The sequence below is a fragment of the Falco biarmicus genome, chromosome 1, assembly GCF_023638135.1.
Source record: "Falco biarmicus isolate bFalBia1 chromosome 1, bFalBia1.pri, whole genome shotgun sequence".
In the NCBI taxonomy this organism is placed as follows: Eukaryota; Metazoa; Chordata; class Aves; order Falconiformes; family Falconidae; genus Falco; species Falco biarmicus.
This window is the reverse complement of record NC_079288.1, coordinates 68,340,981-68,413,069: the sequence shown is the minus strand read 5'-3', so window position 1 is coordinate 68,413,069 and position 72,089 is coordinate 68,340,981. Positions and strand designations below refer to the sequence as shown.

Sequence of the window (72,089 nt, the reverse complement as noted above, 5' to 3'; positions counted from 1 at the left end):
GAAACACTCAGTAGGAAATGTGCACGTGCATAGCCACATAACATATATTACTCCTCCTGACCCAGGTCACCAGTGTTAATGAGCTGCTGGAACTGCCAATAATATTTCCCATTTGACCCTGTAGTCCTGTTTTTCTGCAGCACCCTGCCCCCAGACCTCTCCTTACTTGCTGTCCTCTGGGTTTTCTGGTGCCCTTCAGACTGTTTCTACCCCACCTGAGGTGGCCACCCAAGCTCAGCACCAGCTGTATCACCCATAAGGCACAAGCAGCCCTTGTGCTGCCCTCCGGCTGCATGAGTGAAGCCTGGACTGAAGCAGCATCCAGCTCTGCCATGGCTTGTGGAGTAAGAGGTAGACAAGAAGATAGCTCAGGGGAGAGCAGAAAGCGTGGCAAAGGGGTCCCACAAACCGCACTGGGCAGGAAGGGCTGTAAGATTTACACTTGCTGTGTACAGAGAAAAAGCAGTTGAGGCAGCACATCCGCCAGTAGGCAAATGTTACAACAAAGACAGCACCGGTCAAATGCTTGTGTTTTTTCCAAGGCAGGACAAAATAAACCACCTAAATTTGCAAGAAACAGATGGGAGCTAGACTTGAAAGCAAGCTGCCCCAGTAAAAATGAGTAACTGCAGAGGAAAGGCTGGCCAGAGAGAATATGAAATGCCTACTTTTGGAATAGGGATGTTCTGGATGTTTTTAGTGATAGGATAGACCAACACCTGCTAGGGATAGCCTAGGTATAAGTGACACCTTAGGTATTGCAGAGGATTCAATAAAAGGATCTTTGCTCAGCTCCATCTGTATAGTTCCCTGATCTATGTTGCTTCAGCTCTCCTATCCTAAGGAAGAACCAAACACAGACAGTTGGACCTACCGTCATTTGTGTACAGGTACAGGGCGATCCTTTCGCGCCTGATGGTTTCTAAAGACTCAAAAGAAAAGGAGAAGGTGGTAAACGCGGAGGACAAAAAAGGAGCCTGAGAAACGATAATAAAATCTTTAAAGTGTGGAGTGGAGAAACGTTTGGGGGATTAAGAGTAAATGGAAAGAAATCATGCATGCGGGAGCCCTGTCCTTCCGACACTAGATGGCTCTGCAGCCCCGAGGAAAGCTTGCCTTGCGGGCCAGCCTTCCCCTCCCTTGGGAAAATAAAGGTAGCGAAGGGCGAGGGGAACGCTGCCAGCCCGTCTTTACTAGAGGAGCAACACTACAACTGCAGACCTTCTTTTCTAGGTTGAGGAGTTTAATTATGTTAATGTATCTTGATTGCATATGCTTCGTGCTTCATAACAGCCTTTGAAATACTGTGTTAAATGTTATTGGGTATAGAGCTTCATAACAGCCTTTGAAATATTGTGTTAAATGTTATTGGGTATAGTGCATAAAAGTATACGTTGCATTGCTACATATGTATATATATCGACTTGGACTACTTAAAATACATGAGAAAATAAGGTTTAACTACTGAAAATATGCCATAATAATTTGAATATTAAGTATTGTAATTTTTTTTCCACATGTGATCCGCTTCCCCTGCTTCGTTTTAACAGCATTGAGGTGCGACTCCAGCCAGTAAGTTAGCTTCGTCGGGGGTGCAACTTAAACGCCTCCATGCAAAATGCATGTAGCAGGGCGATGATCTTATTGGCATTACAGAGAGATGTTGGGATGGCTTCTGTGACCGGAGTGTTGAATGGAAGGATACAGGTTTTTCAGGGAAATTCAGGCAGGACAGACAAGGAAGGGATGTTGCCCTCTATGTCAATGACCAGCTGGAGTGCATGGAACTCCAGCTGGGGATGGGTGAAGAGCCAGCCTGAGAGTTTATGGGTCAGGATTAAAGGGAGGGCAGGGACAGGTGACATTATAGTGGGGGGCTGCTGCAGGCCACCTGACCAGTGAGACTAAGCATATGAGGCCCTCTATAGACAGATAGGAGCAGCCTCATGTTCACAAGCCCTGGCCCTCATGGGGGACTTCAACCACCCCAATATCTGTTGGAAGGAAAACACAACAGGGAATAAGCAATCCAGGAGGTTCCTGGAATGCGCTGATGATAACTTTATTCTCCAAGTGATAGAGGAGCCAACGAGGAGAGGTGCTGTGCTGGACCCTGTTCTCACCAACAAGGAAGGCCTGGTGGGGAATGTGAAGCTGAAGGGCTGCCTTGGCTGCACTGACCGTGAAATGGTGGAGTTCAAGATGCTTAGGGCAGCAAGGAGGGTGCACAGCAAACTCACTCCCCTGGACTTCAGGAGAGCAGACTGGCCTCTGCAGGAATCTGGTTGGCAGAGTACCATGGGATAGAGCCCTGGAGGGGAGAGGGGCCCAAGAAAGCTGGTTGATGTTCAAGGATCACCTCCAAGGTCAGGAGTGATGTGTCCCAGCAAGGAGGAACTCAGGCAAAAACACCAGGAACCCTGCATGGATAACAAGGAGCTGCTGGACAAACTCAGACACAAAAAGGAAGCCTACAGGGGGTGGAAGCAAGCACAGGTAGCCTGGGAGGAATACAGAAAAAATTTCCAAGCAGCCAGGGATTGGGTTAGGAAAGCTAAAGCCTTGGTAGAATTAAATAAGTCCAGGGATGTCCAGGGAAACAAGAAAAGCTTCTATAGGTACATTGGTTATAAAAGGAAGACTAGGGAAAACATGGGCCCTCTCCATAAGGAAATGGGAGACCTGGTTACCCAGGTCTGGAGAAGGCTGAGGTACTCAATGTCTTTTTTGCCTTGGTCTTCACTGGCAAGAGCTCCAGCCATACTGCCCACATCGCAGGAGGCAAAGGCAGCGACTGGGAAAATGGAGAACTGCCCGCTGTAAGAAAAGATCAGGTTTGAGACCATCTAAGGAAGCTGAAGGTGCTCAAGTCCACGGGACTTGATGAGATCCCTCCACAGGTCTTAAGGGAACTGGTGGATGAAGTGGCTAAGCCACTGTCCTTCATATTTGAGAGTTTGTGGCAATCCAGTGAAGTGCCCACACACTGGAAAAGGGGAAACATAACCCCCATTTTTAAAAAGGGAAATAAGGACGACCCAAGGCCAGTCAGTCTCACCTCTGTGCCTGCCAAGGTCATGGAGCAGATCCTCCTAGAACCCATGCTAATGCACATGGAAAATAAAGAGGTTGTTGGTGACAGCTAACATGGCTTCACTAAGGGCAAGTCATACCTGACAAATTTGGTGGACTTCTGTGATGGGGTTACAGCACTGGTGGATGAGGGAAGAGACACTAATGTCATCTACCTGGACCTGTGCAAAGCATCTGACACTGTCCCACATGACATCCTTGTCTCTAAACCAGACAGACATGGACTTGACAAATGGACCACTCAGTGGATAAAGAATTGGCTGGATGGTTGCACTCAGAGAATTGCAGTCAGCAGCTTGATGTCCAAGTGGAGACCAGTGATGAGTGGTTCTCCTCAGGGGCCTGTACCGAGACCAGAGTTGCTTAACATCTTTCCTGGCAACATGGACAGCGGGATTGAGTGCACCCTCAGCAAGTCTGCTGATGACACCAAGCTGTGTGGTGTGATCAACATGCTGCAGGGAAGGGTTCTCATCCAGAGGGACCTTGACAGCTTGAGAGGTGGGCCTATGGAAATCTCATGAAGTTCAGCAAGGCCAAGTGCAAGGTCCTGCACATGGGTCAGGGAAACCCAAGCAGGCTAGGTGGAGAATGGATTTAGAGCAGCCCTGAGAAGAAGTGCTTGGGGGTGTTGGTTGACAAGAAGCTCAACATGACCTGAAAATGTGCACCTGCAGCCCAGAAAGCCAACCATAGCCTGGGCTGCATCACAAGATGTGAGGCCAGCAGGCAGAGGGAGGTGATTCTTCCTTTCTACTCCACTCTTGTGAGACTCCACCTGCAGTACTGTGTTCAGCTCTGGGGCCCCCGACATAAGAAGGACATGGACCTGTTAGAGAGTCCAGAGGAGGGCCATGGGCATGATCAGAGGGCTGGAGCAGCTCCCCTGTGAAGACAGGCTGAGAGAGTTTGGGTTGTTCAGTCTGGGGAAAAGAAGACTGGGGAGACCTTATTGCAACCTTCCAGTACCTCAAGGGGGCCTACAAGAAAGCTGGAGAGGGACTTTTTACAAGGGCATGTAGTGATAGGACAAGGGGTAATGGCTTTAAACTGAAGGAGGGGAGATTTAGATTAGATATTAGGAAGAAATTCTTTCCTGTGCGGGTGGTGAGACACTGGAACAGGTTGCCCGGAGAAGCTGTGGATGTCCCATCCCTGGCAGTGCCCAAGGCCAGGCTGGATGGGGCTTTGAGCAGCCTGGTCTGGTGGAAGGTGCCCCTGCCCATGGCAGGGGGGTTGGAACTAGGTGATCTTTAATGTTCTTTCTAATCCAAATCATTCTATGATTCTATGATTCTGTGATGATGTGGATCTTATAGCACAGTCCATGTCAATACAAAATTTTTAACTGGCAAACAGTGCAACTCCATAAATAAATACGTTAATTGCCAAAAAAATTACATGGTTTTTTTGTTTTGTTTTGTTTTTTACTTATATTAGAGAGGTAGAAGAAGATCCACTGAAGTCAAAGGTTTCTAGTTTATGTTATAAAGCATCAGTCCTTGGAAACAGTATTAGCATGAAGGTAATTTGGTTTTGGAAGAATTTGTTTTCACTTGGCACAGAGACGGCCGTTCTTATCTTAGCATGCTATATTAAGCCACTAAAAACTTCCTCAGATTTTTGTCACTTTCTAGTTATCTTTCTGTACTTTTGTTGGTCTCCTGGTAGGGAACTACACCTACATTAATCTATCCAGACCACTGCTTTTAGGGAAGGTCACCTTCCTTTTCCGCTGTTCTTCCTTTGTCACCTCACTCTGAAAGCTGTCACTGACTTCCTGTCTCTTGGTGCATCATATCAAATCTCTGTTTACTCACTTTCAGGGTCTTGTCTACTGTTATCTCTGTGTGTCCAGGTTCCATATTCTATGAATAGGAGTTACTCAGGCTTGCATAAATGGCTTATTTTTCATTAAAACTTCTGATGTTAATATTTGCCAATAACATGAATGATACATTTCACTGATATCTGAATTAGTTATTTACATTGTGATTTTCAAATCAAAGTTTTCACATTGCACTCCTTAGACATCTGATTGAGACAGAAACATTTCTTCAGAATGTGGCATTTAAAATCTCTATGATTACCACTTCCAGGTAGAATTTCTTCTAGTTTTATGCCTATTGCCTGTTGCATTCTGCAATAATCTGTTGTTGGTGGCTTATTTAGAAGGAGTTTTGATGCCATGTACCAGAGTGAAGAAATGTGTAATAAAAGTCCAGGAGGAATCTGAGTGAAGAAGGGGTTTCTGAAAGGGCAGAAGACACTCGAGGCTGCACAAAGCTAAGAAGCAGATCACTGTGTGCAATGGTATGAGACCATTATGACTGTTCTGGAGTCTCCTTCATGTATATGAGTATGTATATTTGAGTGTGCATACTTAAATCCATGTATATGAGTGTTCAGCATCATATACGTGGGTTTAAGCACAGCAGAGACATAATTGTACTTAGTCTCCTCTCTTCATGTCAGATGATTCCCCTTTAGTAGATATTTGCTCACATTTGTCACTTTCTATCCACCTTCCATCTCCTCTTTTTGCATTACCAGCAGGGAAATCCCTGCTGAGAGCACCAGGAATGCCTATAGGGCATGCTCTGCTGGGAGATGAGATTTGAACTAATAACCTCCACTATGTTGTTACTCAAAGACTACATCGGTTAGTAAATATCCACTGTTTTCCTACTAAAATCCCAATTACAGTCTTATATATAGCACTAAGCACTTTTTCCTGGGCTGGGCAAGATTTCTGTATTTCAAGAAATAATATTTACTTTTACATTTCTTGAAGGGTTTTAGTTAGCTTCTTGAGCTCTCCTGTGGAACTGCAGTTTTGTCATTACAGCATCAAGCCTCAGTCTCGGTGCAGTGGAAGACAAACGTGAAAAAGCTGATGGAGAGTTGTTGGTCCCCCTAATAAGTCTCGGCTCTATTGTTTTGTGTATGTGCTAATGCCAGAGCCCAGAAGCAGGATATGATCCCACAGTGCTAAGCAAGCATTGTGCAAAATGGAAAGTGAGAGAGCACCCCTGCATCTAAAAGCTTTACACCAGCCTGTTTTCCTATCAGCATCATCAGATCGAAGCTACTGCTTTTTTTTCCGTGTGCTGAACACAACCTAAGGGATAAGATGAAGAAAGACACTGCTTTAGTACCTTGGGCTTAGTATTCAGTACCATGGAATACCATAGGAATTATTGTGCAAAAAAAAAAAATCTTGATCTGTAGCAGCCACAGAGGTGTAGTATGAACTTTGAAGGCATACACAAGGAAGAACAAGCAGAGAAGCACTTTTCTCTGTGTAAAGTAGAGATAGTGGAGACCACATACAGGTCTGTGATCACATTTTAGGAGGGATATCACAGTTCAGGAGAAAGTGCTGAAGAGGGTTACAGTGGAAGAGGGAGAACAGAAAAATGAAAGGTGGTTTGGTTGTGGCAAATTTACCTTCACAGAGGCATAGAAGAACTGGCAGCTGGAAGCCCAAGCCACGTATACCTGATTGCAGCATTTGATCGAGGGCAGCTATCAGTGACAGCAGACTGCCGGGAAGGGTTGAATTCTCCACCTCTTGCTGACTTAGATGAGCACTGGACCCCTTCTGGGAACTGCCGAGGCAGGAGTACTCTTGGGAGAAGTAATGACCGTGCAGCAAGAGTGGAGGTGAACATGCTTCCTGACAGATCCCTGTTCTCCTGGGTTGTGTTGAGGGATGCTGTGGGTGAGAGGGAGCGCTCCAGCAGCGCCTAGAGGCAGATGGCATGCCACATCCTACCTGCATGGGTGTATCAGTCCTCGTGTCGGCCATACACCAAACATCAGATGCCATGCAAATACTGCTCAGGGAAACCAGAGGTTCTCATATGTGTATCAAATCATTATGGAGAAGTAATGGTCCTCTTTAGCTCACTAGTAGAGCCAGGCTGTTTACCAAGGAGTTGTTAAAGGTCCTTGAGGCACCATAGCCATAGTGTCCTGCAGAGCAGTGCTAGCTGGATAGAGGTTCCAGTAATCCCATATCTGTTCAAGAACATGAGCTGTTTTTTGTGATGTCTGGCTGTCCATCTCCACTCAGGCTGTACAGTACACAACATTCCTCACTCTGTGTGATGGAGGAGCATGCAGTCAGGTGGGGAAGGGAAACTGCCCCATATCCTGGACTAGCAACCAAACCTACATACTCCTTACTCTTGCTGCCATGCTTGTGTCTGAAACATGGCCAAAATAACTTAGTTTAAAATTTTCTTTTGAGTAAGTAACAGCTGTTACTTACTGGTTTTTCTCCCCTTGGCCTTTTTTAAAACAACAAACTCTCAAGAAACTCCGCAATTGAGAGCTGATGCAGCTGCAGCCCAAGTGGCTAATGGCAAACCTCATTCTGTGCTATGATTTGAGGGAAAAGAAACACAGCAAGCTTGGTCTGAGTTAGGCAGTTCAAATAAAGCTGCATGAACTTTCACACTTTATATTGTTTGTTATGATGTTTTCCAAATGAACCACAGATGTTTTACTTTGTTGTTTTTTTTTTTATCCCCTGGTTGAGTCACCTATTATCCAGGCCAGATCTGGGCAGCTCAAACAGGAGTCACGAGGAAGAAGTCTCCAAAAGAAGGTCAATAGTTTATTTGATATTTAGATAGTCCTTTGCACATACCTAAAGAGATCATGAAATAAGCATATTCTCTACTAATGACATGGTGCCAAGTGTTGGGACGTAACGGATCCTATCTGAACTCCTTGTGCTCCCCATCACTTCAGTTGAATCAATGAGGATGAGTTAGGCTTGAAATATGCCCATAGCTTGCAACTGTTCTTCAAATATTGTGCTCTGGTTACCATGTAAAAGTAGAGGAGGTTGAAAAGCTTCTGAGACAACCTTTGACCTTAACTGTGTATCTTCAGCCCTCTTGAGCAAGTGAGATCCCATCAAGCAAATCAAATTGGAAACATTACATAAACTCTCAATGTGATAGCAAATGACCAGAGACATGCTCTCACAAATGCCAAGTGTCACAGCAGAGCACAGAGAAACCCCTTACTTTTCCTTTTGGAAAAAAATAGTCACATATTCTCTTACAAAAAATGTTAACATGTTACTGCAGCATCCTTTGGGGATGATGCTGATGTGCAGAAAACAAGGCAGTTCTCTGGCAGGAGTTAACCTGACTCTCATTCAGTAGTCTGCTGAGTCCTTCCTAGAAAGGGGAACAGAGACCTGGCTATAGAATGCTGTTTGCGAGTAGTAGATGTCAGCCCATTTGAAACAAAAGTTCTCATTCAAACACATCCCCAGGATTTTTACTGCGTGCTTCATTTGTTTTTTGTTTTCATGAGTTGTGTAATCATACAACCAGATCCCCAGAATACATGTTATAGTTTTAACAGAGTATTGTCCTTGGAAAGTTTTCAAAGTGTTTCTGTATATTTGCAGTATCTGTAGTTAGCACGCTCAAAGCCAGAGTGATTCATTTCCTGCCCAGTGACCATTTGTTGTTTCATCCACTTTTTTTTTTTTTTTGCTGCACCTTTACAAATATAATGGAAAAATCACTACTTGCAGATAATGAAAGTGAAGGAATTAAAAATTAATGCATACAGCAGAGAATGTCAGCCAGAAACTTGCTTGCAAATGCCAGTGCAGAGCAGTATTTTTTTATTAAATGGCCATGGTCTGTGCCATTGCAGTTTTGGGGGTTTTTTTGCAGTTAGGAGGTTAGTAATTTCGAATAAGCTAGAGCCCTGGGTTACTTCTACAGCGTAAGTTTCTAAGCAGTGAAAATAAAAAAGTCCATGTTATTGCTTAATAATTGATATTTCAGTGTATTTTGATTTGGAGTGAATCTGTGTTAATCATTAATGCTTTGTACATCTGGTTGTCAGTGATTTCTTGTTTGAAAGTGCAGTCTCTCTGGAGAATGGCAAATGCTACACAGGTAAGTGAGGTCTGGGGAATAGAGCATTGCTTGCGATGTCTGAGTTTTACCAAGTCCAGAGTCTGTGAAACCCAGGTCCGTGATAGTAAAGTACACCTTATTATATGTCGAATAACATCCCTAAATTTGCTCTATTTTTACTAAAGAAATACATATCAAAGTCATCACATTCTTCTAGGCGGTCAGAAACAAGAGGCCACAGAAGGCTTTAATTGAAGCATTTACCTATTTCTGTGGCTCACCTCCTATGTTTGTTTGCCCTAGGAGGTCACTTAGCCATGCCAGGGGCCAGGCATTGCTCCTTTGAACTGGTATTGGGAGATAAGCAGCAGAAAGGCAAGAGGAGCTAATAATAAAGATACAGGAGCAGTAGACACTGACGTTTCATATCACTGTCCTCAGAAGCAGTTAAGTTGATTGGAGAAGCCCTATACTTGAGGAAGGACTTCTGGGTAAAAGATCTGTTTTCTTCCCTATTTGAATTCAGGGACATTCAGGAAACAGAGGCAATGCATTCCCTGAGAAAAACCAAGGTTACAGCTGATACTTGACTCCCTCCCCTGGTTTTCTCTTCCTGGGGAGCCATAAGCTGCAGCTAGTATTAGCTTGTGTCGCGAACTCTGACTAGTTTGTTCTGGTAAGATAACAGGACTTTGTTGTCCTCTTGAACCAAGAATGAACAAATAGTAAAGATCCTCATATACCTTAAAATTGGTCCATGATGTATGAATTTAAAGAAGAACTCGTTTAGCAGAAGAGTTTCAAACAGAATCTGAAGGCTTCACAAAAATAGCACAGAAGGTATTTTGCCTGGGATGATTTTTCTAAGCATGGATAAAATCAGCAAACTTGGGGAAATGGGAAGCCCAGTTGCAACACTCCCAGTTTGGAAGGGCAAAGGCAGCAGCCCGGCTGACATGGACTAGAAATATGGAGGTACTAGGAAACCTCTGCCCAACTTGTCTCTTGCAAGCAGGAATGAACCCCTACAAGGACTTAAACAAACCAAAATATTTCCCAAAGGAAACCAGAAGTTTTGCAGGCTGTTGTAGAAGACATCCACAAGAATAAAGGATCAGATCAGTTTTCTGATCATTAGGACTTTTTTCCAATCTGTTTCCAACCACGGAAAGGGGAGAGACGGAATCATCCCACTTCAGATACTGCAAAGATCGCAGAATCACAGAATGGGAAAGGGTGGCAGGGACCTCTGGAGATCACCCAAGCTAACTCCCCTCCTCAGGGTGGGTTGCTCACGGCCATGCCCGGTCAGGTTTTGAATATCTCCAAGGATGGAGACTCCACAGCCTCTCTGGGAAACCTGTGCCAGCGCTCAGTCACCCTCACAGTAAAAAAGTGTTTCCTGATGCTCAGTCCCCTGGATTTCAGTTTGTGTTCATTGCCTCTGGTCATTGCCTGCCACTGGGCACCACCAAGAAAAGACTAATTCCCTTTTCTTTACTCTCTTCCCATCAGGTATGTATACACATAGCTAAAATCCCCCTGAGACTTCTCTTCTCCAGGTTGAATGAAGCATCTCAGCTGTCTCAGCCTTTCCTCATATGAGAGATGCTCTAATTCCTTAATTTCCATGGCCCTTTGCCAGACTCACCCCACTATGTCCATGCCCTTCTTGTACTGGAGAGCCCAGAACTGGATCTAGCGCTCCACACCTATCCCACCAATGATGAGGGGAAAGAGCCACCCTTCAACCTGCTGGAGACATTCTTCTCAGTGCAGTCCAGGAGGCTGTTGAACTTCTTGGCTGCAAGGGCATGTTCCTAGCTCACTTTCAACTTGGTGTCCACCAGGACCCTCAAGGCCATCTCTGCAGAACTGCTTTGGTCCCCGGCCTGTACCAGTGTCTGGGGTTATTCTTCCCCAGGTGCAGGACTCTGTATTTCCTTTTGTTGAACTTCATGAAGTTCCCACCAGCCCATTTCTCTGGCCTGTCCAGGTCCCTTTGCATGGCAGCACAATGATCTGGTGTATCAGCTACCCCTCCTGATTTTGTACTGCCTGCAAACTTACTGAGTGTGTGCTCTGTCCCATCATCTAGGCCATTCCTGAAAGATGTTAAATCCATTAATTTCTGCACACTGTAATCCGTTGGAAGATTAACAGAGATAGGAGCGCCTGCCAATGCATCTCTCATGGTGTTGTAGAACAGTTCCCTGGAAGACAGACTGAATCACCTGGATTGCATACAGACCATCAGCGTGCAGCTTGGAGACAGGCAGCAATATGAGCAATCCAGGGAAACAGCTGAGAGTGAAGACAAAGCCATGGGGGCTTAGGGTTTGGAGGGAAATGGATGACTCTACCTGAGCTGCTGGAGGACCACCAAAGTCATGTATTTGTAGCGGATAAGAAAGCTACCAAGGATTTCCAGGATACACTGGCAATGAACCAACTCACAGGCTTTCAGCTGGTCTTCAGCTTGTGGACCAAGGTCAGTGGATGGATGCCAGGTGACTCTGAGTGGCTCTGGAATTTACCATATTACTTACATTTTTTGTTGTAGTAGTACATCAGAAAAGGAAGCAGGTGCTAGCAAGGAAGATGGGTGCAAATCATTGTGAGCCTAGTAACTCCAGCTCTGCATCTTGCTGAGAATCAGCAGTTCTAGTGTGACTTGTGACAAAGCATGAAGAACCAGAAAACAATTAGATTCAGTTTGTAATGGGCAACCACTCAGTTTCAAAAATAAAGAAATGGTCACAAGGCAGAAGAGGACGGAGCATCACAAATACAAATCACTCTCTGAAGTGGACACTGAGCAGAAGGGGAAGCATCTAAGGATATGAAAATTGGCTTTATGCTTAAGTCTGTATGTGTAAAGAACAATCGTAGGGTTTTCACTACCGAGTACACAATGCTAAGAATAGCAAACACTGTAGTCATAAAACAAGATGTTCAAGATCTACTGGAGACAGGGATTCTGACAAAAAATGGGGCTGAAAACCCCCATCTCATAATGAGACATCTCATTACTCAGTGTAGAGGTGAACTCAACAACCCATTCGGACAGCATTACAGCTTCTGGATTCGCAATAAAGACCATTGTAGTATAATACACTGGAAAATCGAAACATGAGGATTATTCCTAAAAAGTGGTTTGTGTGATGTTTGGGCAATTTTAAGCAAAATCAGTTACCCTGCTTTCAGAAACTGTTATAGCATCTGCTCACTGAGAAAAGTACCTTGCAAAGCAAGATGAGGGAGTGATCAAGCTGCATCCTGACACCAGCATATTGACTGGCTTTAGTGGTTGAAGTTCTTGTGGAGCTGAAACTAGGAATGTGATATTCCTGTACGTATTTACTATGCAACAAAGGCAATCAGCTCCATCACTGGATTTTCCTCTTAATCTGCAGGACCCCACACTGGCCAGCCATCTATATGAGAAGAGTATCTGCTGTACGTGCAGCCATGCATATCCATACTTCTCTTTCCTGCCCTGGCACTCCCAGACTGTGCTGCAGGTGACACAGAGATTGCATAAAGCCTGGAGAAGCCTCTGTAAACACACCCTGTGCTCGGCTTGCTGCAGCAGTCTGGACAAGAATTTTAAAAGGATGTTCTTGCTGTATTATAAGCATTGCTACCAGAGCAAACCTGGGCTGTGTTTACTCTGCTTTTTGCTGTGTGAAAAAAAATATTGTTTATCACTGATCTCAGTTGGAGCCATTTGATGATTTCTTTCTGAGCTCACTTTGCTTCCAACTCAATAAGAACTAAAAATAATAACATGGATAATCTAATTGCAGATCAGTAGATATCCTGACCACTGTCAGTCTCAGAACATGTATCCCACGTACACTAGATGCACACGCAGTGCATGAGTTTTCTAGCAGTAGTAGCTTTTAGCCTAGAACAAGGGTGACATTGGTGAACCCTAAAGCCCATCAATGTTGTCCTGCTCAGCTGATGCAGTGCAGAGACTTTCTTAAAATAAATAACAAATGTTGATCTCTTTCCCTGATTGCATACCATGGCCAAGGAAAAAAAAAAAATGTTTAAACCCTTGAATTTCATATGCACTGGAGAAATCTTGGAGAAAAGAAAACAGGAAAGCATTTGTAATATTAAAAATAGATTGCTTCCTGGAAGTAAGAACCCTGATGGTCTTGTTGACTTGTTTTGTTTCATGTTAAATGCCATAAGAAGCACAGCTAGTAAACTCCTGATTTTATTTTAAATTAGCCTGAAACACAAAATTTATATGGTAAATTTTATACTTTGTTTTGGTTCCTTTATATTTATTTTTATTTAATACATTTCTATGTAAATTATAGTCTTACAGGCTGTTATGTGAAAGATTGACTTCAGAGCCGCCAGAGAAGTATCTTAGCCTTAGAAGTCATAAGTAAGTAGGAATAAGATAAATAGTCCCCTAGATAATTAATGTCCAGGAAAATAAGTGTCATTCTGAAAAGCTGAGCATTTCCAGGGGAACTCCCCACAAGGAATATTGCTGGAAATGGCAGAGATTTGCAAAAAGGAAAAAAACATTAAATATACCTACAGGCTATACTCCAGTTTAAAACATGCATCAGGGTTCAGTATCCAAATACATATGGCCACGTCAGGTGTCATTACAGTTTTACAGCCTGGCAGCCAGCTAGCACAAGCTGTTGAGACCACAACAACCTTTCGTTCCATTGTTGTTATCCGTTTCCCAGCCCGTAAAAGGCAGGTTTGCATGCGCCGTTTCACCTCACAGCCCTGCAGCTCGAATGCAAGGAACAGCCCCCTCACTGGTCCTTGTAAACTGTTGGCAGACTTTTCTTGAAGCAAAAGGCCACCTTCAGAGACTGGGAAGGCAGCTCTTTCTCTGTGGCTGTGAAGCTTGCTTGCAGATTCCAGCAGGCAAAGCTTACCTCTCAGCATCAGCTGAAGTGGAAAATCCACTGTTTTGCTCCACTACACCATCAGTAGTCCATTGCTATTGCATAGACACAACAAACAAATGCAGTAAAGACTTGCTGTAACATGGGGCAATCAGGCTTATATGAGGACTTACACGCTAGCAGGTAAATGCTCAGTGAGTAACAGTCACCCAAATGCAGAGAGCAGGCAAAGTAGTGCTCCCAATTGCATTGCATTCTCTTTCTTCTCATTTTTACTTTCCCAAGGTCCAAACTTGTAAGTGACAAAAAGGTAGCTAGAGGCAAAACCTGGAGGTGACTTTTGGTTTTAATTCTCATCAACTTATTCTGTTACTTTGAAATGGTGGAGATAGAAAATACATGCTTAAAATTTATGTCCCTTAAGACATAATCCTGCCTACTGATTATACCTTAAATACACTTTTTTTTTTTGGCCAAAAGATCAGTATAAAAGTTATTAATGCTGTTGTAGTTTTCTACTTGGGAAGGATTAAAATGAGGGATATTTTTCCCTAGAAGAGACACAGGTTTTCTTTAAACATAAGGTTTTCTTCAAAATTTCACTTAAAAAAATCATTCTAGTATTACTTCAACATTTTTCCTCTTTCAATTTCTACTCAAGTCCCTCTCTCAGGTTTTTCAAGGCAAGGAAAGTGAATTTTCTGAGTTTTCCTCTGGCTACTGGGCAGTGGTGGGTTCTGCTGCTCCCAGTAAGATCCTCCTGTAGAAGACCTGTGAGGAAGCAGGAAGACATTTCTCATGCAGCTTTTTCTGCAGTGCAGGTTTTTTTCACCACTGAAGACAACGGTAGTTCCTAGTACATTCCAGCCTACAAAACCCAAGAGTCTGCCAATGTCACTAGAGATGCTGTGGATTTTAGTTTGGGGGAGTCTTTTCCTTCAGTCACTGAGATACACCTAGTCCCAGCAGCAGCACGGACCCTAGCGTGGGATTCGGCTGCCAGCACAGCCGTACACTCAGCCCGTCATTTCTAATCTCTGCACTTCGGTTTTCCACCTGTAAAAGGGGAAGAGGATGTTTTCAAACCTTCACATGAACAGCTTCACAGAAGCCTGCACAAGTGCACCTTTCAGTTTTTTTCATTTTTGCTATTACCTCAGCTGTTGCCGTGTGTCATTGCAGATAAAAACTTATATAACAGTGGAAAAATGACTACAAAGATAAATATTCTGAATAACATTACATATTCTACTAAAACTCCTGCCAAAGACATTTTGGAGTTTCAATAGCAGTTTCAAGCACATTATACCTTGCTGCACTGTTGATCCGTGAAATACAGACTAATTCCCCGTGAAATTCACTGTTTATACACACCTAAGTTGTCTCCTCATGCTTTGTCTTGGATAAACATTGGCCAAAGTGTTTATATGCTAAGGTTGTTTTCCTTCTGAAAGATGATCCCTAAAGTAACTTCAATCAAAAGACGTGCAAAGATGAATGATGATCTTCTTCTTTCAATAGATCTTCTTCTTCCTCTTTCAAGAGATCAGTTTAAGATGCCATTCTTCAGTTGCGCTCAGTTGTTTTATGAACGAGTTGCTTGTTTCTTGCCATTAATTACAAGTTTTTATTAGTAAAACTGTTTTTTTTTCTGTGAAAATATTACACCTCAAGATTAGGACATTGACAGTCATTTTATTAACAAGGTAAACACAATGTTTTATTTTAAACAGCTTAATTCTAGTACTAACAACATTCACATGATGATGGTAAAATTTGTCCATGTGTATGCCTATGAACCCTTACCCTTTAAGTGCTTGGACATGGCTTGGTGTTAAAACCTCACACCTCCAAGCACGTCTCTTTTCACACCCCTCCGCCTCTGGGACTTGTCTCTGCTGTTTAGGACATAAAGCCCTGACCAGCCAGAGCGAGGTCCATCCTGGTCATGGTTCTCAGTTAATTCACTACTAGCGCTCTGTGGGAAAAGACAGTAAAGGCAAAAGGAAATGAGGTTCCAACTACCCAAATAAGCTGGAGGGAAGGGAGTGAGAGCGCTCTCTCTTACAATTTTTTTATCTCTTCCCAAGCTTCTTGGAGAGATTGTCCTGAGTATAACATTCAGCTTGGCCAATGCCACAAGGCAGCCTTCACCCCACTATTATTGCTGGGTCCTTTTCACTGCGCTCCTCCAGTCTCTCTGGGTAGCAGGGCCAGCCAGGCAGAAACATATCTGCTACACTGCCTGCTCATCTTCACCCGTCCTCACTTCATCCAGGAGGTCAAGGGCATAATTTTCCCAGGCCAGCTGTCTCCATCCCTGAGCCCATGGTTGGCAACTTCTCAGCTTTACCAGGCACAGAGAAGTGAATGTCCAAGCATGATTTCTGACTTCATTATGTCCCTGCAAATGTGCACTTGGTGATTACAGAAATTGTCTCGTCTTATAATCCCTTATAAAATCTTGAAAACTAAAGCAAAATAAATCAAAATTACCACTAGGAGTAAAAAAAGAGCAACAGGAACTTCACTTAGAAAAATGGAAGAAAATCCAGACAATCAGATAAATGTAAGCTAGCAGGAGCAGAAAGAGAAGAAATCATCTAGTTTACCAAATGAGGAATTCTGTGTTGGGAACTTTCAACTGCTAGAGTGCCAATGCCATGCACAAAACCTAGAGCTGTTCAAACTGCCCTGCTTACAAAGGGCTGAGTTCATAATTCCCTTTAAGGATGGAGTCCTGGGATTTCAGCAGCTGATGCAAAAGAAGATCCTATTTCTTTGGAGAAATTCACCAAATCCTTCAAAAAGGGGATGTGGCACAGCGTCTGAATCATGAAGCAGAAAAAGACTCCTGCCTCAGTCTGGTGATACATCTCTTTCATCACTCAGATGATACAGAGATCGGAATTGAAAGCAACCAGTGATAACAGCAGGTTTTCTCTCTGCAACAAAACCATGGGTGGCTTCTGTGTGAGGCAACATACAAGTAGGATGTATTTGCTGTGATATATTTTAGCATTTCTGTGAGTTAGTATATGATTTATGGATGACAGAATTTCTATCTCTTCCTTTTCAGGTAAGTCTGTCTTCTTTCCTCAGAAAATAACTAAAAGTGTGTAAATTTTTGCAGAAAGTATTCCAAATGGTGTGAATTTGGAAATGTCAGCCAGACCTTAGCACATCCATTTGATAATGTAGAATTAGTTCCTTTTCACAGTAATTCAGTGTTACAATAGAAATATACACATATATTTATAGTATGATTTTGTAAAAAATGTATACAGATAATGTAACAACTGAAATAATATGTCCTATTTCAGTTTGGAGTTGTTCAAAAGTGGTTTTGAGGGTTTTTTAAAGTTCCATGTCAAAACACACATGGTCCTATGAAATAGTTCTGTCTTTACTAGAACAGAATTGTTCTGTGGAAAGCTTTCTGCTGAAATATTTTCCCAGTACAACCTAACACTTTAAGTCATAGAATGATTTAGGATGGGAGGGAGTGCTGGGGATCATCTAGTCCATTCGTCTGCCCAAACCAGGGTTAACTTCAAAGTTAGATCAGATTATTCAGGACCTTGTCTCCACCAAATCTGTAAAATCTGCAAGGTTACCTCTCCAGGCAACCTGCTCCAGTGATCATGGTGAAGAGCTTTTCTTTCTGCCCATCTGAACTTTCCCCTGCCCTTACCTGTGACTGTTTCTCTTGTCCTTTCATACTGTACCTCCAAGAAGAACCTGGCTCAAGTTAACTTCTCTCTGTGCCACAACAGGTAGCTGAAGACAGCAATTAGGTCCCCTGAGCCTTTGCTTCCACAGGATAAGCAAACCCATCTCCCTTCAGCATCTCCTCACTGCTGGTTTGTGTTCAACTTCTCATCCAGCAGGTCCCCCTTTTTCTGTAAAACTGGTCCCAGTCCATGCTGCTGTGTGGGGCTGCACCAGGATGCAGGACATCTTGGGTTTTTGTGGGTCTTTGTTGAACTTTGGGAGGTTCCTGTTAGCCCACGTTAGTTCATTCCTCCACTGTCTCAGGATCTTGCTTGAGAGAGTCTGGAATGGTCTGGAATGGTCTGACAGTCCCCAGCACTTCTGTCCAACACATCGTACTGCTTATATATCAAACTCCCTAAGACGCAACCATACTGGAACGTACTTGCGAATTCAAGTGCCCTGTGACTGCTTTCAGGCATCCAGAAACTAGGATCTCTTCCCAAAGTCAAAGCACAGAAAAGTGCTTATCATTAGACCAGAAGCCAGGACTGCTCAAGGTGATGGTGCTGACAGGTGCTCCCCTCCCCCTTATATTCCTTTTTGGAATTCTGGCTTTTAAGTTTTAGAACTGATTTAAGTGCATAATACTGTCTTTTTTCTTTTTTCTTTTTATTTTTTTTTCCCCCAAAGGAAATGCTATATCTCTTTCAGCACTGTGAGCTTGTTATTATGCTGGTGAAATGATGACACTTCCATTAATCTCAAGGAGCAGAAGCTGACTTTCTTATTGTCTCTCATTTGCCATTTATGACAATGGGTACAAACCTGTGTAACTGCTATACTACCTAATGGATGAGCAACGAGGTTATAGAAAGGTAAGCGGTAGTAATAACGGTTGTAATGGTAGCAATCAGGAGCCAATAAAACACATCTGATGCTGACCTCAATTAACACCAACATGCACTCTCATTTTAGCAGTAATATCAAGTGACTACTACAACATTGTTAAAGCCAGAGCTCTGTTTTCAAGGGATGCTGGTGACAGTTCTGTTTTCAAAACAAACAATTAGAGGCCACAAATCAGGATACCAAGTTGAAACGTGGTCTCCTGAGGATCTCGCGATCCTGAGCTTGAGCTCTCAGATAAACACAGGGCTGCGACAGAGAGAGTCATGTTGCTTTTCTCATTCCAGATGACAAACAGGTGTAACAGGCAATTTTAAAATCCTCCCAGGAGTGGAGCAAACATCTACAGCTGGGATGACACAGGCCCTCTTCCAGTTTATAAAGGCAGATAATGTAAGGTACTCGCTGAGTAGCAGGCTTAACCTTTGAGGTTAGAAAGTTCAAACCAATTTGTTGAGAAAAGCTAAAGACTTACATTAACAAGTCTCAGGAAGGGTCTGTGCAAGGAGTGGTGCCTGGACTAACAGTGATATGGAAGCTCCTGTAGTCAAGAGCAATATTCATGGTGCATAACTCAAGCTGCAACAACATTAGCATTTCTGTTCCTTTTAGAAGGAACATTTTGGAAGCAAATCTTCCCCTCTCACCAAACACTTTGGTCATGTTGGGGCACTATCGCAGAGTGTGCAAACCGAGATCCCTTCAGATAACACCAGGCAGAACAGTGAGCTCTAGAAACTCAACTGACGTGCCTTGGCCACTAATGGGCATTCAGGCTATGAGACGAGAGTAGAAACAGCTCCAAGCAGCCTCCTTTCCTCACGTACAGTGGGTATTTGGCACCAACTGATTCCTTCTGGAGAGCTGCACTGATGCTAACGCAGACATAAACTTACAGACAACATCTGTTAGTCAACACAACCAAGAGTACTTACATGAAATTGCCCAGATACAATGGCAAAAAGCCAAGAAATGTTCTCGAGGATTAGAAAAGACTGACCCACCTTCCAACAGATTAAATATGAGCCTGCAACTTTTTTACCATGCATTTGCATGGCAGGGTATCCTCCACACAGCAGAGTTTCAGCTAGAGTGCCTGTCCTTCCCAGGATGGTATCTCACGACTGGAAAAAGGCTCTCAGAAATAGTTTGGGGCCAAATCAAAACCAGACCTATCTCTTCTATGGATCTCAACTGGATGTGGAAGCCTTAGTGTTTCTCGGGATCCAGGCCCTTGGTCTGAGCTTTCCAAGGACCTAAAGATGAAGTTGCACATACTGAAGTCCTTCCAGTATCTAAAAGGCAGTAAGATCTGTGTAATGGTGTAATGAACGTAAGGATGTAATGGTGGGTTGGCTGGCCGCTGTTTTCTGCACTAACTGCAGCAGAAAGCTCACAAAAGCCAGAGTGAGAACAGTGCAGAGTCCAATCCAAGCATGAATAATCATTAACGCAAGCAATGAATAATCCAGAATTAATTGTTGCAGTCATCTATGGATGGAAAGAGTAGTTCTGTCCTGAGCTGCTACGTGAGTCAGAAACTAGAGACAGTTTACACTTGGGTTATAAGCAGCCATACACCTTCATTATGGTATCTCACTCGCTTCGCAATTCCTCTTCCAATACCAAGGTGTATTTCCTCTTCTGTGGATTGAGGCATGTAGCTCTTTTCCAAGTTTTAGTACCAAATCCTTTCTAAATGGAAATATTGACTCCTTTGAGTCAATATATCACCTGAACAGGAACAACAGAAACCTAGAGTCAGGTATCATATATAATTTGATCCTCTAACCATGCAGCTTGATATCTATATTCCACCACAGCTAGAGCCTTTATTTTCCCATCTAATATCATACAGTCATATTGAATAGAAAATGTAAGAGATTAAACTGCTGTGGTAGCCCCCAGAGGATCTCATAAGGCTGAGGACCAGCTACCTCCAAATACTTTCTTGGCATCCTGTGGTTAAAGGATTAAAGTGACAGTGGTCCCTCCAGAAGCTGTAGCCACAGTGCACTGAGATCAATATCAAAAGCAGCTGACTTATCTAAAAGATTATGCATGGATGTTGTTCTCAACTGGTCAGGAAGGATTTTATGAAATACTGCAGGAAAATTTCAGAACCTCAACTATGTTTAATAGAGATGAGTATTTCAGTGTTACTCATACCACTAAATGAAGTGAAAACATATGAAAAAAGTTTTGGTTAAAATGTTGAGCCACTACAGATTTATACCATTGTGAAGCCTTGGTAGTGGATTCATTCTTAATTTGAAGAAACAGATGATGAAATCAACCTTTGCTGTAGTTTGACTTCTCTGATGATAAATAAAGCTGTCCTCATGCACCTACTGTCACAATGGAAATCCTTCTGTGTATGATTTTCCAATTCTAGCATCCCATTTAGCCGTTTCTCTGTACTGTTATTGCTACTGCAGGTTGCTAGTACTAACAACCAGTATATAGAGAAACTACATGTTTGCCAAATAGAAGATGAACACACCAAGAAGGGTTGCATCTGAAGGTGCTGGGAGAACTGGCCACTGTCATCACAAGGTCCCTCTCTATCATCTTTGAAAAGTCATGGAAATTGGGAAAGGTCTCTCTCTAATGACTGGAAAAAAAAGCAAATGTGACATGCATCTTCAAAAAAGTCCAAAAGGACAATCCAGGGAACTTCAGACTACTCGGTCTCACTTTGATCCCTGGGAAAATCTTGAAGCAAGTCCTCTTGGAAGATATTTCTGGGCATATAAGGGAATGAGGGTGATTTGGAACACTTAACATGGATTTACCAATGGTAAGTCGGACCTGACCAACCTGATTGTCTTCTGTGGTAAAATAACTGGCTTTGTGGGTGAGGGGAGAGCAGTGGATTTCATCTGCCTTGACATCAGTGAGGCTTTTGGGATTGTCACCCATGACTTTCTTGTATCCCAAGTTAGGACATTCTGGTCTGAAAGGGTGGATAACTAGATGGCTAAAAGTTGGTTGGATAATCAAGCTTAGAGGGTTAATGCGTCATCCTCCACCCAAAGGCTGGTAATGAGTGGGGTGCCACAGGGGTCTACCTGAATCTCTTGTGTTTAACATCAAGGACCCAAAGCGCGGGGTGAAGTGCACTTTCATCTGATCTCAGAGCTGACCCTGCTTCAGCAGGAGGCTGGACTAAAGACTGCAGTCCCTTCCAACCTGAGTTACCCCATCATCCTGTGAGAAGCAGTAAATGCAGACCATTCTGTTCCTTCAGAGGATATTAACGTTTGAAATTCAGTATGCAGCAGCGTTCTTTGTACTTCATCACAGTCCCTGATGCAGGCAGTTTTCTTTTCTCTTTTTTCTATACCGTAGGTTTGTTAATCACAGAAGACAAAGGCCATGATGGGTCAAACGAGTCTGTTACAGATCACATGCTGAAGCTGTGATTTAGTTTCCCCTCTGTTCTTACTCAGGCAATGAATTTCAGTGCTCAGCTCTCGCTGTATTCTCTAGCTGTCAATACGGTTTCAAATCAGAACAAGGTTTTCCACTCAGAGAGCTAAAAAGAGAAGAAATATTCTAACACCAATGAGTTCAAATACTATCGCTGAAAAAGGGCTGCGTCTCCTGAAATAGACTGCAGAGGATCAGTGCTGTAACTAAGTTTCCGTGTGAACCTCTGACATTTATGAATACCAGAGACTCTTTCCTTTCAGATCCCAAGTTTACCTTCCTCATCTGGCTTGTTGTTTCCTTTAGCTGCACTGGGAGGGGAGTGCTGTTTTGTAGGGAAAAGCCTGGGTTATTGTTGTCTGATCTGCCTTGTTGCTTTTTTTCCACAGATACTGTCCCTTGGGCTTCAGAAACTGTGAGACCAGTGAAAGGTGGTTTTTCTATGCACAGTTTGTGAGATCTTGCAGAGACAGCAGCAAGTAAAATCTTGGCTGGATTAAAATCAAAGGTGAAACACTCCTGGATTTCAATGAGGACCAAGTTTCACCCAGTTGCTTTCGCAGGATGATGTTCCTCACAGGGAGGAGGTTTGCATGGGGGCAAAAGCCCAGTGGACTTCAGAGAAAACTCTTTAAGTTTTCCCTGGACTCTCTAAAAAAAAGTATTAATGGCTGTGACATGTTACGTATAGCATTTAACTTTGCAGAATATCACTGATGGTTCTTGCAGACCTTGGGTAGGAAAACACTCTCATGTAATCACAGTCTGCCTGTCCCCTGCAGTAACTTTTTAGTCCAGTGAACATTTTAATCCATTAGGTTTCCATTTTATTATTTTCTGTGCACTCCAGTACTGGGGAAAAGCTTCAAATAGAGTTTGTGACTTATTAGGCACTAAGAAATCTGACCACGAGAGCAGGAGCCACAGCCAGTTCAGCTTTGCTGGTTCCAGGCTCAGAGGGCAAACCTGTCTGCTTGCCCCTTTTATTCCAATCTCAGCTAATATTAACATATTCTTCCTCTAACAAGTCTGATTTTAAAACACCCTTACCTGGGAAGGGCTCAGTTTAGAGAAATCCAGCTGTAACTTGAGTTTTCCCTACTGCTTTCCTAGCAGAGCAGTAAACGTTTGTTCCCAGGGGCTGATTAGCTCCTGCTTTGACAGTGTCACTCACAGCCTTGCTTGCATCTCCATCTACCCCAGCAATAACTAAGGAAAGGTAGACCAAGTTTATACAACCTTGCTCTAAAGACAGTGGGGAGGATGACTGAAACGTTAAGGTGTCAGTGTGTATGTGAAGCAAGGGAGTAAGCAAGAAAAAACCTATTTGAATAGTTAACACCTAAGGGCTGATCTTAAACTTTAAGGTAGAGTCTTTATTAAAGGGGGAGCAAAGTAAGTTGTTTCTGAAATTTCCGGGGGCCCCATTCCAGGCTTACAGCAATATCTGCAGAAGCAGCTTGTTTAGAAGCTCATATCGTATCTCTCACACAGGAGAAGAGTTAAAGTGAGACAGTGGCTTGCTGGAGAGGCACACAGATAGTGAGATGTAAGTTGAAACAGTGAGCTGGATTTCCCAGAGTGCAGCTTTATCAGGCTGTCTGCTCGGTTTCTTCAGCCTTATGGAAAAGGCTTGGAAGCATACAGACAGGTTAACTGCTCTGTCCCAGTTCTGTGTCTCTTACCCATAACATCACATGTGGCTTGTATAATCCCTGGATCCAGATCTCTCACTCCAGTGCTGTGCACAGGGTGACAAAGCTGTAGCAATACTGCCAGGTATACCAAACTTCAAATCTGATGGGGCTTTTCTGCTCAGGCTCATAGTCAGGGCAATTATTTGTCTGCAGAGAAGCTGTGGGTGTGCAAGTCCCAGCAGCTTCAGGACTGAGCTTGCTGTATCTGTCTATGTTTTATCGCTGGAGAATTTTCCAAGGCCAGAATATCTGAGTGTCTCTTAATGAGTTAATACAGCAAGACAACATCCAAAGACACTGAAATAAACAGTGTTTACATCTCACGGCCTTTTCAGCATGTTTCAGTTGTTTAGCACTTCCATGCTTTAGTCTCCAATGAGTTTTTCCTTGTAAAATTACTAATTAATTTCACGTTTCCCAATGATGTCAATGAGTTTTCCCTCTCTGCATTGATAAGCATGGTCTGATGTAGTGTTCAGCGAACTTTGAGCTAGAAGCATGGAGTGGTAAAAAAATGTGGTTTAGTTTTTCCGTTATTAATTACTGCTTTACATTCACCTTATGTTTTTCTATGTCTTAAAAAAAAGACTAAACAGGTTGACTTCTTTACCAAGATTGTGTGGAAATACGGGATATATATATTTAGCACTAGTCAATCTGTAGAGAATGAGTAGGAAACCCATCAGTTCCTGAGGCTGTAGTAGATTTCCTCTGTACAACTTGTCAGCAGCCTGCTGGAGCTGAGGATATTCTGACTGTGTACTTGAAATGTCAGGAATGCATTGTTTATTTCCAGCAATCAGGCTGAAAATCAGGGTCTAAAGTCTCTCACTCAGGGGTTGCATGACTCTTCAATAAGCTGCTGAGATGAGGTATAAGCTGTGCAACTGGTACACAGTAGCAGTGAGGCATCACTGAAATCAAACTGCAGGCTGCAGCCACACATGTGAGGTGCAGTGCCTGATCCGCTGCCCCTTCATCCTCTCTCAGAGACTCTCATTTTCCAAGGGCTTGGGACCACTTGGAGCACTTTTAGCAGAATCCCCTTTACTAATCCATACGGTGCTCAGTGTACAGCAGCTTGTGTATTGAAAAACACACACTTAGGAACTTTTACGTGCAGCCTAAAAACTGTAACTCCTGCAGAGAATTAATGTGTTAAGTCAATGTTTTAGTTAGCTGTAAGAGCTTACAAGTTAGCTTGCAGAAATTTCAGGGGGGTCATACCACAGTATGCCAAAGCACCTAGGAGCTTTCACAGCGGATAGTGGAAGCCTAAGGAAAACAGCAGGACACACACGTAGAAAACTTTTCCCAAATACCCTATCTCAGTTTCCCATGACTTGCAGCTCAGAGATTTTTGAACTTGTGATGGCATCTTTATATTTAGTACCTCTGAATGCTTTCTTCTTCCATTAAGTTGCTCCATAATTCTCTGAACTGCTGTACATATTAGCAGCCTGTGGAAAAGGTTTTCACAGGTTCACTGAGCACAAATGAAAACTATATTCTTGTGTTTGTTTTGAACTTTTTCCCTGTTACTCTCAGCTGATGCTCACTAGTTCTTGTGCTGCAGGAGACAGAAAACAGCTTTTCCCTACAGCTCTTCTCCTTCTCTCAGATACTTACAGCTTATGTAAGGAACTAGCAAAGTATCATCGTCCTTATCTTTAACACAAATAAAAGAAATGCAGAGAACTTTTTTTGCTGAGGACTTTAAGTACCTGCAGGAGTATCTCCAACTTGAAATCCTTTCAGCTAGTGGAGAAGAAGCCAGTACATAGCGGAGAAGGAAAGATGCCTTTCTTGCCGTTTTAACAAATACTCCAGATGGAGCAGTGGGTCACCCTCCCCCTTTGCAGCTCTGCTGGTACCTGCTTACAGACGCACGGACACACCATGTTGCCTATGGAAAAGGCCACAACAGCTTGTTTCACAGGCAGTGCTAGCTGGAGGAAGGAACAGAGCTGTGCCTCTCCACCACTGCCAGGACCCACTGCTTTCCCTCCTGTGGCTACCATGTCCCTTTGTAGCTGCTGTGCTTAGCAAACTGCATCCTGAGACTTATTTGAGTTCAAAGTAACCTGAGAAAACCAGCCAAATAAACAACGAAAGCGCCATTTGTTTTCAGTCAGCTCTGTCCTTTGGCTGGATTCACTCTGTGGTCAGGCAGCTGCTTTGCTAGCACAAAAACCCATGCAGCATATTGTGAGGGTGAAGCCTGAGGGTCCTGAGGAAAGGTTGGGCAGTTTCTTCTCGTGATGTTGCCGCCTTATGTCAGACTAGGTGTCAGAGAACACTGGGCTGATCTATACTGAAAGTATATATACTGCAAATATAGCTCATGAGATGAAAGGTGCCTGAAATACACCTTGGGGATTTTACACAAAAGAAAGTCATGATATTTAAGCTCTGATAAACGGACACATGCCCAGACCTAAAGAAACGTTCTTTAAAAAGTAAAAACCTCTGTGATGAAAATAGAATGCACTTCATCAATTCAGATGAGAAATCTGTCAAGATACTTCTGTGACAGACATTTCTCCACCTTAGATCACCTTAAATCAGTGAATTTTTAATGGGTGTTTACAGCAGGGTGATTTGAATATACATTTTTATATGAATATATCAATTTGCTTGAAAGCTATGTAGTGGTCAGGAATTTTAATGACGTTTAGAAGTCAGAATAAGGGGAAGATTTTAAGCATACAACAATGATTTTCTGTAGTCTACTTGTAGAACTGTCACTTGAATGCAAAGATTCAAGACTGAAGACAGATTTTTCAATCTTCTCTTCAATGTCTAAGGTATCTAGCTCATCATGCAAAGACTAATTGCAGCAGAATTATAAAGATTCCTTCTTAAATTGACTTCAGAGCTGGTCCCATAACAGACTTAACAAACTGTATATCCATTAACGGGCTCTACATTATACAATATTGACTTCTCTAATATCCATATAATTATACTGAGATGCAATTGCTAATAAAACTTAATAATCCTCCTGAAAAATTAGGAACATTAGCCTGAAAGCAGGCTTGAAATGCCTAAAGCTATTGTTTTGATAGCGTTACCGAACCATATGTTAATAATCATATCGCTTTAGCTGCACGCTCCCTGCCGTTTTAGTACTTAACTAAACCGTAACGTTAAATAGTTGTTGCCAGTTTAAGACATTTATCAGACAATATAAAGATGTCTTTGTGATTGTAATTTAAAACTACACATAAGTGCACCCAGAAAGTTCCCCTTGTGAAGTTATCTCCTAAGGGCTCTGTTTATGGGTATTACCCAGAGTTTAAAGAGAGTTTTTATACCCTCAAGTCTTAACTCGGTAAGTAACTGATAAAGATAGGCCCTGCTTTCACTCTGTTCTGCTACTTGGTGGTGGTAAACGGTGCCCCTTTTTATGCCGCATTTGAGCCATTCAGCCTCTGCTTTCTGCGTCTTATCCCTCCCCGCAGCCAGGCCGGAGCCAGCGCAAACAGCCTGGGAACGGGCGACACTGCATGCACAGGAGGCAAGTCCAGCCCAGCCCCTGGAAACATGTCACCGGCCAAAAATAGCAATGCCGAGAAGATGCCAGCAGAGTCAGTCAGATCTTGACATTGACGGATGTTTGCCGATGCTGTGGTACATCCGTCATGCAAATCAGTTGACATAATGCCATCCTCTGCTGACTGTCCCACACCCTCCTTCCTCCTGATGGAAGCGGGCTATCTTGTGGAGACCTGCTTGGGAATCATGCCAAGCAGATGTCACCTTCTCACCGAGGGATCCTATTTGCAGGTTAGGGGAGATGCAAACAGATTTTGCTATGGGAGAGGAATATTCTGACTTGAAATAGAAGGACTGAGGGGATAGCTGTCCATAAAATCCTAAATAAGACAGAGAAAACAAGTAAGGAATATTTGGTCAATGTACTGGAAAACAGAGTGGGACATCAAGTGAAAATCTGCATGCAAGAAGTCCTTGCTGCAGGATGTTGCAGATGCCAAGGGTTTTACGTGGGTTTAAAAAGCAAGCGGAAAATCCTTTAAAGGTTATTAACCATAAGGGTACGTTGCTGGTTCAAATGCCTTGCCAAACTGATCAGCTCTTAAATCGTATGGCCTGAACATAGTGAACAGGGTAATAAACTCTGCAAGTGTGCAAGGGAAACTCTAGAAAACTTTAGGGATAAAGGGGTCCTATTTCTGCATGAAATATGCACTGCATAGCAGCCTCCAGATGACTAGCAGCAAGCAGGGCTGGTCTGCCAGTCCGACAGTGCAACCTGATGGACTCTAATGAGCAAAACCCCTTTTCTCTTCCTTGGTTCCTGGTGCTGAAGTACAACTCTACAACTCTCCAGTATAAGGAACTATGCATATTTGAAAAGGACTTAAAATTATTAAAACCTTTTCCAACCTTTTGCTGCTCTCCCCTGCTCCGTGACAATGCAGCACTACTGAGTCCAGGCAGAGTGTCAGCCCCAACCTAAGCCCACTGCTGCCTGCTGGTCCCCATCAGCTGCAGGGTTAGAGAGGGTCCACGGAGCTGGGGTCTGGTACACCAGGAAGAGGTGGTGGAAAACAGACTGCAACCTCCAACCTCAACTGGGTCTGGGAAGAGATTGTAAGAATGACATTCTGAAACCAAAGAAATGAAACATCACAGATAATCTTTGCCACCGTGGTGCGTGACATGGAAATGATCACGGGTTAGTGCAGTTCACCCAGAAGTGCAAGAAACTCTGATAACCAAACATGACTTGCACCCCTGCAGTTATTCCTAAATGTGGATGCACTGCAGTTGAAGTTGTGACTTTGCCACATACAGAGGTTATCCTGCGGCCAACTTTCTGCTAGTGAGCTTGGTGCCAGCAGCAATGGGCAACGCTACGCCAAGCAGAAGGCCAGGCTGCTGAACCCTTATTGGTGCTTCTGCTTAGTCTGGCAGGATGAATACTACCTTATGTCTATCTAGAACATGTTGCAATCATGCTTCTGACTGCAGTGTAAAAACAGAGCAAGACAAATAGAAGTAGCTACATTCCCACTCCTGTGAAACCTTTGCTAATGATGCTACTGAACGTGACTATACTGAGGGAGAAGCATGAAACTCAGAGAAACAGCTCTGTGGGATGCTGAACAGCTTTGGCTCCCCCTTGGAAAACAGAATTAAATCTCAGTTCACATATTCCACCTTTTAAGAACGTCTTTTTTGACCAAGACATAGGAAACCACATGGCACTGCCATTTTTCCTGGCACCACAGGCTGTGTCTGACACTACAGCTGCGTCTGGAAATTGAATTCACTTGCTCCCCCCCCCCCGAAAACTCACAGAGCAGCCATCATTCACCATAACACGTCATCCTAACAAGCTGCAAGGGAGAGATACTTCACATTTGAACCAACTGGTGGCAGGTAGCGAATAACATCTATGTAACCAGAACACCCTTCATCATGAACCTGATATGTTTAACAGCTAATGAAATCTGTGCAGGGATTAGGCTTTACATTGTACAGTTTTATGGCAACAAAACCTGAGCTTCCTGAGATTACATTGACCGGCTTCTTATCTCTGATGCTGAGATGTTTATCGGCACCATATGTTACAAGCTCCCACTATGTTTCCCAATGACCTTCTAGGACTTAATCAGCCTGTATGTCAGGAGTTGAGAAGCTGAGGACGTATATTACGACACAGAAAGCAATACTCAGCCAGGCATAATGAAAATCCAGGGCTAAAGTCCAAAAAAAGGTCTTTGTTGGTTAACTTCTGTCCCTAATAAATTTGTCAATTAGGAAGAACAAACGTTAACTTTGTTTTCCTTGCCTTTGCTGTTGCTTTGTGAGGTCCCATACTGTGAGGTAACACAGGGTGTGTACTCAAGTATCAGCTATGAGGGGAAACCTCAGATGATTCATGGTTTGGGAATGTTTCACATAAAAATAGCAAATTCCAGCTTTATATCTGGAGGCTGTCCATGCTACCCAACCATGTTTTCAAGCCTTAGAACCATCAAAAAGAGATGCAATTAGCAGGAAATTTTAGTCCCTAATTTCAGCAGCTCTGTGATTGTAGTCTTTTTTTAGTCACAAGCTGCTTTTAGAATTAACAAGCACTCTGTCCCAAAAGTCCCCAGGCATGGTGCCTGGGGACGATCACATCAGAAGAAGACATGGAGGGACCATCATAACACTTTTTATGCTTGTGTGAAATAAAGTTGCTTGTTATTGGAGATGTGTTAATAAAAGCTTAGGCAAGGACTGGATTTGCCAAGACATTGCCATGCAAAGAATGAGATACATTTTACAGTATCTTTTTCAGGGAGAAAGACCTATCTACTATGCTTGAATGACCTGTGCATTCTTCAGATGGGCTGTGTTTACACTGATAAGAGCTGACATGAGCCATCTTTGAGCCCTGAAACTGCCTGTTTCAGGCATGGTTCTGACTGATTCCCCACGTCCAAACCCATCAGCAATTACAGTTTGTTCTGGCAGTTCTTCTGAACAAGAGAATTCAACCCCATCACTACTTCTCCCCACTCCTACCCAGGTGCTCACCGTGATATGTTTGGATGCCTAATCTCCTGAGTGTCCCTTCTGTTTGCAGCTCACTGGGCTCAGATCCAGGCTGGATTTCATGGATAAGGATGCTGATCCAAATGCTGACACTTTGCTGCATGGCTGCAGAATGGAGATAAAGCCAGGACTGGTTTGCAAAGTATTTGTATACCTGTGCACTACGTGCCTGTTGTTTCATTGAGAATATCCTTTTTGGAATTTACAGCATCTACCGAGACAGATGTGGCTTGACTGGGGTTTAGCTGCATGTACTGCGTTCAGTATGCAACAAAAAGTCCAGGTGTTTTAAAGGATGTAATGGCCATGGTCTAAGAAAAGAATTGTATTACTGGATGCCAAGTATATGAACCCATTTATAGAAACTTTGCTTGCTCCTGAAGCTGAATATATGGGGATTTTTGGGTTGTTGGTTATTTGGGTTTGTTTTTTAAGAGGCTAATCCCCTTTCCTAAAGCAGATGTGTGCTAGTTCCCACATTACCCAGGCATATTTAAAATGATTTGGGCCCACAAGAGAGTTTCATTGGCTGACAAAGATTATAGGTGAGAACTCATTAGCTGAAAAGGCTGTTTTGCAACTTCATCAGTGTGCATTATGGTGGATGACTGTTTTAGAGATACTACAAACACATGAGGAAGCATCTGACTACAGGAATGTAGCACATATTGTGTGTTACACCAAGCTTGAGAGCAAAAAAACCCTACAAAATGAGATGTCTAAACTGAACATTCTAAACCTTGGGGAGCTCCAGATCTAGGACAGATATCAATGACAGATCTCCATCTCCACCTCTGTCAGGGCTCTCCCAATATGTGGCTCAGCAGGGTACCCACCAAGCTTCTGCCAGTGCCAGTATTTTACATCCATTGTATAATAATACATAGAAGAACATTTTCATTGAAGAATATTGGGGAAGGGGTATGTTAAAGAATGAGGCATTGTCTGTTGAGCATACCCTACTGGCTAGACTCTTCCTTGGGAAGCAAGATAAATGTCAAATACATACATGAAAATACAAGTCTTTCCTAGAATCCCTTACAGTAGGTCTAGGAAGCCACAAAGCCTCTCCTTTCTTTTTCTACCTGACCTCCCAGCTCCTGCTTTCCTGGCTGTAAAATGCTTTAGATTCAGGGAGAGAAATGGAGAAACATTGAAGCTTGACCTCCCACAGCCTTGTAGTTGGGGCATGCATGCATTGTGTAGAAGGAATTACATCCCATATTCAGCCTGAGAAGAGTTTAGCGATGAGATCTCCCACGTCCTACAAAAGTGTTCTCACTATGCAGTAGCTCACGAAGGTCTCATTTCAAACTGCTATGAAGAGTTGAATTAAAGTCTGCAGTTTGTGGTTCAACTTCCCTTGCCTTTTTTTTTAGCATAAGCTGTTATGATTCTTTGAGACCTGATACCCCAAGGATGGCCAGCCTTGCACTGAGAACGAAGGCCTACAGAGTACAGAAGAGAAAGCAAGAAAGTGGACAACAGAGTGAAAACGTGGGAACTTGAAGTACAGAATTAAAAAAAGGAAGACATTGCTACACAAGAGCAGGGAAAACATTTCAGCTATTAGAAGTAAGATGGAAGAGATGCAAGTGGGAAAAGCTGAATAAAGCTTTGAGGGAAACTGCTCCTCCAAGGCAAAAGCCACAGTTCAATTAGATCAGCCATTCCCGAACTGAACATAATAAACTCTTTCAGAGGAGATTCAGTCTGTACGATCAGTCTGTTCCTCTGACCATTTCTCTAAAGGCACTTACTGCGAACTGCTAAAAATCACTGAAGTTTACTATAAGTACCCACAGAAATGTTCATAGACCTGTACAGTGGTATAAATAACTAGTTATTTATGCAATTACTTCAAATAAGTAGCACATGATAAGCTTCCCTGTCAACAGAAAGGATATAAGAAAATACATGCAAGAAAAGCAAACAGATCCACTTGTAGCCCTCACCTCTAAATTTCCAGTCCCTTTTAATAAAGTGAAGTTTTAGCTATTAAAAATTGTGACCCTTGTAATGCTACAGAACACTGATACAAAATGTGAATAGTACAATATCCATTATATAATATATATATTTGTATTTTAATATATTACATTTATTTCTACATAAAGAGGCTATAAATACTGTATATGCCTTATATTCATGGTTCCCAGCATTTGACATTATAGTAAGTACAAACAAAAAAATAATAATTATAAAAATACAAAAAAGAACTCAGTAGAAATAGCTTTACATTTTCAAATCTTGTAGCCTGTGCTGTGTCTATCAATAGAGCTCTGGGACTACAAGGACACAGGTAAGAAGTTGTCCAACAACTAGGCACAATCTCACCACTCAGAGAAGATCAGAGCTGCCATGAAACCAGTCACGGATTCCCAAGAACACATCAACGGAGATCTCTGCCATTGCAAACAGACTTTGAGTTTGCAAAGTGAAAGAGTCAGACCTACATCTGAGGGAGGGGGATGAGATGAGAAGGTAGGGTGCCCTTAGGATGTCCCACCAGGACCACAGGGCTCCCCGTAGTCCTAAGGTAGATTACATTGCCTTTTCTACCTGTTGTAGAGGCTGCCCCAGTAGTGATTCAGAGCAGGGGTGTATTTTCTGCAGCCGTTTCAGGCTAGCTCAGAAGGAGGTAGGCACCTGGCATGGGTCGAGGGTGCTGGGGAGGACGGGGCCAGAGCCACCCTCAGAGGTGAGGCATGCCCCTGGCACCCATGTCCTGTCACTTGGCTTGGTGCTCTGCCTTCTTCCTACTAACCAGCCTCACCGCACAAGTCTTGCAAGCAAATGCAGCTCCTGAGGTCTGGTACAGCAGCTTCTCTTCTCTGCCAAGGACAGAGACCATCACTCCCACCTATATTTAGCCCAGCCTATATTTAGTCTCAGGCTGTTGGCAAGTGCCAGAGCCTTGAGCTGGAGGTTCCTTTTTTTGTTTGTAGAGGTGCAAGCAGGGGCTAACTCTGAGAAACAAGAAGCCAGTGCCGTGCTGTTTCCTTCCTGGAGTCCAGCCACAAGGGGAAAAACAATGAAAAAAGAGCAAGACTGTGCCATTATTTCGTACAACTGGAAAGAGTTAAGTTGAACGTCGTGCTGCTGCCTGCATCAAGCAGATGCCTAGCATGTCACTGGGGTCCCAAAGGCCACCACACCACCATCGGGTCGGCACAGACCACATGCTGCGGCCAGGGCTTTGCACCCTCAGCCGCCCAGTGTCTCTCGAGGAAGGCGCCCTGCAGCCTGGCACGGCATAGTTTTGCTACCAGACGCTTCTACATCCTCTTCAGGAAAAATAAACATCTTGTCTTAGTCTCACAGATGCCGTCTTTCTATACATCAAACCTGAATACCACCAGCCCAGGCAAGGAAGGCACAACCCGGGGGGACCCGGGGCCACTGGCTTTGCCCTAGAGCGGTGGGGAGGCAAGCGGCACAGCCCCGTCGTAGGCCAGCCCGTGTGCGCGGCAGAATGGGGGCGAAGCCTCCCGGGCGCACAAGAGTTCAGTCTCCTCGCTGGAGTAGACGGTGGTGTCCATATCGTCCGAATGGTACCCTGACTGATACCCGCTTGTCTGGTTGGAGGCTTCGGACATGACGGACTCGTTACTCTTGCTGGGCACCAGCGTGCTGTGAAAAAGAAGCAGAAACAGGACTGAGAGCTGTGGAGACAGACGGTCTTCTGGAGGGCAGGTGGGTGATTCCTGGTCGGCAGCTGCTTTCCATCACAGCAACAACCAAAGCAAAATGGTGCACTTAGCAAAACTGCCTTCAAGCCTTTTTAAACATGCATTTGATAGTAAGTAGAGACCTGTTCATATGCCCTAACTTTAGTAATGCATGAAAAGGATATTTAATCTTATGACAATACAAAGAGTTAAGACTGTGACCACAGATTAAATGGAAAGAAAAATTTGAGAGGCTTCACAGATTTCAGCTGTGGTGCAATTGTAACTGCAGTATACCTTTCTTTGCACTGGAGTTATCCTGGAAAAAATATATCCTGAGAAGCTCTCAGAGAGCATACGTGAGGTTTCAGCTCCACCAATGCCACTGTGCTTCCTGTGAACTGCACAATGAAACCCCTGTACAATGCTCTGAAAATACACCCAGGTACATCCTGAAGACTCAAGAGTCAGCTTAAGAAAAAGGAAAAAAAAGAGCTCTTTGTCATTGCAGACAGGCCTTCACAAATATGCTCAATTGTGTGCACCCGTTCAGCTCCTTCAAGGGGTGGTTGATGCTTTTGCAGCTGATAAATACAAGTCCCTCCTACAGTGCTGGCTGATGCTTCCAACAGCTGCATTACTTCTCCTCCCCTGGTACTAAATGACGATGACCAGGCATACAGTGCACAATTTTTCTTTGTGTTTTTAAAAACAGAGTAAGAAAAGATTTTTTTCTTCTAAAAACTTTTACAAACCAATCAATCTTTTGACATACTGCAAGCAAAAGGTCATATTCAATACACACAGCCTGAGCCTTACCTAAAAGGTATTTTCACTTGTTTATCGCTCTCTTCCAATGTCTTCAGCTCTTCAGATGCAAGAACCATCCCACTATCTGTCTGGTTTTCCTGCAAAGGTGTTAGAAATGCATTAAATGGCAAGGGATAAAAACAAAACCCAAGAAAAGAAGACATAAACAGAAGGAGAAGACATACAAACAACAAATTCACCTCCTGAACAACTTTTACTGTGGTTACCAAAGGGACATCTTCAAATGTTTTCACACTCACAGGGCGGCTTTTTCTTTTGCTACCTTGCCGGTACTGACTGAAAAGAAAAGAAAACAAAAAAAGGTTTGTGTCCACTATCCACAGCTTGGCTGCAAACAGTGCAATGATATCAGAATCCTTTTATCTCTCTGCAGAGAAGTTAATCCCTTTGTCAAAACATATTATGCAAACCTCAGAATATCTATTTATTGAAAAGGACAAACAGCCTAGAAAGTGACATGTTTCTGACCTTCTGCTCCTGACAACCGTGATCTCTGAGCAAATCCTAAGAAATGGCTTTGAGAAAACAGCTCCTTTCCTCAGTTACACTGGAGGGCTTCACTTCCTGCAAGCTTTGCTTAGAAGTATAATACACAGAGAATTCTGGAGCACAGACATGTGTCTCTTCCTTTGGACTGTACTTCTGAGACCCCTGGTTGGACTTAAGACAACAACAGCAGACTCAGCAGCCTGCTGCCCTTAAACCATGGGGATCAGGACAGGGAGTGCTACATCTCTGTTGAAGGCTCTTCTCCAAAGGAAGCCGCCTGGTCAGGATGACATCCATAAAAAAAATTGGACAAAGAAATAAAATTGACTTTCATGGAGGTACCAATACAGTAAACAAAACAGCTACCCTCAGCTTTCTGTCTAAGTGGATACAGAATGAAAAGGATGTTGCCCCAGTTAAACAGGACAAATTTCTGTTCCTAACAGCTATTGAAGAAAAAGCCATGGAGTTAGAAGAGAAACCTGCATCCGCTTGAAGCTCAAAGCTGGAGGCAATTAAGAACATTATTCATCCCATTTCGCATTTGAGTCTAGCTATGTTGAGTCCTGCCTGTCTCCAATCCACATTTACTTAAACTGGCGGGAATTTTACAATTTCCCTGTGTATCCTGCTCAGGTGATCAACCACACTTTAGAATGGTTTTCAAATATTAAACCCAAGTATTTTCTGCAAATAAAATTTCTTCTGTTGCTGGGGACACAGAATATTTAATTATCGCGCTCTTTCGAGCAACTTTGCTTATACCAAAAACTGCTGCTATGTTCCCTCTCAATTTTCTCTTCCTAGACTTAACAAAACCAGTTCTTTCAAGATCTCTGTCTGCACTGACCATGTCTTCTGCTCCTGTTACTCTGCGAGTATTCACTTCCCCCCGCAACCCTTCCAGGGCCAAAAACATCTAATGGAAAATCTAGCCCACTTACCCGCCTGGACAACCTGACCTTGAACAATGAGCAGTTCATTCCACAACTTGCCTTCTTAGTCTGAAAGCTCCCCATGTGCTTGCATGTAATTGCCCACACAGGCACAGAACTGCATGGCCAGGACTACAGTTACCAGGGTGGTGTGGATCTGAACGACCTCCTGGGTATGGGAGTCCTGCCTTCGCTCAGCCCAGATAAGAGTCAGCCTACATAGGCTACAATGAATTAGATCCTCCCGGTTAAGCCAAGCTACTTGCAAACACGACCAGAAAGAGTGTGCAGGCAGAGAGAGGCCAACGTGGAGCCCACGTCCTGCCTGGTGGTGGTGAGGGCTCAGCTGATGCCACCCTGACAGTATTTCCTGACACGCATTCACATTTTCTAACAGACTGTCCCATTAAAAAAGGCCCCAAAATACCCCCCAGAAGATCAAAATCCACCTTCCCTGCTATCCATCAGACCAATTATCCTCCCTAAAAATGAAACTTAGGTTGGTGTGACTTGATTTGCTCTTGACAAATCCATGCCAGACGTTTTTAGTTACTTCATTTTCCTGCAGGCATTTACCATTATTTATCTGATTGTTTATTCTGGGACCATTCCTAGGATTCAAGTTAACCTGATTTAAGGGTTAGTTCTTTCTGAAAAAGGCATTATCGTCACACCTCCTCAAATCTTCTTTACCTCACCTGACTGTTCTTAATGACAACCTTTATAGGTTCAGAAACTGTCTGTCTGTTTCCTAAGTCAAATATGGCAGATATTAGGAGGTTCTGCTGATTTTAATTTACTTCATAATCTAAATACTCTTTAATATTCTCTGCGATTTCCCTGGGCTTGCTTTTCCTCCTCCAGTTTTGATTTAGAGATTGTATTTAGTACTTTTATGAAGACTGAAAAAGACATTACTGAACAGATCAATCAATCTTTACTACATGTATAGCAAGATCCATGCCTACAAAATAATTTTCAGCTACCAGGACAGAAGAACAAAGCCCCTAAGTATGCCGTAAGCTCCCCACTTTGCCTCTCCTAGCATGGTTTCCCCAAGTGCTTTCACAACCCTGTCACACTGTAAGACAGAAGAGGTTCAAAGTCTCTTTAAAAGGCTGACAGATTTTACTTTTGTTCATAACAGGAATGGGGTCCAAGAAAGCCAAATAGGAAGTATTAGAAGTGGAAAATAACTGTGATGTTTTCAGTGTTACGTCATGCTTTTTTGTCTTCTAAATATTCATATTTTGGACTGCCCCGCTACTAAAACATGGGGTTGAGAGTTCAGCTCTAGGACCATAGTTCAACTGAAGTGTGAAATGCACTGTGCCTACCTAGCCTTTGCCAGGACCACATAAAAATGTCATCCTCCAGTACCCAAAATCATTGGGAACTTTCTTTGTGTTTGGTGGATATAATGCAAGCAGCGAGGGAGAGAGCTCCACTTTGTGGAAACCACATGAAACCTGCCAGCAGAGTCCATCTCTGCACTGATGGCTGGATCCATCTCTTTCTATCCTACTCCTTCTTCCACAATTGCAACAAGCAACCCAGGGCTCCCAGCATCTAAGTGGCTGAATTTGATCTTGGGCAGCACTGGGTGAGAAAATACTTCTTTTTCATGTTGCTTGAGGTCCTCACAAGGTCCAACTTAAGCACTACTTAAAAAAAAAAATTCCTTCCTCATCAGGGAAGTCACTTCTGCCATGACACCCAGCAGCATCTACCACTATTGGTCCATTGTGGATGCACCAGCAGCCCACCAGAAGCAAGCAGTGGACAAAAACCAGTGACAACACTATTTAGATTGCATTCCCCTTGGCTATCAATTCATGACCTATTTACCAACATTTCACTTCAGGAGGGGAAATGCCAGATCTAATCGATCCAATGACAGATCTATCTCCATTAATATTTTAGGGAGCTGCAATACAAGAGTGTGAACACAACTGAACTGGATCAGTTAAACTTTTTATTCATTCTGGTTCTTGAGAACTAAATAACAAACTTGTGGGGTTTTTTTGAGTGAGAGTACCAAATCTTGAAAGGGTAGCAAAAAAAAAGACCCAAAAAACCCACTAGTGTTTGGGGAGGTAAGAAACTATTTTTTTCCTATAAAAACTACAGATTCCTTCTTATCCCTATGGAGAAATTTAAATATGGACCAGGCAGCTGAAGTCTCTTCCTTTCATTTTCCCTGCCCCCAGCATGAACAAAACCTGCCCAGAGGCCCCAGTAGGATGTCCACCATATAAAATACCTAATTCCTGCTGTGTTGTCATAATGGAATTTAGGATCACAGACTTCCTCTTCCTCCCTACAGGAAGCAGGTGAAGTTGGGAGAGAGAGACCCGAATCCTCTTCCATATTCAGTGATACTGACAAAGGAAGGACAACGTAGTCTTTACCATCCTGTAAATGCAGTGAAAAAATACAAAAATTATTTAGGCTGCTGAGATAAATAAACAGCTACACATACATATGTGGAGAATGCATCAGTCTCACAGTGCTACCTTGAGTTATAGTTTCATTAAACTATAAAACCTTATACCACCTTTGCAGGAGCAGCTACGTCAAAAGAAGGAAACTTAAGAAGAACCACTGCCAAGTAGTTTTAGATAAAAAAAATGAGATTTTTTTTTATATGACATATTGTAGCATAACGTATAAATGGAACTTTTTATTGATGTCTTTGAAATAAAAAATGTAGGTTTTAGTAATGTTTAAAACCCAATGAAACAAAGAATATGAACCTGAGGAAAAAAAATAAACTGAAACTTTAAACTGAAAGTTTTAACTTAAACTGAAACTGAGACTGAATTAGACTACAGTGTATGAGTAAGAAAGGCTAAATTAAGTATAAGAAGTAAATGAAAAAAAATGAAATTAAGATAGCAGAAAAGGAAAATTTCTATTGTACTTTGGCATCTAATTTGATGTGAATAACAAGGACACCATTTTTAGAAATTTCTCCTACTTGTTTGCTTTTTGCTCTAAGGTATAAAGAGAAAAAATGGATTACGCATCCTTAGGTACTGCATATGTATTTACAGTCCCAAAGGAAAATCTTTAGTAGATTCCACCTCTTATTTAATTTTTTTCATCTACCCCTTTCAGATTACAATATGACACATGCATAATTAGCTATTAGTTATCAGACAGCAAATCATGTTTTGTCTTTTATAGTCACAGTACACTACCATTCATGACAAGAGGGTCTAAAAATCCAACCGTACTAGATTATGAGCAAATATAAACAAAGTATGTTCTGAACATACACGGAAACACTTTTTTGCTGTGATGGTGATCAAGTGCTGGCACGGGTTGCCCAGAGAGGTTGTGGAGTCTCCATACTTGGAGATACTCAAAAGCCGCATGGGCATGGTAGTGGGCAACCAGCTCTAGGTGGCCCTTCTTGAGCAGTGAGGTTGGACCAGATGACTTCCAGAGGTCACTTCCAAACTCAGCCAGACTGTGATTCTGTGACACATAAGATTCAAGCTGCTCTTTAGGAAAGTGAAGAAACGCTATCCTTTCTGAGTTTCCTTATGTACACATAGTTTGGAAGGGCAGGTAATTCCCATCATTACCAAATAGCTCAGAAAGGGACAACTCGTTTAATAGGAGAGCACATGGCCAAATCCAGCCTCCTTCCCCCAGTGTGCTCACATCTATTGCCCTGGCCTTGGCCACTTCCATGCTACATGAAGAGGGAGCCACAAGATGGAGAACCTGGGGGGGAGGCCCATGTACCCCACCTGCATGCAGTGGGCTCTCTTACTATAGTGCTTGCACACAAGACAAATCTTATACTTCTCTGCATGGAGCTGCTGACAGGCAGCGAACTGCCTTTATCCTCATTTTCCAGAAGTCATTAAAGGCATTGCAACCCACGTCCTCACATATGTTAAGGTATCTGTCTTTGGCACAGTAAGATCAACAGGAGCTACCTGCCAAATGCCTCTGCAGTATGCAGAGAAATCATCAGCACCGCAGGGAACTGAGCCTGTGCCAACAACTCCCCAGCAAGACAGCTAAGTAAGCTCATCAGTGGTGTCAGGGGAAGCCCTTGCTGGCAGGGCAAAGCGGCTTTTTTTTTTACAACAGACCTCTGCATTCTTCTGCCCACCAAGTCATCCTTCTCTGCAAGTTGCCCCGACTGCCAGTCAGTAACGGGAGTGGTGTCAGAAGCCCAGGCTCCTCACAGCTCCAGCAGGCAGTACCTGACTACAAGACTTTGTGGTGGCTGGCGAAACAGGAGGGTTTCAGCAGAGAATACATCTCATGTACCTGACGGACATTGGCTTGCAGTAAATTCCCCAGGTGCTCCACCAGCTCTGAAAAAGTTGGTCTCTGCTTAGGATCTCCATGCCAGCAATCCAGCATTGTTTGGTACCTAGGAAGGACAAACCCCAGTAAAATACCAGCAAGGTGCGAGCAGGTGCTTGCTCCAGCATCCGCTATTATTGTGGGGTAAATGAGTGCAGCTGGAAGAACAATTTCTCACATTTCTGGTGTTGTATAGTCTGGTGCTCTCATTCTTGTTCCTTCTTTCAGTCTTCTGCAAAATTCCTCATCAATTTTCACACCAGGGTACGGCGACGCGCCTAAAATGACAACAGCAACTGTAATGCATTAGACTCTTGAATTCTGGGATTGGTTTTCAAACAAATAATTCGCTATGGCCTGAGTTAATAAGGTAATTTAGTACATTTGGATGTGCAAACAATTTATATTTATGATGGAAACAGCAACTGATTGAGTAAATGAGGCACATCATCACATACTGAAATTGTATGAAGAAGCGTTTCAAGTCCATGTTCGTACATTTGCATTTTTAAGGAAATTTATTTTATTTTGATAGAGAAAATAAACAGGAAATTTTCAAGAAGTGAAAAAAAGATATGCTAGAGGATCCAAGAACACTGTGACTGTTTTCTTCAGACTTTGTTGTTTAAAATTTAAGATGGCTTGGTAGAATTATGGTGACTCACCTAATGAAAATATTTCCCATAGCAGAACTCCAAAGGACCATACGTCACTCTGAATAGTATATACTCTATCAAAAATGGTTTCTGGTGCCATCCATTTCAGGGGTAGTCTGGCCTGAAAGCATTTCCATAAACAAAAAGGTATCATAGTTTAGCAAAACACTGAGTTTCCACAAAGTGATTTAAGGTGAAAAAACAAACAAACAAAAACGTGTCATGACTTCATCTTAATTCTCTCTCAAATAGAGAATCTGAAACTTACATCTCCTTTTCTGACATAATCTGGGTCTTTGTAGATGTCTCGAGCCAAGCCAAAATCACAGATTTTGACCACGTTATTGTCTGACAAGAGGATATTACGAGCAGCCAGGTCCCTGTGGATGCACTGCAAAGAGAAGTAAACAACTTCATATGCCGCCTGTCGTCACAGCTCTGTCCACAGGGCTGATCTCTTTCACATATGTGCTCTCCTACGCCCAAAGGCCAGATAATTCTTAAAACCTTTTAAGAAAAAGGAACCTCAGCATCAACAGTTACTGATTTTAAGTGCTTTTTTGATGGTCACAACTGATTTGGCTCAGGGAGACTTGCGTTCCCAAGTCTAAACATACATCTGTTTATCCACTGTGCAGAGAGGGCCTTTGAAGTTAGCTAATTAATTATCCTAAGAAGCTGACACAAAACAAGTTCAGATCTGATTACCTTTAGATTTACTTAGCTTCATTCAAATCTGTGTACTCCACTCTCTGAAAAACATACCATGCTAAAATGCTGATTTGATCCAACACAAACTAATCTTGACTACAGACAGAAAAGTTCATGCCTTTACCTATTCACAACAACAGTTTAGCCAAAACCCAAAGACTCAAAACTCAAGTAAAAAGCCAGGCTCTGAAACTGGCTGAAGATTTGCTTCTAGTACGGACTGGAAGTGCAGAACCTGGGAAGACATATTTATACATACACACACCAACCAGGATGTATGAAATGCAGACAAATGCATGTTTTTAGAAAAGACTCTGGAATCTGCTCTTGAACACCTCGCCTGCACTCTAGAGCACAGTTGTATTCCTCGCTTCTATTTCCTTTTCCCATTTCTAAGTACTTTTTGTTTCTCTACAACTGCAACCTATTCCTCGCTCTTGCTGGAATTTACATCCTTTGAAAAATGTGCTATACATATTTAGGATCAAACTGCAGAAAAGCACTCCTCGAAGGCCAAGTTCAGGTGAGCTGCTATTGACTGCCAGAGTGTCCTTGGCAAGGGACTCTCCAAGGAGTCATCCATGAAGTTTCACAGGTGAACACTGCATCTCCTTACACTGCCCTTCCAATTCCACTGCACAAGACATAGGCACCCTCCTCAGAGTAAACTTCTTTACTCTCGTTTAGCTCTGCTTTCTAGGGATTTGTCCTTAATTCCTTTAATCATCTTTGTAAGTCAGCTCCTCTCCTCCAACTACTTACTCATTCTTCTATGAACCAGGGTGACCCACAAACGCTATACAGATCACCAACATTTGTGTCAATAAGTGCATGGACTGTTTCACTCTACAGTATTAATGATTTGTTATGTCTTAGGGCAAAAAGAAAGTGTTGCAGATGGCTGCTAGTCCAGAGATGAACATGCTGTTTCCTTCTATAGACCTACAGCACTATTTCCTACAGTCAAATAAATAACATGCCACTCTTCCAGAGAAGTTCCTTACTTTGCGTGAAGCCAAAAACTCCATCCCCCTCGCCACCTGGAAACTATAACAGATGAGGTCCTCCATGGTCAAAGGGTTCTTGCAAAGGTCTTCAGAACCAGCTGAAAAAAATCAGATGATGGTCAAACATGCCCTTTGAAACTGATTTCACCCATAAGTGCTTCTTAGGTAGAAGTCCATCTTGATTTTATGCTACATTGAACTGGAGGAGCAAACTGAGTCCCTTTTTGGCTGTATAATTATCACTAACAACCCATTTTACACCAAATCAGCCCTGTGCAAAATAAACTTCAAGATGATGGGTTATACCTCAGGCCTCATTGCTTATTTCCAGAGTTCTCACCAGTGGAAAGATTTGAAAAACAGTCACGAAAGAAAAACAACCAAACCTCAGCTCACAAGTTCCTAGGCCAGGAAAGGCTTGCTGTGGTTTCAGCAGATGAATTTGGAAACCAATGAGAGTGAGGCCCCACCTAGTCCTTGTTGGGGAAGAATATGTCATGGGGAGAAAGACTTGAATTTGGCAAAAAGCCCTGCTAATTTAGGGTAGAAGAAGCCTTCCCTCATCCTCTAGTGACCTGGAGGAATAATGTACTCAAGTATCCAACAAAGATACCTAGGCATTTAGTTCCTGCCGAAATAAACAACTCAATGACTTTGCTTAGCTCTTGATTTTCAGAAGAAATCTACTGCAAGCTACAACACTGGTGGCTAAAACCCTCATCTCAAGACCTGCTTTAGGTCTACATACTTATTACGTCATGCCAGCTCAGAAGGTCAGTGTTTACACTAGAGAGGTCTGAAAAGGACCAAAATGGTGTGGAAATGCATAAAGTGCATGCCTGACATTACCTATTAGGAGCGCATTGAAACCGCATCATCCTCCCTGCTAACATACTGATGTTTTTCTTTGCATTAAATGATTTTTAGTAGAAGTCAAGGTACAGACGACTAAGCTACAGCCTCCCTCCTGACCTGTCTGATCCCACTGCTTGATGAAATTAGTGGTCTCTGAAACACGTTGGCAGCACTGAGCACTTTGTGCTACCTCTGCCAAAGGAGAACACAGCAAATGCATCTGTGAAACTACTGCAGATGGTGTGTATATCCAAGAGAGGCTTTGGGTAATTCAGGTTTCCTGTTCCTGACACACCACCTGTACAGAGGGAAGGTAGATAAACCTCTCTGCTAATAAGCAGTGAAGCAGATGGGGTTTCATGATATTTAACTTCTGCGTAAACACTGAGGAAATACAGGTAGCACCCTGGCGCATCCCTCTCTGCACTGCCTTTGGAGTTTGTGCTCTTCGATTTTCCCTGAAGACACTGGGACATTTAAACAGAGGGATCTCCAAAAGGCGGTGCACTAGAAATACCACCTTTTCAGATAGGACATTACCTGGGACTCAGCTGAGTGTTTAGGGATGTGAACTACATAACCATAGCTTAGGAACTTTGGTTATCTAGGAAACACCCTGCACAAGCTTTGAGGGAGCTTTGGCAATCACACAGTCCCCAATGTCCCTCATCAGCTGCCACTGCCACCAATGACAGCTGTTCTAATACCAAGAAAAGACATATCCTACCATCCTCCTCTTCCACGTCACTCAAGGAGCGCTCCTCCACAAAGCCAGAGCTTGCTGAGCTCTGGCTGCTTGTGATGCTGTCCAACCGTCGCTTCAAGTCTGTGGAGACATCTCCGACGTAGTTCTCCTTCCCCTGCCGACACCTGGCACTTTTGGTCTAGGAATGTGAAGGGAGGGTGGGAGAAATCAGAAGCAGAAAGCATGCCAGGAGCTTCCCTGGGAGAGGCAATGGCGCTCCGCATGGTCTGTGCCATGGGCCCCTCTGAAGGCAGGGAGGGCAGCCCAGTACTGGCATGATCGGCCACTCTGCTCCAGGCCAGCTCTGGCTGGGGCACCAGGCTGGCATGGTGACAGCACTGGCAAACCCCAACCCATGGCCACATGTGCTCACCAGCTCCAGTACCCGTTGCCACTCCACAGCACAGCTTTAGCCTAGTCCAGCATCCTCCCAGCCACCCCCCAGCAACATCTCCACATGCTGGGGAATAAACGCACACTGAGAAGCTGGCCTTCTCAGCCCCCTGGTACCCACCCACTCATGAAGCACACGTGGATGCTGCTGAGCCCCCTCTCATACACTCAAGCCCCTCTGTACTACTATGGCTTTCCATCTTGCTGCTGCAAAGGCCCTTCTGCTAAACCTCTAGCTTGGCTAAAACACTAGCAGCCCTCAAAATCTGATTTATTTCCTTCTTCCTCTATGCCACCGAATGCCTCTAGGGAGGATGCCAGCCCCACAAGCTTCCTCCACTGTGTTTCCATTTTCTCCTGCTTCAGTTTGGTGACTTTTCTCCCCCGGCAGGGCTGGTTTTTTCCGTCACTGATTCTCATCCTCACTGCTTGTATAAGCAAGGGTCAGCACCCTCATGAAACCCTGCCTCTTCCTTCAAGGCCTCTCAAATATTTGTTCATCCTTTGTACCTCACAAGAAGATGCAGCAAGTTGTCTTTGCCAATATAAAATAGTAAACAATGACTCCAAGAATAAGGAAAAATAACCCCCTGGAGAACTGACAAGCAGTTGGAAGGAGCTCTGATCTAAACAAAGCAGCTGCGGGAAGACTCAGGTCTACCAGCATGGTGGAGCATAGCCCAGGGGCCTCCCTCTTGGCTGTGGGTGAAAACGGGTAGGGTCCTGAGCATGATGCTCAGCACTGGGTACACACAGCCATGATCCTCATTCAGCAATCCAATCCTTGGAGGGGATGGATCCTCACAACCCCCTCCAGAAAACAGGCCCCCTCTCAAAGGTGTCCAGAAATGAATTTGAAAATGCCGGCCTCCATCCTCCCCCTCCTTTCAAACCTGGGTGCAGAAAGGGGGTGCTGTGATGGAGCTCCTCCTTGCAGAAGTTTGGGAGGTGAAAAGCTGAACTTAAACTCATGAGATACACCAATTATACAAAATGACTAACAGCAAATAAAATGTATAGCCTGGTTCAGCAATGAGCCAAGGGGACAGTGGGAAGGATAATCACACGATAGAAGATGCCTATGGATATCTGATAGATGTATACACTAAACAGGGAGCACAGTTATTTAAGGTGGTCTGGAGCTTAACTAAGAAAGGAAAAAATTCAGGCTGATAATCAGAAAAAACTTCCTGACAGATACAGCCAAGTATAGAATAACCTGCCAAGGGAAATAGTGGAAGCCCAGTTCCTTTGCACATTTTAAGCTAACAATAACAAAATAGCTACATTGCAGGGGCCAGGGGAAAGACTAGATGACCTCTGATGTCTTTGCCATCTCTTATTCCCGTGAGAAGTACTAGCTATTCCACGTCCCCAAGGATTGACACTTCAGTCTGCACTAGAAACAGAAACATCGTGTACAGAAAAACCCCACCGAATCAAACGTTACACTGTCAGCCTCAGCCTTGACTCCTTACCTTGTACGGGACAAATTCACTCCTCTTGCTCCGTAGGTAAGCTGACAGATTTCCGAACTTGCAATATTCCACAATCACCATGAGTGGGCCTGCACAACACATAAAGCAATTCTTTAGAAAGACCATTTATATCCCGCCTTATCTCACAGCATAATTTTTGGCTAGAAATACATACATTTCAAAAAGCATTCTACTATCCAAGGGTTTTTTTAAATACTGGTAATAAAAAAATACCTAATCAAACCAGGGAAATAATTCCTTTTCTGCTGTATAAGCAAGGAAAAGAAAGCACATTTGAAAATCACAGGCCTAATTTCATATGTGAAAATGTATACTGGTATGCTTATATTTAAAGTGCTAATAACTGCCCACACTAATTGACATTGTAAGGATGTGACATACATATCTGAATGAACTTCAGTGCAATTAACCCCTCATCTGCAATGAAGTACACACAAGATTATCAATGCACTTTAAGTCCTAAAATGCAGCTTAAGTCCTAAAAATTTAAAACAAGAATCTTGGTTTCAGACATAGATTCCTTGACGTACAGTCCAAATGTGGGATTTCATGCTCAGGTTGCTTCATATAGGCATACACTACAATGATACACTTCCATCCTAGCTTCCAGATACTGGCCATCCCTATTTTATTGTGGAATAAACAAAGAAAGAAATATTTTATGGATTATGTTTCCCTCAACTACTGCACTTCTGTTAAGGAACTTGACAAATTAAATTCTGATCCCAGAACAAGCCAACAAGTCAGCTTCCCTGAAAAATCATTACTGAACTACTTTACATTGAATTTCTTCCAAATTAATGTGCAGTGCTGGATTTGTTAAACAAAACATCTGTCCCTGATTATAAAGTAAAATAGGTTCATCCACCTAGAGCTGGACTCCAAAGTGCAGTCTTCCCTCCTACACACACACACAGAGGCACCCCCAGCCCATCCAAAGAGAGTGAGGGAAGTCACAACTTGCAGTTGCAATGTAGCCATTTGTTAGACAAGAATAAGGCCAGTTTGTTAAATCTGGTGCTAGACTCAGACCCAAAGTCTGTCACATGCGGGGTGTCCACTATAAAAGTGGATCTGAGGTACAGAAAAGCAAAGTGATAGAACAACTAAGGGATGGAGCTGGATGTAGAACTCAGGGCTTCTGAGCCCTTATTCAACCTCTGGACCTGCTCACACTTACCAGAAATTTATTTTTTTTAAAGTAAGAATTTCTTCCAACATTTGATTTTGAAACTCCATTTTCTATGCAGCAGAAAAGGCAGAAATAGGGTTTTCATTAGCGGCTTCCCACCTGCTGAGAAGTTACTCACCTCCCGGCTTTGTGCAGGCTCCAAGTAAATTGACAACATTGAGATGATGGCCAATATGAATGAGGATCTTCAGCTCTGACATAAGTGCTCTGTGCTCACTATGAGTTGCACCTTCTGCAGAGGTAAAACAACACAGATCAGGAGCATCACAGACAGAGGGGTTTTCCCCTCTGCATTCCCTTCTGTTAATTTTCCAGACCATCTAGTGAGAAATCTTGCTCCTTGGTAGCCTGGGTCAGGTGTACTGCAGGACATTGATGAAAGCTAGGCACATGCATGACAGGATTGGGTTTGCTCTGCTTTTAAACATTTTCCAAAGTTTGGCAAGGGCAGTACATCAGAACAGGGACACAAACAAATTAGCAAACATCTTTTTTCCTACACACTTTTTGAGCAGTTTGTGCTCTGCCATTTGATCCTCCTAACCAAGAATAGCCCACAGTCACTGTTGCTGGAGTTCATGCTAAGGGTCCAATGAGTCCACGGACTGTGGGAGATAAGACCAGAGCCAAACTGCACCAAAAACCTGGAGATGTGGCTGGTGTCCTCATCCCATAGGTGTAGAAGGGGAGGAGGAAAGGGCTGAAGCAGTGGGAAGAGACTGGCAGCAGAAGCAGCTCTCTGCAGGCTGCCTGAGCACTAGGAAGCTGGAGGGACTGGGCTTTCCAGTTTTTATTGTCATTCCTGCATGCTCATCCCATTGCAATGAGTTTGCAACAGGTCTTGCCTGCGCTTGCAATTGCTCACAGCGTACTGTCAGAAATCCCCCAGCTTTCCCACCCTTCCTCCAGTACAGCACAGGGTAGGATACAGCCCCCAGCTGCTGGTAATCCCATTTTGCTGCCCCAGCTACATTCACTTCAGAAACAATGTGTCTGTGAACCTCAGTTTTTACTTCTGTGGTGAATGTGAGGCACTGTAATATGATTTAAAGTGAGAAGGAAGTTTTACAAAACTACTCCCATTGGAGCATGCCTAAGCTGTTGTCTGACGCTTGCAGAAAGCTCCCTACCAGGCTGCATAAGACAGAAATGGACACATGCAAACTGCTTGCAGGAGCAAGTTTATATTCTGAACCTGCATAGATCTACAAGCAATGGCTGAGAAACCACAACTGCACTGCTCCAGTTATCCATGAGGGAAAGGCATGTACTTTCCCTAATCATTGCTTCATGACACCAACTGTTTAGCTAAACATGTATACACCATTGGTACAAACATTTTGATTTTTTCCTATCTAATGGCTATGGTACTGGTAATTATCCCTATATTGTGTATTCAAGGTGAAGTTCTAGTCATCGTTTTTACCTTTAAGCATTTTGACTGCCACTGTTTTGCAGGTAGCAGTTTTGTCAATCCCAAACGCATCTGCTTCTATGACCTGGCCAAAAGCTCCACGCCCAAGAGGTTTACCTTGAAGTGAGAAGATGAACATATTCCAATTTATTTGCCTGGCACAGTGGGCAAAAGATACAGAATAAACAGCAGCTCTAAACTGAGTTTATGTATCAGAAATTAACAGAGGGCTGATAACAGGGAGAGGTTGTGTTATATCCTACAGGACCACAGAGCCCACCCGGAGGTCCTGCATCAGGGCAGCCTCACGGCAAGCCAGGACCTGAAACACCCCCCAGCACAGAGCTGGCTGCAGTATCACTAAACAGCTCATGCAGTGAAGACACACCTAGCTTTAGCCGGTCTCTGGGAAACTCCCACTTGCTGGCATCATATGGGAGCCGTTCGCAGTGCTCGTCTATAGGGACTTCATCAGGATCCATGATGATTGACAAGTAGCCAGTCTTCATGTCCCCTCCATTGGCCTGGAAAATGGTATTAGTTGTAGTTGCATGGATTTTTCACTGGTGATGTGCAGGCGAAGTGCCACTTTTTCACTCTGTAGTGTTTCACTAGTTCCCAGAAATGCCAGGCTACCATTTCCCTACACCATGTCATTGTGAGTATGATCATCGTTAATTACTTGCACTTTTTTTTCTTCTTTTTTTTAATAAACAAAACCAGCTGAAACACTTTTTCTCTTGCAAGGGCCTGTTCAATTAAAAACAAATTTCTGTGCCCCTGGTTCCAGGCAAGAATGTTATGGCATGGAGAGAAAAAATGTGTCTGTTGATTTAAGAACAATGGAAAGAAGCAACACAAAAGTCCTCAAGCCAACTCTCATTTGTCATGCTAGACCAGTGCTGATAGGGCAGTAAGAGAATTTTGTCATTACCCGCTTAACGGTTCGGAGGATGATTACAAGAAGCAACCAGAAGAACATGGCAATCACTGCAGTGCCAACGAGGATAATGAGCTCCAGATTTGTTTTCTCTTCAGCGCCTGGGAAGAAATAAATGAATATATGAGTGATAGTTGGAAGCGTATTTGTTTTGTTCATTCATTAAAGTAGAGAATGGAGGTCCTTGTTCTGAAGGTTCGTTTTAAAAGTGTAACATGGAGCAAGGAAATGAAAGCAAAACAAAACAAAAAGCTTGGGGCTTTATGTTGGAATATTGCACTTAGTTTCGTGCTGTTTTACACACCACACAATTTCTTAGCATCAGCTTTGTTCCAAGGACAATGTCTGGACCTTTGGGAAATATAAAAAAGTAAAATCTCACATTTGAAAAACAAATCACTGTTTTGGAATATCCAAAATGAATGACTCTTTCTCCAGAAACCAAAAAAATTCCATCATATAGTAAATAAAGTGCTATGAGAACAACGCAGAGAACAATCTCTGTCTTGTCTCTTTACACGCTTCAGCTGGGGCACGAAAAAACATGGTTCTACAAGAACATGTGAAAATAAGGTCTTATTTACAACATCTCTTTTCCAGTAAAATCGCCTCCAGCAGATATAGCCAATACATCTATTAATGTCCAGGAGCAGCTCTCTTCTTCAGCTCCTGTTGGCCAGATCATGCTCCTATATTTCATCCTCTGCACCATACAGATTTTCCTACACAGTAACACACTCCATTACATGACCCCAAAGAGCTGCACTATGAATTTCTTGGAGTGAAATAATATGTCCTACACAGATGTCCAACTTTAGAGACATGCCCCAACCACATTTACCACATCAGCTGAAATCTACACTGATGTCAGCTGCAGATAATTTCCACCCCATGTAAAAATACTGCTCAACCTCTTCATATCCTAATGGAACCTGTAAGAATAACAGGATACTGCTTTAATTACCTTAACGGAACAGATCAGACCATCACCCTGACTTGTGAGACGGAGGTTCCTGAAGGAGTCAGTGACTACATTTTGCAAATGTACTAATATCAAGGGCAGGGAGCTTTTAGTTTGAGGCTTCTCATTGAAATTCTTGGTGGAAAGTCCATCATGGTTCCAGCTACTCAGACTTCAGACTAATTCTTGCTAGAATTTATTGTTCATCACTGCAAACTGAATTATTGTGTGCCACAATAGGACTTGAACAAGTGAGAGATGGGTCTCACAAATGATACTTCCAGAGCTTGGTGAACCAGAGTCCCCTAACCCAAAACTACTACCTGTTCCTATCACTGAAATGGGACGGCAATCATAACAGACTGCACAAAGTCTTCACTCTGCTTTTCTTAGATGCTGTGACAGCAATGACATAGTTTCAAAAGTTACAACCGTTAATAAACATAGTAGAGATGTCCCAGGATATCTGCAGGTTTAGACAGGCTCTGTTTATTTGTAACCACAAATAAGGTAGATTCAGCTTTCGTTGAAAAGCACTAAACAGCATTGTGGAGAAGAGTGTCAGCCTCAACAGCTGGGATTATGATGGCTATCACAGCACACAATTTGAGCTTGATAGGAATGGTCAGGACTTTTCACAAATCTTACGGTGTATTTTCAGATCTCTGATCACCATAGTCAGTAGATTTTCCTTTTAGTGATTATAAAGATTTCAGGCACAATCTGGAAAGAAGCTGACACTAACCTTCTACTGAAAAAAAAGCCACTGCTTTTCTGCATCCAATGACATTGCAGGCAAGGCAGGTGTATAGCCCTCCATCCTCTTTCCTCACTCGACGTATGGTTAGTGTTTTGTTTCCATCTTTCAAAACAATACCTGGAAAAATCATGATTCTTAGTTCCACTATTTTTATGCCACTATGTGTTAAAAATTAAACCTTTCATGGTGAAAATCAGCAGTGAGTCCCATGAAAGAAAGCCCTTAAGTGACAGAAAATTCATGGCAAAGTAGCAGTCCTCACCTGAATCTTCAACGAGGGTTTCGTTATTTTTGAACCACATGATGTTTGGGGGAGGAATGCCATTCGCTGTGCATGACACTTCTATGGTTTCACCAATGTTTGTTGTTTGATTTTCCAGATTTCCTACAAGTGTGGGTGCCATGGGCTCTGGTGGTTTGAAAATATAGCAAAATTACTGACCGTTAAAGAAAACATGCATTTTTGCAGTAATAGCAGCTGATGGCCCAGTAGCGAAGTCTCAAATCCTTTTACAACACCAACAGCCACAGCATTCATGCTAAGATCATAGTTAAACTCCCACGACGTGAAAAAATTATAATAGCCAAGAAAATGTTAACAGTATTGATGTAACCTGTTTTAGATGGTTCATTTTGTAACTGCTTAGGCTGCTGGGGGAAGAGGGAATAGAGGAGAAATTGCTTCCCTCACATTTCTATTTCCAGGGTTATTACGAGAAGTCTGATATGGCTGGTCCATCAAACATCCATTCAGGACAGGGTAGATATTTTCCTGAATCTGCCTATCAGTCTAGACATCTAAGTCTCAAAGCAGTCATCATTATTTGTGTGAAAAGCTGACTGATTATCAGCTTGCATTGCTTGCACCTGAATACCAGCACCACTTGATGACTTTTAAATTACAGACACTACTTCAAACTCTAGAGTCAGTGACACAAGGCAGTAACATTAATGCTATGAGTACACACATGCATATACAGCTACAAGGAAAAATATGTTTTGAAAAGTAAAATTGAGAAGTTATTGTGCTAAACATGCCATTATTTGTGCAAAAGCCAAACTCATCTCCTTGCATAGCACAGTGGCTTGGTCAGTGTTTCCTCACTGTTACTGATGAAATGGTAAGTCCTTGCTACCAGGACAAGCCCCAGACCTGCATGTTACAACAAATGGTCTAAATCTATTTAACGACCTGACTGCACCATTAACCCAACACATGCAAGGCCTGAAGATACCAAAACCTGACACTACTGCAGTTACTGTCATAAGCAACCACCCATTTTGGATCACAGTAAGAGATCTGTACCTTGAACAGTGAGATGCTTCACCAGGCAGTGCTGTGTTTTAGCCTTCTTGTCCTGGGCAATGCAAACATAGTCCCCTCCATCCTGGAGGGAGATGTTACGGAGGATGAGCTCTAAGGTGATATTTTCACCATTGATATTTGAAACTGTCGCATTCAGCTTCTGGAGAGCATTGAGGTTCTTGCAAACAGGCATGGGCAGCCCTCCAAAGGGAGTCTGTGAAGCATGAGTGCTGAGTTTGTACCATGATAGCTTCTCAAAGGTGAATTTGTCTGCTGTGCACTGCAAGGACATGTTATCCTTCTCTGTGAGTTGATTCCGAGGCTGGAGATTAATTTCAAGACCCCCTGTGATTTAAAAAAATAATAAAAAAAAATCCTATTAGGTTGCATATTTTATTGCCAACATTAACTTGAAAAAGCCATTTTACAAATATAGCCTTATCCTCATCCAGCTGCAAATAAGGAAACAAAACACTGAAAAAAAAAATCAATCAATCAATCTAAAAAGTACAATCTCATTAAAAGCAATACATTTAAAATGGACCAAAGGAATGCCTACGTGGACACAGGTCCTCTTCCTGTAGAAACTTACAGCAACCTAAGATGATTCTTAGCATTATCTTATAGTTAGTTCATTTTTAGATTTCAGTTAAAATAGTATTTCAGCATGTGAATATGGGGACTGATTTTTAAGAAGACAGAAGTTCTTTCCCACTAGTTTCCCAGCTTCTATGGTACATCTTTACTCATTTTGTGACACCACCATAATCTTTCTGTAGCTCTTTCAAATCACTGTGAAAGCCCAACAGTAATCACTCTCAGGGACAACAGTGCCCATTCTGCATCACTTTCTTGGGACCACCACTGCACCGAGCCAGCAGAACTAATCACTTGGCTGAAGTTAGGTGGTGTCTTTAGAGGCTGACTTCCAAAAAGCTTAGGTAAACTTAAAATTCTAAAGGATTAAAGGATTTTATAAAGGACAGCAATTAGACAGTGGCATTGGTGTGCCTATCATTAGTGAAACAGATGAAATAACATTAATTTAACATGGCTGCCCTCAGCAGGGTGTACTTACTGGTCACATGAAAGGAGATAACTCTCTCGCTTGACCCAGCTCTGTTCATAGCCATACATCTATACAAAGCAGATACATTCGCTGCTTGAATCACAAGGGTGCTCACAGTCTGCAAAAGAACAATCAAGCAATTTCATACCACGTCAAGTGCTGAAGTATGTATGTGAGCCTAACCATAGGCTCTGCAGGTATCTGCACAACCAAAACTCCCTCCAAAGCACAAATCCATGGCACCGCAGGGGCACAGTCCCCTCCTGACATTCACATTTTTGTCCTTAACTCTAACAATCAGGCAAAAGAAAACAAGAGAAAGGAGCCTGCCAGAAGGCAGACTTTGATATATGTGTTAATAAATACAGCACCCACAACTTCTTCTGCTCTTTGGTCTCTCCAGCTTCTTCCTATTACAGTTAATCAGCAAGATTAACTCACCTAAATTCAGACCACTGAAGTCTAAGTTATGCTGCTCAACAGAGATTTACTTTGGGTCAGTGTCTTGAAAGTGTGTACCACTGCCTATTGGCTTCAGTAGGAGCACAACTAGATGAGCGTATATCACCAAGTTTAATGATAGGTGAAAGGAGTCTCATCTCTATTGATAAATTTCCAGATACGTGGACTGCTGAACAGGGCTAATCAACCCCAACCAACAGAAAAGAAAACCTGCTCACCTTTGTTTTCCCAGCAATGGTAACAACTCGGTGCTTAATTTCAACCTGATTCCCACCCTTTCTCTCCGAGATGGCTTTCCATTTCCTGCATGCATACGGATTGGCTCCTGAGCGAACTTTCCTGAGATATATGTAAAGACACATGCATTAGATAAGATGAATATTCGTCCTTCAATACAGTGGGGTTTTTTGTTCTCTTTATAATATGAAGATATTTGTCTATAAATCAGATGCAACACCAGCTACAGACTGTATCTGGGAGGGAAGAGTTTCTGCAAATATTTCTATTAGATTGCACTCTATACCCTTCTGAGACCTTTGTGCACTGTAAAATAAGAAACCCCAGGCCTAAAGGTGAATTTCCTAATTAATCTGCCTGCGTCAGCTCAATCAGGATGCTTGGAGGGAAGCAGCTATTCTGGGAACAAACCTCCATTCATAAATAGATGATTCAAGTTAATTTAGTTCAAAGGAAGACAGAGAGACATAGAAATCACTGAACTCCCTACAAGAACTTCTTGAGGACAGTAGCCATTGCGTAGGAAGCAACCAGGCACCAAAGGAAGAAACTAGTGGAAATCATTTTAAAAACAACAACAGGAAAGAAGAAGGACTTTTTTTTTTTTTTTTACCGTGGCTTTTTTTTTTTTAAAGGAAATCTGGGCTTATGGCAGGCCCAGATAAGGGAAGCTGTGTGAATCTCAGTCAGGCACTCTCTCTATCATTCCCCAACATCAATCAGTGCACTTCCTCTGAGATACACTTTCACACAGATAAAGAGCACCATCACACTCAGCACTTGAGCGTAAGAAAAAAACCACCACCAGGATCCATAACTCGCATAAACAACAAATTTTCTTTGTTTGGGATGGGGTTTTGGGCCTGCAGCCCATGGGGAGATCTGAGGGGAGGTCACACAGACAGATGCATTTGGGATTCCATGCAAGTCAAGATGCCCTTCAAGAAAGCAAGACAGCAACATGCAAGTGCTGCCAGCTCCTCGCTGTGGTGGCCCTTGCCTCTGCCAATAATGACTTTGGCACAGCCTTCCTGCAACAATCTGCCTGTTAGTACAACAGTTTTTCTTCATTGGCCATTGGGTTTGCACTCGGTGATGAGCCTGGGCAGGGGATGCACCCAAAAAAACCCTCGATCCAAACATCCCTCAAGAGCTACATAAACTGCAGAAGATGGTGAGGGCTTAGCACTCACTGGGGGTTGAAAGTGCACTCCTCCTCCAGCTGCCAGTGCCAGAGGACAGTGGCGGGTGGTGGGACAGCATAGATGGTGCAGGTGAGCGCCTGCGTCGAACCGTACTTGTAGGAGTCGACAGGGGCCAGCAGCGCGTTCTCGCCAATCTGGGGAGGGACTGGAGGAGAAAGCAGCAGGTTACACCTCCTGCTAACAGCTGCCCAACACACCGCATGCATGCATTACACCCACAGCAACTAATTCACACTGTGCCTCGTGTCCAGGTGCAAGCACTGTCTCCAAGGATATGTTGGAAAGGGGTGAACCTGCCCAACACCTTGAGGATCAGGCCCTCAAGATACAATGCTTAGGATCTCCTATAAAATCTCCCTTCATTACCCCCTGGTTTAAAATGCAGCCTTTAGACTCCCACCACTATGTCCAACCATGCATCCCACTGCACGTAGCCTTGCTGCCCTGTCCAAGACCTGCTGTCTTCAAAGCATGGGGCTAGGCTGTTTCCTGAGGAGCAAAGGGGTGGAGGAAGAGGAGGAAGAAGAGAAAGGGGAAGAGGAGGAGGGTTGCATAGGGCAGGGCAGAAGAGGAGGGACAGCCTGCATGGGGTAGGAAGGATGTGCGAGGTGGGACAGGGCCAGGATGGAGCAGGATGGGGGAGGACTCAGGCAGCACAGCCAAGCAAGGAGAGCAGGAAAAGAGCAGGACACAGAGGCAAAGAAATAATATACAGAAAACAAACAAACAAAAAAACCCCTACACACACAAGGTATCATCACAACAACAACCCCAGGAGCTTGCAGCCTCTCAACCGGCACATCCTGGAGCCAGGAGAGACAGGCCACTTCTGCCCTCTTCTCCTGGCCACCACTCCCACTTAAATCTTCACAGCTCTGGGATTAATTTCATCCTAAGAATGGTAACACATCACATCCACGTGTGAAAGAAAGGCACCCCTTTGAAATGCCACTTACCATTCACAAGCAGCGTAAATGTATGCCTCCTCTGCATCTTGTTAGTAGGGTTTGTAAGGACAACAGTGTAATTTCCAGCATCCTTTTCAGTTGCTTCAGTAATCACTAACGTGTAGCCAAGTTTAACTGTATGATTTGCATTGATGGCCTTTACATTTTTATACCTGAAGAAAATATAGAGCACTTTGAATACTTTAGAGGTTTACCTGAACTAAGAATAGCTCAGTTTTTCAAACCCATTATGTCCCAATTCTTACCATTTCACCTCTGGTGGAGGATATCCTTTAAACTTGACAGGAATTTTGACTGTATCACCTAGTCTTGTCTCAACCAAGTTCTCCATTCTCTCCAGATGTATAAAAGGACTTTCTGGAAAAAAAAAAAAAAAGAAAAAAAAAAAAAAGAATTAAACTAAATGTTCTTTCCATGTGGACAAAGGTGGAAGTGCTCTCCATTTGAGTTACCACTTAACAGCAGATGACAAATAGGGCCCAGTGACAGGACACCACTAGTAAAGCACAGTTGGCTCCAAATCAGGCTCTGGAGAGATGGAAACACCATGAAAACCCAGTCCTTTTTCTTGCACAGAGGAATGGACCAGTTGCCCCACTAAGGAGCTCTGGAAAGCAGAAACAATGCTTAGCTCTCTGGATGGTGTGCCAACTGTCAGATCTATATATATTCACATACATATATATACACACACACATATCATAAAACTGACCAGATCTACTCAGTCCAGGAAATAATAGTATGCATGTAATAAAGTTAGATCCGATCCTTTCAGCCTCTTCTGAAGTATGTATTTGAACCGTTGCAGTCACAGAATACTTTGAAATGATTTGCATTACTTGCTATAAGTTATAAACTTGCATTCAGACTAAGACAGCTATTAGCCTTTTGATTTAAGATTTAGGATGGTATAGACTTAATATCTGGTACGCTCACTATAGCACATGATTTTGTTTTGGCTTCTGAAAGGAAACAGAAAGAACCCAGGAGAAAATTGAGTTGTCTTGAATCACTGTGCCACATAATAAAGTCTGAATGTTTGGTGTTTTTTTGGTTTTTTTTAAAAAAAAAACATTAATATTCTGGCCCCTAAAATCAGACCTTGGGAAAACCAGCCTCCTTCGAAATACAAACCCCTTTGTCTGACCCAGTGATTAAAAATGGGCCATTCTCATGCTGGCAATTTTTTCTAGAAGAAAGCCAGTGGAGCTGCTGGGACTGTGCCCAAGAGGGGCTTGAGAAAAGGCTGTAGGATGTGGCCTCATACTTATCTATGCACTTAGCCATGTTTCCTTTGCATCACTTCTGTACAACAAAAACTCCACTTGATTCATCTATTCATAATGTAAAAGCTGAAAGTTTTATTTTCCTAGCTTCATTCATGCTGACCCAGAACCCCACAAAGCCACCAGAATCTAGCCTGAGTTCACCTGGAGTGAGAACAGGCAAGCCTTACAGAAAGTCATCTACACAAAATCGGTTTTACAACACCTCAAGGAGGTCAACACAGAAGAGGACTGCAGGCTTACCTCAGTTTATTTTACTGCCCATTTCCCTATGGGATTCTACAGCTTTCATTAACATACCGGATCCTTTAAAATCTTATCATTAACTAACCTTGTGGTACAAAAATAATCCTATAGTGGGTGCAGGAGAAATACTGCAGCTGCAATTTGGTTAATTTCTGTCATTTGATTCATCACTAAGGTGCCTCCTGCAGCCCAGTAATCAATCCCAAACCTGAGGCAAAAACAAAACTGAAGTGGAAGATGCCATACCATGGATAATGAAGTAACTGCTGTTTTTCATGTTCATACGACCACTGGATGCTGCGCAAGTATATCGACCTTTGTCACTTAAGGACACACTGTCGATGGTAAGAGTGCTTACAAACTTCTTTACTTCTCCTGCAGTGGTTTTTAAATCCCTTATGGTGGCACGTTTTTCCTGTAATAGATAAGAGACAGAGGTGTCTGGGAATTCTATTGTTATTCCTGCTGTAACCTTTTGCACACCCATATATACTAACAATTTCTTTGTGTATTATCATCTGCTTTATCAATATTATAAAGGGGGAAGTGACATTATACCCAAATCAAATTTCACTGTGATGTTGGTGCCTTGAAGTTATTAGGGATTTACCTTGATGGAAGGGTAGTCCCATTTAAAATCAATTCCTACATTCAGCTCTGTCCTTACAGTGCAATTGAGAACAAGTTTTTCTCCCACTGCCAGCTCTACTTGGTCGTGTGGGTTCATTGTCAGGTCATAAATTTGGTATCCTAGAGGAAGGAAAAAACACACAAAACATTGGGGTAAGAAGAGGTTTCTTTACCGGACTCAGCACCAAATTTCCCAAGTGAATTCACTGAATTCCCACCAAATCCCCAGCTACAAAGAAGCCCCTAGATGTCCCAGTGCAGCATGAAGACTGGCATACAAAGGAGGCTGGAGGGAAGAGATGTGCCTGCCCTGAGCACTTCCCACCTGACAGCCGCACCAGAGCGGCGCAGCAGGATGTATGCACTCGATCTGAGCCCCCAGGCGGTGGGAGCAGGCAGGAGACGGGGACCCCACACAGTTCCTCTGCCTTAGACACCTACTTCTTACCCCTGTAGACCTGAAACAGAAGGAGGTATATCCCCCTCCCCAGCAGTAAGTGGGAACTTTCTTAAGAATAACAACCTGGCATTGGCAAAATTATGCAAAGTTTACTTTGTGCAATAAAATATTTTAAATATTCCCAAACAGAATATTCTGAATGCAGAAATTCTGAATCAGAGGACTCATGACTTTGGTAGAGAAGCAAGAGCCTGCTGCACAGATTAAAAGGTGGAGGGCTGCTATGCCTTCCTGCTAAGCAAGGTGAGACTGCCTTGGTGCCACTTGAAGTGGTCACCATGTCCTTAGCCAGAAGAGAAACAGCTGCAGTTTCAGCTCAGGCTTGAGCTTCCACAGAATCATCATGCTATTTCTGGGTTCTGATGAACAACTAACAAAATATACCAGGAAAGCATAAACCCCTGTGAGAGTCAGGACATAGGTCCGAAGGAGACAAGACAACCAAGCTCCTAGTGAGACCTTCAGATACCCCATTCCCTTGGTACGCCCTCAGAGCAATTCCCTTCCTTCTGCTGCTGATGGGTGTCTGCCTCTAAATCCCTTCAACTATGACTTGAATCCTGGCTATGGGAATAAAGTACAGAAGAGAGTGATCTTAGGAAAAAGGCTTGCATTGTCAGGAAAAAAAATAAAAATCCCTGGCATCTATGCAAAACACTAAAGCACTTAACCCAGTGATCAACCAGAAAGAACACAATATGTTGCATTTAATAGAAAAGTAATATATATCACAACATCCATTTTGCATTAGCTATATTGTCAGTATTGAATAACCTAGAGTCCAACCAAATGTAATTGGTTCAGTATGTTGTAGTGAGCGAAATAACATTGCCTTTAGAGAAAAAGAAAAACTTTGGCTTACCTACAACTGCAACTATGTATATCACAGACTGGTAGCTTTCATCATCTATTTTAGCTTCACAGAAGACCATGCCCGCATAGTTGATTAAATGACTGGGTATCGTGAAGCCTTTTTTATTATTCCACGAAATTGATTTACCATCAGGAACAAATATCTTTTCTGGATATTTCTGTTTGAAATGTTGATAAAATACATAGTCAGATTTCAAAAAGTAAACTACTCTGAATTTTCAAGTCCAACATTTTCCATAACTACAGGGTCCCAGTTTTAATGTCCTAACTCAGGCAATCTCCCTTTCACAAGCAATCACTCCACACTTTGAGAGAGCAGGATCATGGACAAGTGCAATTACAGCACTCACCTTGTAATCACAGGCTGTAAAATTCCCAAGAATGGAAAGAAGTTTTTAAGAAATGTACTTATACTTCAAGCAATGTATTTATGTCACAGTGATTTCAACTAACTCTTAAAATAATAATGGGGTTTTTCCTTACCGCATGTAGAGATACATTGAGATTTGATACAGTTCCAAGGCACGGCACTACCACAGTTTTATTCTTAGTGATGTATACAATGCCAAGCTGATCACTAACTGAAGTCACAAATGGAGATCTGTAATCTAGAAGAATATTCAATCAGTAAGTGGATGTTATTTGTCATGTGATTCTGGAGGAAACTTTTCCAATTTTGTTCTTTCCCTGTTTGTTTCTTCTCAAATCAGTTTTATTCTTTTCTATGTGGTAAAGCACTTTAACGATGAGACTAAATAGGGGGTACATATTTTGACAGACACCCCCCAGCTTTACAATATCATTATTCTCAAAACAGTTTTCAGCAGCAGTGCACACTTCGGAGAACAGCTTCCTGCCACCGCAGTCTTTGTGCTGACAAAAATGTGATTTACCCTAGTGTGACTTTCCTTGCATAAGTATTACAGGAAATACCAGTTAAAAGTAGTGACATGCTACATTGGCTCCTCCAATGGCAGCATCCTTTACAAAGTCAGAACAAACAAAAAAAAAGTTCATGATCTTATAGAACAAGCTAACCCAGGTACATCATAACATTTCATTTTTCAAAATCATAGCTATACATTAATAATAATAAGGAAACAGGGTGCACAAGAAAGGAGTATGAAGCCATCAGTGCAAAAAGGCAGATTCCTCAATGAATGCACTTCCTTAAACTGAGCATACACTAGGAGGATTTACAGTGCCTGTGTTGCCAACGCAACTGACAACCTGAGTTTGAAAACTTAGCTCTTACATTCTAAATAGATTTTACCATCACAGTCAGCAAATGTATGACAGTTTATGTTTTTGGGTTGTTGTTTTTGGGTTTTTTTAAATGGTATCAGATAGTACAAATTGTAAAAGGGATTGGATCTGCCCTTTTAATAAATACACAGTCTCTGTAATCCTCCCTCGTATGAAACTCCTGCTGAGGTCAGTAATAGCTCTGCATTCGTGAGTACAGGCTCAGAGCACAGCGGAGACACGTATGCTAAGTTCTGGCTGGAGGAGAATGGCAGACCGAGTACGGCATACGGCAGGTCAGTTCAAAATTACAGGTACAAAGGCTTTTCTGTTGATGGCAGCTACCACACTGGCATGTAGTTACTCAATGTGAAAACAAGAAAAATAACAGTTTCGCAGAATCCAGAATTCTAAGATTAATAAAATTTAACGTCAAAACCATTTTGAGATACTTGATATCCCTTTATTCTCTTGAGGCTAGGGGAAGAGCCACCCAAGAGCTGTGTAAGCACTTACCTTGAACGTAGACATAAATGGTTGTAGCTGCCTGGTTGTCCCTGTAAAGGCACCTGTAGTCCCCCGTGTCATTGCCGATGACTCTGAGGAGAGTAAGTGTCTTGCAGTAGGGGCCATTGCTGCAGTCTGTCACAGAGATACGCTTCTCAGCACTGCTCTGGTTGCTTGGCCAGGACCACTCCAGAGGTCTCTGACCGCTGTGAAAGCAAACGTTAAGAGGACCGTGAGCATGTGATGAGCACCAACACTGATGCCAAGGCGGTGAACCTCAACCTGGCTAGTCTCTATGGCTATGGAGAGGAACAGGCTTCATTCAGTCAAATGGGACATCAAGCCACATAGGATAAATTCACGTAAATCAACCTGTTGCTAATACCTATAAGGAAGCTACTTGAGATTTATGTTCTGCTGAATCTAAGTGACACAGAACACAAAAGGGAGCACCAACAGCACAGCTCACCAGCGGGCTCCACAAGGACCCGGCTAACGCTTCCTCCTCCTGGCCACCGTGCGCTCCCCAGCTCTCCCTTGCTGCAACCCTCTATGGTCATTTCTAAAGTCTGTCAGGGAAAAGCAAGGCAGAGGGTACAAAGGGAGTGGGGAGAACAAGAGTGATCATGGGAGAGAGAACGAATCACCTGCGTTTCTGTACAAAAACTCACTACACAAATTATCCCCATCAAAATCATGCTGGACAGACTTGCCCTTACCTGCAAGTAATATTTAGAGTGTCATTTGCAGTTATTGTGAGGACATCTTTTTGGATGCTAAGAGTTGGCTGATCCAGACAAATAAATAAACCTGTGAAAACACATATAAAACCCCTCATATCAACTCAATAGACAAAGTAAATGCTACTGAACCAGAAAAGCATTATATACAGGAATATGTTGCATGTTTTAAGCAGATGATTTCACATCACCTACTTAGCAGCGACGGGTAAATAATGACTTTTCACACATCCCAGAAAGTTCAAAAACTCTGTCATAACAGGAAGCAAAGGCAGATGGTCAGGAGCTAGCTGCAAAGCACTACAATTCAGCCAGCCAGGGTGGAGTTCCTGTTTTCTTGTGTTGCCAACTTCAAGGTCTAACAAGAGGATGTAGGACATTGAAACAAAGTGAACCTTCATCAGATGATCTCACTCCCTGGGGAAAGGGATTACCAGCTTCTCTTATAATAAATTCAATATACTTCTGTTCTTCAAGACCGCCTATCAATGAATTACGTGAAGAAACTCTTTTACAGTTTGTCACATATTTGAGATCCCAAAAATGTATTTTATCCCATTATTTTTTAAGGTTATCTCTTTCCTTCGAAGCAGTTAGGCAAAAATCTATTGCTATCAGACTTTATTCGCACGAAGGCTTGCATCACGCCCGCCCAAGCCACCCATGCTTATGAGGGCTGCCATCTGGGTGCCCCTGCTTGCTCTGAGGCTCCAGACCAGTTGTGCAACTTTTGGGAGTACCACAGGGAGAGGTTTTCAGTTCCCCCTGGACGCTCCCATCACCATCAGGAATCCCGCCTCACCGGGACAAGCCAGCAGCCCCAACTGGGACAGCTCGGCCAGCTACAATGGGCAACAAGAAAGCATGGCCCAACTGGGACCTTCCCCCTTTCGCTAATATTTCCCTGGCAATCCCAAGCAGGTACTTCGCTGATGACGGGTTTCCCGGATTTGGCTCCAGGGACAGTTCGCTCTCGGGAGGGGTGGCTGCTGCTGGAGCCAAGCGAGCAGAACAGCATGTCACGGCAGGCAGCCCTGCCCCACAGGCCAGCACCGGCCGGCCAGACGGGAGAGGGCAGGAGGCCGGAGTGGACAGGACCGGAGGGGACAGCAATCCCGCAGCGCGGGGTGCCCCGTCCCACCGGGGCTCCTGCCCCACCCGCCCTACGAGCCCCGACAGCCCCAAGGGAATCCCACCCGCGTCGCTTCCGGCACCCGAGCACCCCCTCGCCCCCACTCCTCGGGGCCCCGTGGGGCTGCCGGAGCCCGACGGCTCCCCGACAGGTCGGACGCCGGGCGCCCGGGGCTCCCCGAAGGCTTACCGGGAGCCAGGCAAAGCAGGAGCGCCAGCAGCTGCGCCGCACCGAGCTCCATCCCGCGGCCGCCGGGCGCTGCGGGGCGCGAAGCGAACCCTCTGCCCGACGGCGCCGTCGGGCCAGCAGCCGAGCCGAGCCGAGCCGAGCCGAGCCGAGCCGAGCCGAGCCGAGCCGAGCCGAGCCGAGCCGAGCCGAGCAGCGCCGCGCCGCACCGCACCGCACCGCACCGCAGGGATGCGGGACCCCGGAGAGCAGCACCGCCCCTCTTGTGTCCGGGGGCGGGGCTTGTCACCGATACCCCGCCCCCCTCGCCGAAGCACCGCCCCCCGCCCCGCCCGGGGCCCCGCAGCGCAGCCCGCCGGGGATGCCGTGGCCCGGGGGGGCGGGCCCGGGGGCTCTCCGCCCCGCTCGGCGGCAGGAGGCCCTCGGCTGGAGGGGACGGCGGCGCTGACATTCAGCGTCGCCTGGCGCTTCAGCGTGCGTTTGGGGTTTCTTAAAAGCCCCTCAACAGAAAAGGCCCCAAAAACCAGCCCTGTGGGGCACGTGCCATGAGACGCAGCCATCCTTCTGCTGGGTGTGAAGCGTCCGGCGGCATCGGTGCTGAGTTCACAGCATGGGGGTCCCCCAATGCAGCAGGTACCCACCAGTCTAAGTGGCCACATCACATCCAACAGGATCCAGCAGCTGCCTGTGAGGGTCACCCTTCCCACCCCCCAATAGCCCCATCCTGCTCTCTGCAGGATGCTACCCAGGGGCAGCAACCATTCCCTGCTCACACCAAAGGTTTGGTTTTTTTCCAAAAATGACACACACCTCCAACCGGAACGATACCTTTTAATCAAAAGTGTTAACCAGTTACTGTTGAAAGAGAAGTTTGTGAGGTAGCACTTTGAGAAAAGCAAACACATGCTTTTTAATGCTTTATCCATACACATAACCATAAAGCCTCTGGGGGAAATAAATACATTTGCCTAGACACATACGTAGAAAAATACATAGATAATCAAATAGATGGAAACATGCGGCTATGTACGTAACTATGCATGCATATACATATATGTACTTGTACATGCTACATTTTTCTCTTTCCCTGCAAAACTGCATTCGAGCTTGTCCACAAATGACTAAGTTAATGAAGCAGTGATTTTATTTTGCACGCTATGCAGTTCCAGCTGTTTTACTGTACTGGGGGATGAGTGTAATTTCCTTTGAAATTACACCCCTGTTGCTCACAGAAAGATACAGGGAACAGTAGAAGCCAAATTTCTATACTGATTTTTCCCAGAGATCCAATAAAATCCAGGGAAAGTCAAAGAAGACTCATGTGATTCAAGGGGCAGCAATTCGGCACTGTGCAAATAAAATGTGTTCTTGCTATTCTTATGAGCTTTTAAACCAGAAAATTGGTAGCCCTCATTAATATCCCCACCTCCATCATGCTGCAGGTCAGGTCACTGGTATTTCTAAGTGATTTTGGGAACTCTGGCAGCAATTACTAAACAACTGACCCTTGCTGAGACTAGGCTGCACATAGGGTTAGGAGGCAGTAATAAATACCTAGTGAGAACCAAGGGTACCTGCGGCTGAAGAGCCACTTTTTATAACTTTATTTGTGGTGGTGCTGGTTTTGCTGGGCTTGACTACAACAGAAAAGTTTTGATGAGGGACGGATGCCCTGCAAGAATTGTTTGCCTCCAGAGCAGTTTAGCTAGTGAACAAAGCAAATGCCGTTATAGAGGTAAATTGAAAAATATTCACATGAAATTATTACAGGATCCATAGAACACAGTAAAATCACTAGTAGCTCACTATAGTACTTTCTGCATTCCTGCACGAGTTTCCAAAGATGCAATCTGTAGAAAATATATTGATTTTAGCAAGTGACTTTTCTGAAATGTAGTCGGAAGATGTGCAACTCAAGCTTACTGCAATGCCAACCAGGCTCTGTTTTCATGCACAGTTGGTGCTATTAAGTGAGTGGTTTGGAGGGGTGTGGTTGTTGTCATTGCTGAAAATTATTTTGGTGCCTGAGCTTTATGGGAACAAATACCCACTGTTTGCCCTGAGCATATCTAAGCAAAGATAGACGAATGCTAGCCCTCCCCAGGCCCTTTGGTGTTTGCCATGGCCCCTGCTTCCTTCTCCCCTGCAGTGTCCTGAGGAAAGGAAGAGAAGGAAAGGAGGGGGCTGACCCCACAAACACATATACTTCCTGGCTGGTCAGTGCACACATCAAACCGAGCAGCCGGCAGCAAGAAGCTTGCACATTGTGAATGTTGGGCATCCACAAGGAAGTGCACATTTCAAAAGCACGAAGTGTTTTTATCTCCCTGTGTGATTCCAGTGAGATCTCAGTCTTTACATTGTGTTTCCTAAATGGGACACAATCCTTCAGTACTTTGCCTGGCTGTCAGTCTAATCTTGTTAACTAGAATAATGCTGCAGGAACTGCTGCTTCACTGTATGAATTGCCATCCCTATAGTACCAGGGACATTTGTGATACCAATGAGCAAATCGGAAGATAACTGCTTTACACTTCAGGTACCTGAATGGGGACCTGACCCTGTAAACATTTAAGCACAAGAATAACTACTATGGAGAGTCATCCTAGACGCAGGGCTTTTTATCTGAATCAAATTGCTTATACACCTGGTGTTGGTGGGACTGATCCTCTAGTAAGATCAGGTAAAAACTATAACCAAGAGTCATTGGGAATGGTAGGTGTCTGGGAAAAGTGAGAGCTAGAAGAGATGCAAGGTGACTTTACTGACACAGGATGTATGGTAATATACATGCTTTGCTACACTGATTTGTCTGTTTTGAGCTTTGGTGGAGCTTTCAGTAGTGGATTGGCACTGAAGGATGCCATGAGGAACCTCTGAGAGAAAAATCAACCTAAGCGCAGTAGAAAGAGAGTTGCCTAAAGTCCAAAAGAAAGATTCCTCTAAATACACTGCTACCATGATAGCTATGGACAACAGATGTGTGTTTACAAAACCGAAACTGCAGTGCTTAAAGTGACGGCAGCTTTCTTATCCAGCCGTTTAGGCAGTAGTCTCTGCACAGCCTTTGTGTCATCCTTTAGGCTTGTAGAGTATCTCACATAGCTCAGCCTGTACCAGAGACCATCAGTGCTGAACCATGGGGAGCTACTTGGAGAAGCCAAATATATTCATGTCATTGAGTGAGCACGGGGTGGGATTTCCTCCCTCCCTAGAGACAGTTTCAACCTGGGAAACGTCCTGGGGTCCTGACAACAACGTGCAAAACCTTCTAAAGCTACGCCACCCTCTGTCTCAGCACCCTCACCTGCTTTAAATAACAGGCAATCCTGTCAAGACATTTCAAATCCAGCTTTGTTCAGAAAACTGCCCCTGCCTTGGCCAGACAATACCAGTTAAGAAACAAGGGGCTGGAAGGAGCTCCACCAACGTTCAGCCCTCTTGCTACACTGAGCAGATCTCAGCCCACTGTGGGACCGGACCTGGAGATCTGCAGGAGAGCTGGTAGCTGACAGAGAGGATACAACCAGATCACATGCATCACTGTGTTTCATCAGATCAATTCCCTGCTCTCACAGCATCTCCCAGAGCCCCTCAGAAAGCAGCGACCATCCTGAAATCAGTGTGTTCCCAGCCCATGGGGTTACTCTCCTTCCCTGCAGCCTCTTTCTGCTGCATCCCCGGGGCAGGGGAAACTGTGTCCGTGGATGGTCCCTGGGAACGGTCTGTGCAACGGGAGGAGCACCAAGGCTTGCCTTGGCCAAACAGGGCCAGCAAGCTTTTGTTTATCCATCTGCTTCTCTGGTCGCCAACAGCTCATTAAAAACAAGACACAAAGAAGCAGCAGAGGAACTGGACAACCCCCCTCCGCTCTCCTCCCCGACCTGTCACGACTCCCCCGTGCTCACCAGCTCTGTCAGCGCCTCCCGGGCTGGAGAAGCCAGGCCAAAGGAGCAGCCAGGCTGCCTTTTGTTTGCTTAATTATTCAAATAACAACCTGGAGGGAGATAAGGGCTGGCACTGGGAGCCATGATTATGTGCTGCTTTGCTCGTGTAGCTCAGTAAGTTTGCAAGTGGTCAACCTCCCATACAGAATAGAATACATCTGGGATGCTGCAGCCAGCAGCTGAACCAGCTCAGGTCACACCTCTGTGCCACAGCTGGGGCTGTAAGCACCTCAGCATCTAATGCAAAGGTGGAAGCTACCTTCAGCTCTGTCTACATTGCAGGTTGCACTGTTGCAACAGCCTGCACCCTTGCAACAACCACTGGAGCCAGGCAGTATGGCCTTAGTGTGGCTTTCATCAGGCATGCTTCACTAGTATGCCCATAAACCTTCCTAAGGCAGATGTGGAAGCACATTCAAGATGCTGCTACAAGAAGAAAATGAGAAGGCATTCATTTAACATTGAAAGCCATCACTTTTCATATAAACCACATGTAAAATCGGAAATACATTTAGCATGACATGTACTCCATGTGTAGACCCCAGAAAATGTGTTGGTTTGCAAGTGACATTGCAAAGCAGAAAATCTATCCCTCCAGCTAGAAATGAAATTAACAACTGCCCCAGGTGAGAACAGGCATGGAAGCAATCATGAGAAACCATAAAATCATTCATTTTCAGACAGAATTGCCTAAAGGTAGAGATGTGAATAACCCTCTTTTCAGAGTATGCCAAAAATGTTAAGACCTTTGCTGGAATCTGTGGACATGTCACTTGTATTTGGCTATGTCCAGTTATAAACAGGAGGTGTGAGTTCGGCATGTGTGGACATCTCCAGAGCACCTTTATTCTAACTTGGCTGGATGCTGATGGTAAAACTGGAGGAGCAGGTTCATTGCTGTCAAGGCCCAGACTAGTTAACTTGCCTAGGATACGTCTCTCCACTCCAAGGCACTTATTTATGGTTGGAGGCATGTGGAATTTTAGGGACACACCTCTGAAAAATACAGTTTCTTTCACTGTTTATTTGCTTGCCCCCATCATGTCCAAAAACTCTGTATAACTGCTTATGCCAAGATAGGGTCCTGTGTACCCTCCATTCAGGGAGCTATTGATTTTTTCCCCACCAGGCTGGTGTTCACCACTAAACCCTCTGTGGGGCAAGGGCATTGTGGGGAAGAGACAATTGCCTTTACTTGTTTATGTGGTTGAAGTCCCTGGAAATTTCTCTCCCGCTTGCAGCAGGAAGGCAGGAAGCACCTCTGAAGCATCACTTTCTGAGCAGGAAGCAGAGGGTAATTCAGTGTCTGGGCCCCTGGACGTGTGGTCTGTCAAGCTGATGGATGGGCAACTGCTGACAAGGACAAGCTACGGATTCTTACACAGAAGTGGCATGCAATATTATTTTTTTCTCCTTTTTTTTTTCTTCCTTTTTTTTCCTTTTTTTTTTGATGTCTTTTTCCCTTTTTTTTGGAGGGGGCTTGAAGTTGATAGTCTGTGAAAAAAGTCTCAAAGACTAGTCGACAAAACTTCTGGATAAAGGACAATATCTTTTTTTTTTAATAGTTCACCAGTGCCATGTGCTCTCACTGCATCCTCTCTGGTGAAAAGATTTGCATCTCAAAAGGGTACCCTCACCTCCATGCTGCAGGAATGGAAAGCAGCATCCATAGTTGCTTCATCCATGTGGCTGCGTTTTTATGCCAATTCCTTTAATATTCACTGAAGGAGAAGGAGAACAAGGGAGCAAATGTCACACTATTCACAAAGAGGGTCCTGGAGGAGAGACCTGCATTCTGGCCCTCATGCCTACGAATGTTGAAGGATTTTTATTGATGTGGAACAGCTCCAGCAGCAAACCTGAAGTGCCCGTCCACTATAGTGTGGTACCTAAGGTTTTCTGCTGACTTGAAGCCACACCTTCCACCGGTGAATTTCCACAGTGGTGGAAGTCTAACTGCTTGGGAAACAGTCTGCCAAAAATACATGTTACTGGTTTGTTATGAAATAAAGAAAAATAATGAATGTATCTGACAGGGAACTAGCCTATCCAACATATTCTTACAGCCAGACATTGCGTTAGGAGTAGAAGCGATGCACCCTAGCTCCCAGGGTGTTTGTGTCCCCATATCACATAAGGAACAATCTCTAGCTGAAGGGTTTTGGGATGTTTGTAGCACCTTTCATCCATGGAGGTGCCTTCGTGTCTGCAGAGGATTTTATCATGTCGCAGCCTTTCACTGGTGAGGGCTCTAATGAGATGCGTCTCCTACATCCTACCACTTCTTAAATGAAATATATATGGACTTAATATCTTAGAGATATTTGACCACTGTCATGTTTGCTTGAAAGTGGCAGAAGGGTTAAAAAATTATGAGCCAAGTAGATAGAAAAAATAAACGGACAGACATAAAACATGATTAGGTAAGTCCCATTTCCCTAGGAAACCAGCTTAAAATTTACAGGTAACCCCAACTGGAAAAAACCACCAGCACTTCACAGGACAGGATTAGAAGCTGAATCCGGAGGCAACTCAAAGGAGAGCAAAGTGCTGTCAGGGATTGTGAAAACCCAGCCTACAAGGGAAAGCTGAGAGATTTGAGACTGTTCAATCTAGAAGAAGCAGAGATCAGACAGATGAGTGTGATAACAGCTTTCCAGTGGGGAAGGGCTGGAGGTCCCTGATCAATTATCCTCATAGCCACCAAGGGTAGGAGGAAATAATCAGTCTAATTTTCTGGACAGGAGATTTATCTCAGATAATGTGGAACATTTTCTGACTTTCAGGGCAGTTAAGCACTGAATGAGGTTGTCTGGGGAGTCTGGGACTGGCATCAATTGAGGTGTTTAAGATCAGGTCTGACAGATCTGTCAGGGATGAAATTTAATTCTGGTTTACAATAGAAGTAGGTATTAGATAGTCTTCTCAGGTTCATTCGTGTCCTGTGTATTCATGATTGATAGCAATACAATTTGTGGTTTCCTGTTCTTTCATAAAACATCCCCAAAATGAAGCACTTCTTTCTTGGGTCAAGTGCAACATTTCATGCAGCCTACAACAATATTTCAGTATTTCTTTTCAGTTGGGAAAACTAACATGATCAGTCTGAGCTGATGCCTCTTCTGCTTCTTTTTTCTGGAAGGTATCTTGGGGTGAGTGGATTTGTTGTCATTTTTTTGTGTTCAGCAACAAAACTAAAAAACCCCCACCCAACCTCCAAACCATTATTCACACAGCCATAGTTCCAGCTGGGAACTCCTGGGAGAGACCTCAGGGCACAGGTTGATGGGCACTTCTGAAACGTGTCAACAGTTGCCAAAGTACAAGCAGCACTTTATAGTGGTGGCTCGAAACGATGCTCAACATCTTTCTGAAATCAGTGCCCATGGCAGTTTACAGTGCATGTGTCAATAGCGCATGACCTCTTTCTCAACTAACACTTGCCAGTCCATTTAAACAGCATTTAGGGAAATATCCAGACTGGTTCCTTCCAGGTAATTAATTTTCTTTGCAAATATTTTCATAGCTGGAATAACTGGATGGTAACTGAATAGTTTTATAGGACTTAATGTAGGCTCCCCACGATGTAGGTGTGTAAGAACATAAAGAACCATGAGATCCAGCAAAGGGCACAGCAAGGGCTGCTACAGACACAGGAGATATCTCCATCACTCTACCATTCTTCTAAAGACTTTCTGGGAGCACACCTGGCTCACACAGTCCCTCTGAAGAACTACCTTTATCACAGCAGTGAGGAAGCCTTGTTTCCAGTACTTTATGGTCAAAATTTATTTGCACAGCAGATATCTTAAATGTAATTAACCGCTTTAAAATTGTAATACACAAGTTGATTTTTAACACCCATGTCCCAAAAGCCTTTTTCTTACAAAGTTGTTGTGGTTTAACCCCAGCCAGCATCCAAGCATCATGCAGCCACTTGCTCACTTCCCCCCACCTGCAGGGGTGGGGAGGAGAATCAGAAAGGAATGAAA

The 72,089-nt window shown here is 43.6% G+C and overlaps 1 protein-coding gene across 2 annotated transcripts; it reads right to left on the bottom strand.

The window, feature by feature from the left end:
• Positions 1 to 32,266: 32,266 nt before the first annotated feature.
• On the bottom strand, positions 32,267 to 64,352 carry KDR (kinase insert domain receptor). Of its 2 annotated transcripts, none has more exons than XM_056352404.1 (30): positions 64,154 to 64,352; positions 62,812 to 62,902; positions 62,102 to 62,298; positions 60,824 to 60,948; positions 60,330 to 60,498; positions 58,988 to 59,127; positions 58,624 to 58,792; positions 57,091 to 57,202; positions 56,834 to 56,997; positions 55,866 to 56,022; positions 54,654 to 54,774; positions 53,983 to 54,091; positions 52,905 to 53,249; positions 51,861 to 52,007; positions 51,584 to 51,715; positions 49,872 to 49,978; positions 49,326 to 49,461; positions 48,950 to 49,054; positions 47,642 to 47,755; positions 46,311 to 46,399; positions 44,422 to 44,578; positions 42,837 to 42,937; positions 41,390 to 41,512; positions 41,131 to 41,242; positions 40,644 to 40,743; positions 40,427 to 40,532; positions 38,397 to 38,548; positions 34,874 to 34,985; positions 34,698 to 34,786; positions 32,267 to 33,840 (listed from the first exon to the last, which is right to left on the bottom strand). In XM_056352404.1, the coding sequence occupies exons 1-30, from the start codon at positions 64,203 to 64,205 to the stop codon at positions 33,621 to 33,623; spliced, it is 4,053 nt and encodes a 1,350-aa protein (XP_056208379.1). In that variant the 5' UTR covers positions 64,206 to 64,352; the 3' UTR covers positions 32,267 to 33,620. The 2 variants fall into 2 exon arrangements, with proteins under 2 accessions (XP_056208379.1, XP_056208387.1); XM_056352412.1 differs by having other exon boundaries at positions 34,889 to 34,985.
• Between the last annotated feature and the right edge of the window lie 7,737 nt (positions 64,353 to 72,089).

What these genes read in the sequence shown, in the direction of transcription:
- KDR (XM_056352404.1), bottom strand. Translation starts at nt 64,205, where the DNA reads ATGGAGCTCGGTGCGGCGCAGCTGCTGGCGCTCCTGCTTTGCCTGGCT. An exon ending in CCATTGCTGGGAAAACAAAG is followed by an intron (nt 54,092 to 54,653) that starts GTGAGCAGGTTT and finishes GTTCTTTTGCAG; the next exon opens with ACTGTGAGCACCCTTGTGAT. An exon ending in GACTATACAACACCAGAAAT is followed by an intron (nt 40,533 to 40,643) that starts GTGAGAAATTGT and finishes TGTCCTTCCTAG; the next exon opens with GTACCAAACAATGCTGGATT.